The following is a 72,089-nucleotide window of genomic DNA, read 5'->3' on the forward strand; positions in this document are numbered from 1 at the left end:
TGTTTGTACCATGTTTTGTGCTGCTACCATGTTGTGTGGCTACCATGTTGTCATGTTGTGTTGCTGCCATGCTATGTTGTTGTCTTAGGTCTCTCTTTATGTAGTGTTGTCTCTCTTGTCATGATGTGTGTTTTGTCGTATATTTATATTTTATTTATTTATTTATTTTTAATCTCAGACCAGTCCCCGCAGGAGGCCTTTTGCCTTTTGGTAGGCCGTAATTGTAAATAAGAATTTGTTCTAGTTAAATAAAGGTTAAATAAAACAAAGAGCTATAGGCGCTATAGGAGATATATTAGCTATAGGAGCTATAGGATATATATTAGCTATAAGAGCTATAGGAGACATAGGAACTATAGGAGATATATTAGTTATAGGAACTATAGGATATATATTAGCTATAAGAGCTATAGGAGACATAGGAACTATAGGAAATATATTAGTTATAGGAACTACAGGAGATATAGGAGCTATAGGAGATATAGGAGCTATAGGAGATATAAGAGCTATAGGAACTATAGGAGAAATATTAGTTATAGGAGATATAGGAGATATATTAGCATTAGGAGATATAGGAGATATATTATCTACAGGAGCAATAGGAGACAGGAGCTATAGGAGATATATTAGCTATAGGAACTATAGGAGATATAGGAGATATATTAGCTATAGGATATATATTTGTTATAGCAGCTATAGTAGATATAGGAATTATATTAGCTATAGGAGCTATGAGAGATATATTAGCTATAGGAGCTATAGGAGACATAGGAGATATAGGAGCTATAGTAGATATAGGAGCTATAGGAACAATATTAGCTATAGGAGATACAGGAGCTATAGGAGATACAGGAGCTATATGAGATATAGGAGCTATAGGAGATATATTAGCTATAGGAGATATAGGAGCTATAGTATATATATTAGCTATAGGAGATATAGGAGATATATTAGCTATAGGAGACATAGGAACTGTAGGAGATATATAAGTTATAGGAACTATAGGAGCTATAGGAGATATAAGAGCTATAGGAACTATAGGATAAATATTAGTTATAGGAGCCATAGGAGATGTAGGAGATATATAAGCATTAGGAGATATAGGAGATATATTATCTATAGGAGCTATAGGAGACATTGGAGCTATAATAGATATATTAACTATAGGAGATAAAGGAGATATATTAGCAATATGAGATATTGGAGCTATAGGAACTATAGGATATATATTTGTTGTAGGAGCTATAGGAGATATAGGAATTATATTCGCTATAGGAGCTATGAGAGATATATTAGCTATAGGAGACATAGGAGATATAGGACCTATAGCAGATATAGGAGCTATAGTAGATATAGGAGCTATAGTAGATATAGGAGCTATAGGAAGAATATTAGCTATAGAAGATACAGGAGCTATAGGAGATACAGGAGCTATATGAGATATAGGAGCTATAGGAGATATATTAGCTATAGAAGATATAGGAACTATAGTATATATATTAGCTATAGGAGATATAGGAGCTATAGGAGATATATTAGCTATAAGAGATATAGGAGATATATTAGCTATAGGAACTATAGGAGATATATTAGTTATAGGAGATATAGGAAATATATATTAGCTATAGAAGCTGTAGGAGATATAGGTGATGTAGGAGTTATATTAGCTGTAGGAGAAATATTAGCTATAGGATATATATTAGCTATAGGAGACATAGGACCTATAGGAGACATATGAGCTATAGGAGATATAGCAGATATAGGAGCTATAGGAACTATATTAGCTATAGGAGATATAGGAGCTATAGGAGATACAGGAGCTATATGAGATATAGCAGCTATAGGATATATATTAGCAGTAGGAGCTGTAGGATATATATTCGTTATAGGAGCTATAGGATATATATTAGCTATAGGAGATATATGAGATATAGAAGATATAGGATATATAGGAGCTATAGAAGATATAGGAACTATATTAGCTATAGGAGATACAGGAGCTATATGAGATATAGGAGCTATAGGAGATATATTAGCTATAGGATATTTTTAAAGTACTGGACAGCTTTGTGACATCAAATTAACTTTGGTGGTCAAGATGTGTTGGTATCTGTACTGATGCCGCAAAAGCTATGACAGGGAGACATAGTGGAGTGGTAATGTGTGTGTGCAAGCAGTTGTTCCCGACGTCACTTGGGTACACTGCAGCATCCACCGAGAAGCTCTTGCTGCCAAGGGAATGCCTGACAGCTTGAAAGACGTTTTCAACACCACAGTGAAAATGGTTAACTTTGTTAAAGCAAGGCCCCTGAATTCTCGTGTATTTTCTGCACTATGCAATGATATGGGCAGCCACCATGTAACGCTTTTACATACATACTTTTACATACAGAAGTGCGCTGGTTATCAAGGGGCAAACTATTGACATGTTTTTTTGAATTGAGAGACGGGCTTAAAGTTTTTTTTCTGACCATAATTTTCACTTGTCTGACTGCTTGCATGATGACGAGTTTCTCAAATGACTGGCCTATCTGGGGGATGTTTTTTCTCGCCTGAATGACCTGAATCTGGGAGTACAGGTACTCTCCACAACTCTATTCAATGTGCGGGACAAAATTGAGGCTATGATTAAGAAGTTGGAGCTCTTCTCTGTCTGCATTAACAATGACAACACACAGGTCTTTCCGTCATTGTATTTTTTTTGTGTGTGCAAATGAACTCAGGCTTACTGACAATGTCAAACGTGATATAGCGAATAGCGAAGCACCTGAGTGAGTTGGGTGCACAATAACGCAGGTACTTTCCCAAAACGGATGACACAAACAACTGGATTCGTTATCCCTTTCATACTCTGCCTCCAGTCCACTTACCGATATCTCAACAAGAGAGCCTCATCAAAATTGCAAGAAGCGGTTCTGTGAAAATTGAATTTAATCAGAAGCCACTGCCAGATTTCTGGATTAGGCTGCGCTCAGAGTGTCCTGCCTTGGCAAATCGTGCTGTTAAGACACTGATGACCTTTGCAACCACGTACCTATGTGAGAGTGGATTCTCGGCTCTCACTAGCATGAAAACTAAATACAGGCACAGACTGTGTGTGGGAAATGATTTAAGACTGAGTCTCTCCAATACAACCCAACATTGCAGAGTTATGTGCATCCTTCAAGCACACCCTTTTCATTAACCTGTGGTGAGTTATTCACAATTTCGATCAACAAATAAGGTTTTATATGTAAGATGGTTAAACAAAGAGCTAATTTATTTATTATTATTATATTATTATTTGTGCCCTTGTCCTATAAGAGCTATTTTTCACTTCCCACAAGCCGGGTTGTGACAAAAACGAATTCTTATGTTTAATGAATGTATCGTATAGTGTGTGTGTGGCAGCCTTACAATGATGGCAAAAAACAACATTTGAGAGTGTGCTGACCCTGGTGCTAGAGCTGCAGCTGCAGCTGGAGGTTGAATGTTTGAAGGGGTACAGGACTATAAAAAGTTTGGGAACCACTGCTATATTTCATAGCTCCTCCCTGGCCTCTGATACTGTTGCAGGATCTACTCCAATAATATCATTTCGTATACAACTCCTAGAGTGTCAGGATGACACAGTTTCATATTCGCTTCTTTGGTGTTCTCATAGCAACGTCATCCCCTGTAAATTATTCACAGCTGCACTCACAGCATGAAAGAATAAACTCGTTATAGCATCCCCCATCTGGCTAGGCTACCGCATACAAAAGGGAGAAAACTAACTCTGAGACCTGAAATCCTAGGCTTGTCAACAGTGTTTAGCCTACTACTGTATTCACATTCGGGGATATACAGCAGGCAAATAGACTAATTTGGTATCCTTTCAATGTGCTTGAATGGAATAGCATAAACAATTTATACAATTACTGTATAAAACTTTATTGTTTTAATATGCGTTCATTCCGTCCATTATTTCATAACCAGGGGTTTAAGGGTTTATGAACACATTACTTTCAGAGCAGACTATGGCTGTAAAATGTATTTCACCACATAAAACCCTGTTAACACATCAACTGTATTACAACAACTGGTTCCTGATCACTGCAAACAGGAGAACACACTGACAAAACAACAACATAGGGATTCAAATTGAATATCACAATGATCATTTGAAGCATGTTTGTGATTATACAAACAACCCAGCAAACCAAAATTAATTTTGTGAAAGTTCCCAGAACATTTGGTAGGTTGCGGCAAATGTTCTCATAACACAAAAACTGTTCAATTGTGCTGATGATTATACAATGTTTGTATAAAACATTTGCATTTTGCAAGAAATTTCCCAGAACGTTGCTCTCATATTTTGTTGCAGCAGTATGTTCTAAAAAACGTTACTGCTACATTGTGTTATTACATTACCTGGTAACCTAATGTGAACGTTTGGGGAATGTTCTGTGGTGTTTCTTACAGATGTTGTGCACAACATTTTAGGGAATGTTAGGAGAACATTCCAAGGATATTTCATTTAAAAATAAATATTGTACAAATTTATTTTGTTATCATCCTAAAACCCTAACTAGAACTTAAGGGGAATATTAGCTAATGTTCAGGGAATGTTCCTAGTTTGCTAGGAAAGGATTTGAGCCACTGCACATTAATTAGACAAAATGGCATCAGAGGACCCTAACTTCATTGCTGATATTTTATATTGTACTCATTCTGTGATTTATACCAATGACCTTTGTGATTTTGATGATTGTCAAGCATAATATATATATTTTTTTTTACAAATTAGAATATGCCATTATATGCCTTTCTAGCTTACTTTTATCTCTTAAGTGCATTCAGAAAGTATTCAGACCCCTTGACTTTTTCCACATTTTGTTACGTTACAGCCTTATTCTAAAATGGATTAAATAAAAAAAATCTTCATCAATCTACACACAATACCCCATAATGACAAAGCAAAAACAGGTTTTTAGAATTTTTTGAAAATGTATTAAAATTCAAAAAATGATTTTCATCCTGTTTCCATTTATCATCCTTGAGATGTTTCTCCAACTTGATTGTCATCAACCTGTGGTAAATTCAATTGATTTGAGATGATTTGGAAAGGCACACACCTGTCTATATAAGGTCCCACAGTTGACAGTGTATGTCAGAGCAAAAACCAAGCCATGAGGTTGAAGGAATTGTCCGTAGAGCTCAGAGACAGGATTGTGTCAAGGCACAGATCTGGGGAAGGATACCAAAACATTTCTGCAGCATTGCAAGAACACAGTGGCCTCCATCAATCGTAAATGGAAGACGTTTGGCACCACCAAGGCTCTTCCTAGAGCTGGCCGCACGGCCAAACTGAGCAATCGGGGGAGAAGGGCCTTGGTCAGGGAAGTGACCAAGAACCCGATGGTCACTCTGACAGAGTTCCTCTGTGGAGATGGGAGAACCTTCCAGAAGGACAACCATCTGTGCAGCACTCCACCAATCAGGCCTTTATGGTAGAGTGGCCAGACGGAAGTCACTCCTCAGTAAAAGCCGGCTTGAAGTTTGCCAAACGCACCTAAACACTCTCTTTGGCCTGAATGGCAAGGGTCACGTGTGGAGGAAACCTGGCACCATCCCAAGGGTGAAGCATGGTGGTGGCAGCATCATGCTGTGGGGATTTTTTTCAGCAGCAGGGACTGGGAGACTAATCAGGATCGAGGCAAAGATGAACGGAGCAAAGTACAGAGAGATCCTTGATGAAAACCTGCTCCAGAGCATTCAGGGCCTAGACTGGGGCGACGTTTCACCTTCCAACAGCACAATGATCCTAAGCACACAACAAAGACAACGCAGGAGTGGCTTCGGGACAAGTCTCAGAATGTCCTTGAGTGGCCCAGCCAGAGCCCGAACTTGAACCCCATCGAACATCTCTGGAGAGCTTGAGAGGATCTGCAGAGAAGAATGTGAAAAAACTCCCCAAATACCGGTGTTTACTGAGTAAAGGGTCTGAAAACCTGTTTTTGCTTTGCTATTATTGGGTGTTGTGTGTACATTGATGAGTTAAAAAAAAAGATTTAATACATTTTAGAATAAGGCTGTAACATAACAACATTTGGAAAAAGTCAAGGGGGTCTGAATACTTTCCGAATGCACTGTACGTACATTGCTTGAATTGCGCCTGCTCGTAATACAGTAATATGCTCAAAACCCATAACCATTAAAGGTATAGTTCAAACAAATTGACATGATATTCCTCTTACCGTTGCTGCTGTCAATTTCAGTATTTTTGTGAACTACCCCTTTAAGTGGTATTACGACCATTCCTTTGCTCATTGTACATGGTAAGAAGAACAAGATACAGAGAAAAAAAACAATCAAAAGACTAGATAAAGACAATCTCCATTTTCAGGTTGAAAGGAGCATAAAACATGACTGGCTTATTCTGGCTTATTTTCTTAATGACTATTGCCCATAAAAACGCACAGAGATTTGAATACTTTTAAATCCAACACTCGCTGTTTAAGATTCAGTCCCTGAAGGTAAAACAGTCTTGGGTATAGTATCAAGATGTCTATCTCTCATAAATTCCACATATATTTAAAGAGAATATAGTGTGTCCACCCTCATTTTGAAGTCAGTAAACTTGAGTCTCACATCATTTTCATGTTGAATTTACGCGGCGCATCGCCGGTTGGACTACCCTCACCTGCCTCCGCCTTACGGGGTACATACTCAATCTCTATGTTTGGCTTGACGTTGCCTTTTCCTCTGCTCCAGAGGAAGAGGATGACGAGACAGAAGAGGACGACGCCGAGGAACGAGATAAATCCCATGGTGGTGGCGATGATCAGAGTCTTCACGTCGAACGGGAAGGGAACCTGGGCAAGGGTCCCGTTGGCCCCGTCCTCGCTGGGCTGGTTGGAGATGAAAGCAAACGTCTTGTTGGGCTGGTGCGGCCAGTTGGGCGAGTAGCTGTGAACATGCAGGTGGGCAGGCTTGGTGTCATTCCCTGCTGCATTGCTGGCGATGCACAGGTAGGTACCGTTGTCCTGGATCTGGGCATAGCGCACCTCTAGCGTGCCCTCGGGGGACACGCTGAGACGCCCCACAGACTTGGTAGTGATGAACTGCTTCTTGGGGGACAGCCACATGATCACGGGGGCTGGGTCACCGTCCGCCTGGCATGTGTAATGGACCGTTGTGCCCTCGTCCACGTGCCTCTGCAGTGCCTTGTGGTCTTGTATCCTGGACTTCTGGCAGGTGAAGGAATCGGAGGGGAGGATGTCGGGGAAGTCTTTGAACTCCTTGCCCTGCACGGCCTCGGGCAAAGAGCAGACGGGCTGCTGCCGGTTGAAGTTGAGCCTCCAGCGGCGGCGGAAGACCCAGAGCAGCCGGCAGTCGCAGGCCAGTGGGTTATCGTACAGTGCCAGGGTCTCCAGGTTCCCCACGGAGTGAAAGACAGATTCCTCCAGGGTGCTCAGGCTATTGCTGGATACGTTGAGGACTCGGAGGTGGTTCAAGCCCCGGAAGGAGTAGGGCTCGATTGTGGCTAATCTCCCTCCTACCAAGTGGAAGGCCTGGAGCCTCATTAGATTGTGCAGCTTGTTCCCCTCCACCGTGTGAATGGGATTAAAAGACAAGTTGAGATAGAGAAGGTGCCCAAGGTGTCGGATGGCCTGGTAAGGGATGGCAGTGAGGTTACAGTTTGTGATGGTCAGGGAGGTGATGTTGAGGCCGTACAGGCATTTGGAGGTCATGGTGTCCAGGTAGGGCCAGTAGGAGATCTCTAACACCCTCAGGCGGTCAAGCCTCTTGAAGGAGTAATCCCTGACAGCGTTGACGGTGAGGTGGCGTAGTCGCAGTGACAGCAGGTTGTGCAGATGGCTCAGGGCCTCGGTTGGCACCGAGGTCAGGTTGCAGCGCTCCATGGTCAGCTGTTCCAGGCTGCTGAGGCCGTGGAACGCTCGGTGAGAGATGAACACCAGGTCGTTATCGCCGACTTCCAGAGCCTTCAGATTGTATAGCTCCTGGAACATGTAGTCCAGCAGGATGACAATTCTGTTCTCGCTAATGTCCAGCTGGGTGAGGTTGCTGAGGCCTGTGAACACTCCCAACTGGATTAGCTTAAGCTGGTTGTTGCGCAGCCCCAGAGTCCGCAAGCCGACAAGGTTGCTAAAAGCCCCGGGCTCCATGGAAGAGATATTGTTCTCATTGAGCTGCAGCTCCTCCAGCTGTGGGTAGTTGATGAACTCCTCAGGCCCCAGGCTTTTCAGACGGTTCTTGCTGAGGTCCAGTAGTTTCGTCTCGATGGGGATGCCCTCGGGAAACGAGGCCAGCCTCCGTCGATGGCACACCACGGAACGTTCCTGAGCATTACACTCACAGCGGGACGGGCAGCCGGTGGTGGAGCCGGAGAGGACAGTGCCCAGCATTAGGACCAGGATGGGCTGCCAGCACGCCACCAGGTAGCTGTGCCCACCTGCCTCCCCGGACACCATTCTACTGCTTCCCTGCGGAGACAGAAGTAAGAGGGATGGTTGGTACATTTAAAGGACAACTACATCTATAAACACATTTTTTTAAATATATTATTTTGTCAGGTTTGACGCTTATCTCCTGAAGTATTATTGATATAAAAAAACAATTGTGTTTATTTAACAAACAATACTTTAGCCACACAACAGACAAAAATCTTGCCCAAAAGATGATGTCACAGGGTTACATTCGCCTCAGATTTGGACTAAAGGCTCTGGGTTAGACAAGTGGTAGAAATATCAGCTGAAATACCAGAAGGTGAACAGAAAACCTCAGATCTCCTTTCACAACAAAAATCTTCTTAAAACTATTTCTGTCATGTTTTGTAACTACACCACTCACAGAGGACACAATTACAGCTTTAATAGTGTTTTTTAATGCAATGGACGACAAAGCTCAAATTAGTCCTTTTCACTTCCGATTAGGCTCTCATAAACCTCAATCAACTAAATGAAGCAGACAAAGTATTTACAGCAATAAACAAATGTCAGTTTAATTTACAAATCATGGAGAGATACCTACTTCCAATGTGAAAGAGAATTATGCCAGGCTTGTATGGAACATAATGTTTTGTTCTGTACAAGTGCAATTGCCTGGAGGACCCTCTATTCCGATTGCAGGTTACTCTTCTCTGTTACTCTTCTTTTATCTGTGTGTCAGGGTCCTAAACACCAACTGCTGCTCTATCAACTTAGGACTCTAAGTCTTCTGTAAACCCCAAATAACTACTGTCCATCCAACTGTGAGGGACAGATACATTCTTCATCCTGGCTTTATGAACTCTTAATCTGCTGGCCAAAGGAGAATGGGCTGCATTGTGGGCTCCAGGGTCTGTCAGTTACTGTTCTAGGTCTTAGCAGCACCTTGAGTCGCCTGTCAATCTCCCTGTGACAAGTAGTTGGAATGAGAAATAGCTTACCGAAATGTGCTTTAATTCAATGCATTAAATGGCGTGAATAAACAAGTGTGCTGCCTGTAACTAAACACAACACTACCATGCGGCTGTCTGGCGAGCTGTCGACCTTGGAGTGAGAGAGAGAGAGAGACTGTTTAAACCCTTATTTGCTTTAGACTCAGGGGCGCTTTAACTTGCAAAAGCCTTCAAGCTCTGGTTCCCACATCGATCATACAATTTGAGGCTCATCCATGTCTGTGGGATGTGCTCTGTGAAGAAGCCATGCTAAGTTAGAATAATAGCTCTCTGGATATTCTCTTTATTGAGAGGGCTTTACTTCACAGTCAAGCTAAAATCTGTGCCATCCATCAATATGCGCTAATGTTGCTAAATGTACTTAAAGGACAGGGCAAATGTCACTGTCCTCAAACTATTTCACTGACTCCTGGCTAAAGCCCACAGAGACCGAGAGGAAGAAAGGCTGTCTGCACAGTGCAACAAGAATCTACAACCTCAAAAGTCAATCAAAAATACTGTTTGTTTTTTCCAAAATGCATGGTGAAAGAAAAGTGCCCAAGTCCAAAAACATCTGATGAAATACATGCTACAGGGAGGCTCACTTGTATGCAAGTCATGTAGGCATATATACATACTGAACATACAGTGACTAACCAAACATTGTGGTTTCACTAGTGTACATTTCTCTAGGGACAGATACTAAACATGTTATCTAGACTGTACATTTCTCCAGGGACAGATACTAAACATGTTATCTAGACTGTACATTTCTCCAGGGACAGATACTAAACATGTTATCTAGACTGTACATTTCTCCAGGGACAGATACTAAACATGTTATCTAGACTGTACATTTCTCCAGGGACAGATACTAAACATGTTATCTAGACTGTACATTTCTCCAGGGACAGATACTAAACATGTTATCTAGACTGTACATTTCTCCAGGGACAGATACTAAACATGTTATCTAGACTGTACATTTCTCCAGGGACAGATACTAAACATGTTATCTAGACTGTACATTTCTCCAGGGACAGATACTAAACATGTTATCTAGACTATACATTTCTCCAGGGACAGATTCTAAACATGTTATCTAGACTGTACATTTCTCCAGGGACAGATTCTAAACATGTTATCTAGACTGTACATTTCTCCCGGGACAGATTCTAAACATGTTATCTAGACTGTACATTTCTCCAGGGACAGATACTAAACATGTTATCTAGACTGTACATTTCTCCAGGGACAGATTCTAAACATGTTATCTAGACTGTACATTTCTCCCGGGACAGATTCTAAACATGTTATCTAGACTGTACATTTCTCCAGGGACAGATACTAAACATGTTATCTAGACTGTACATTTCTCCAGGGACAGATACTAAACATGTTATCTAGACTGTACATTTCTCCAGGGACAGATACTAAACATGTTATCTAGACTGTACACTTCTCCAGGGACAGATTCTAAACATGTTATCTAGACTGTACATTTCTCCCGGGACAGATTCTAAACATGTTATCTAGACTGTACATTTCTCCAGGGACAGATACTAAACATGTTATCTAGACTGTACATTTCTCCAGGGACAGATTCTAAACATGTTATCTAGACTGTACATTTCTCCCGGGACAGATTCTAAACATGTTATCTAGACTGTACATTTCTCCAGGGACAGATACTAAACATGTTATCTAGACTGTACATTTCTCCAGGGACAGATACTAAACATGTTATCTAGACTGTACATTTCTCCAGGGACAGATACTAAACATGTTATCTAGACTATACATTTCTCCAGGGACAGATACTAAACATGTTATCTAGACTGTACATTTCTCCAGGGACAGATACTAAACATGTTATCTAGACTGTACATTTCTCCAGGGACAGATACTAAACATGTTATCTAGACTGTACATTTCTCCAGGGACAGATACTAAACATGTTATCTAGACTGTACATTTCTCCAGGGACAGATTCCTGGACATAAACAAATGATCAAAGGTTCCATTTTAGGACCACGGTAACTGCAGTAACCAAAACTATGTGGCACATACCATAGAAATAGAATCTACCCATTATGCCATCATTGACTTGAATAGGGAGGCTTGTTCTATGGATTCTAGTTCTATGGCACATGCTGCATTTGGCTTCCAAGAGTGGCTGCGGTCGACATCATATTTAACCACTGGGCAGTACAGTAAGATGGTTTATGGGGTATATAAAGTGGTAAGCTAACCATTCATATTGAACATTTCTGTTGTCTCCGATGCATTCTCCAAAAGATAACTACTCTAGGAAGTATTTCACTTTGATCTACAGACATCTGTTTTTCAGGTATTTCTGAGAAACACTCTATTACAGTATAATGAAAGTATAATACGCCGGTAGTACTACGCACTAGATCAGTACCACAGCTGTACCTCGACAGGGTTTCCCACAGCGAGAGGAGCAAAACGATGAGTGTAAAGTAGAGAGCTGTACAAAGCTGTCCAGGTGTGTTAGAGTATGAATGGAAGTATCAAGTGGAACAGAAACAGTCTCCTGCCAGAGAACCAGCATGTCGTCACTGCTGATAAGTGGTGGTGCTGAATCAGCATATAAACAGCTTGAACTCACACAGATGAGAAGTGAGGGGGCTCATTCCCTGCAACACATAATGGTTTTTCAAGAGTGCTTCAATTGTTCGGCGGAGGTGCTCGATAGTATCTCTCGTTGCGCAACTTGTGTCACATAGTTGTGCGATTAACAAAACAGACTTGACAGTAGGATGAGAGTGATTCCGCTGGTAGCAGTGTGCTAACACAAATTACACCTTACAAATGCCAGACGGAGAGAAAGTACTGCCATTAAAACAGCTAGGACTGTTATTTTAGCAGGACCAGCGACCCAGTAGGTCTAACTGTCTTCTACATTTCTCCTCCAATCTAAATCCACATTTTTCAAGGGGTTGTATAGTGACAGTATACACAACCCCTGTAATACACCAAAGTCTACTTTGTTTGTTTCAAACGGCAAGAACATGTTTCAGCCTTTCACCATACAGTATTATTGTGTGGCTTGTGAATGGATAGATCAGGTTGGTTTAAAAGCATTCACAGACCAACACCCAACCTAATTGAGGGTTGGAATATGCCACACAATAAAGATGAGAATTGAACCTTGGGGTCATGAATGTATTGGGTTAATGACTGTGAAATCTCACTGATGCTAATTGAGGGTTGGAATATGCCACACAATAAAACATCTATTAGATATCTGATAGAGGAAATGGCTGGCCTTTATCTAGCCCAGACAGGACATCAGTCTACCAGCCGAGGAAAATAAAAAGGATGAAGGAGACATTTTGATATTTCAACTGATAAAAGCACTTGAATGTAAATGTTGTGACGTCATTTCGAACTGTGATGAAATGCCAAACACAATGAGTCAAAGGGGTCTGCAATAACAACTCGCCAACACATGACTAAGGCTGCATTTACACAGGCACAACAATTCTGATCTTTTGCTAAGAATTGCTCTTTTGACCAACTCATAACTGGGCATAAGATCAGAATTGGGCTGCCTGTGTAAACGCAGCCTGTATCACCCACTACATGTCCAGACAATAACATGGGCATGTAGATGAGAGGCATTGCTGTGCTTTGGTGCTTTAGTTGTGTCCTAACCTAAAGTCATGCAGCCTTATTGATGTTTTGTCTTCCTGTGAAAATATGTTACAGTGAGAGAACGGTTACATGGATATTCTACTGTATTATGTAATCCGGGATTCACTTGCAAAAGTTTGTATTTTTATTTGTTATTTTATGTGGGTCAGAAATAAACCAAACAATGTAATTGAAATAACCCTTAAAATGACAAGAGAACCCATTACCAATGTTGCTTTCTGTCTCAAATCACTTTGCATGTTAGTATTGGAGTTTAGTGCATGATCTCATTTCTTTCCACTTTGGAGGAAATTCAATCCATAAAAACAGGAAATTCAACCCCTCTCTCCCTGTCTCCACCTCCCTCTCCCTTTCTCCCTGTTTCCATCTCTCTCTCCCTATCTATCTCCCTGTCACCACCTCCCTCTCTCTCTGTTTCCATCTCCATCTCTCTCTCCCTGTCTCTCTCCCTGTCTCCACCTCCCTCTCCCTCGCTCCCTGTTTCCATCTATCTCTCCCTGTCTCTCTCCCTGTCTCCACCTCCCTCTCTCCCTGTTTCCATCTCTCTCTCCCTATCTCTCTCCCTGTCACCACCTCCCTCTCTCTCTGTTTCCATCTCCATCTCTCTCTCCCTGTCTCTCTCCCTGTCTCCACCTCCCTCTCCCTCTCTCCCTGTTTCCATCTATCTCTCCCTGTCTCTCTCCCTGTCTCCACCTCCCTCTCTCCCTGTTTCCATCTCTCTCTCCCTATCTCTCTCCCTGTCTCCACCTCCCTCTCCCTCTCTCCCTGTTTCCATCTCCATCTCTCTCTCCCTGTCTCTCTCCCTGTCTCCACCTCCCTCTCCCTCTCTCCCTGTTTCCATCTCTCTCTCCCTGTCACCACCTCCCTCTCCCTCTCTCCCTGTTTCCATCTCCATCTCTCTCTCCCTGTCTCTCTCCCTGTCTCCACCTCCCTCTCCCTCTCTCCCTGTTTCCATCTCTCTCTCCGTCTCTCTCCCTGTCTCCACCTCCCTCTCTCCCTGTCTCCACCTCCCTCTCTCTCTGTTTCCATCTCTCTCTCCCTGCCTCTCTCACTGTCTCTCCATCCCTCTCTCCCTGTCTCTCTCCCTGTCTCCACCTCCCTCTCCCTCTCTCCCTGTTTCCATCTCTCTCTCCGTCTCTCTCCCTGTCTCCACCTCCCTCTCTCCCTGTCTCCACCTCCCTCTCTCTCTGTTTCCATCTCTCTCTCCCTGCCTCTCTCACTGTCTCTCCATCCCTCTTTCCCTGTCTCTCTATCTCTCTTTCCCTGTCTCTCCATCCCTCCCTGCCTCTCTTCCTGTCTCTCCATCCCTCCCTGCCTCTCTCCCTGTCTCTCCCTCCCTCTCTCCCTGTCTCTCCATCCCTCTCTCCCTATCTCTCCATCCCTCTCTCCCTGTCTCCACCTCCCTCTCTCCCTGTCTCGACCTCCCTCTCTCCCTGTCTCCACCTCCCTCTCTCTCTGTTTCCATCTCTCTCTCTCTCCCTGCCTCTCTCCCTGTCTCTCCATCCCTCTCTCCCTATCTCTCCATCCCTCTCTCCCTGTCTCCACCTCCCTCTCTCTCTGTTTCCATCTCTCTCTCTCTCCCTGCCTCTCTCCCTGTCTCCACCTCCCTCTCTCTCTGCTTCCATCTCTCTCTCTCCCTGCCTCTTTCCCTGTCTCTCCACCCCTCCCTGCCTCTCTCCCTCTTTCCATCTCTCTTTCTCTCCCTGCCTCTCTCCCTATCTCTCCATCTCTCCCTGCCTCTCTCTCTGTCTCTCCATCCCTCCCTGCCTCTCTCCCTGTCTCTCCATTCCTCTTTCCCTGTCTCTCCATCCCTCCCTGCCTCTTTCCCTGTCTCTCCATCCCTTTTTCCCTGTCTCTCCATCCCTCTTTCCCTGTCTCTCCATCCCTCTCTCCCTGTCTCTCCATCCCTCTCTCACTGTCTCCACCTCCCTCTCTCCCTGTATCCACCTCCCTCTCTCACTGTCCCCACCTCCCTCTCTCACTGTCTCCACCTCCCTCTCTCCCTGTCTCTCCATCCCTCTCTCCCTGTCTCCACCTTCCTCTCTCCCTGTCTCCACCTTCCTCTCTCCCTGTCTCCACCTCCCTCTCTCACTGTCTCCACCTCCCTCTCTCCCTGTCTCCACCTTCCTCTCTCCCTGTCTCCACCTTCCTCTCTCCCTGTCTCCACCTCCCTCTCTCACTGTCTCCACCTTCCTCTCTCCCTGTCTCCACCTTCCTCTCTCACTGTCTCCACCTCCCTCTCTCACTGTCTCCACCTTCCTCTCTCCCTGTCTCCACCTCCCTCTCTCACTGTCTCCACCTCCCTCTCTCACTGTCTACACCTCCCTCTCTCCCTGTCTCCACCTCCCTCTCTCCCTGTCTCTCCATCCCTCTCTCAGTGTCCTCTTAGTAATGACCTTGGGAGGAAGCACAGTGGACCTTCTTCTTCCTCCTCTCTCCTGCAGTTGTAGGACTGCTAGCCTCTCTGGACCTCTCGTTCTCATCACATTCTGACACATTTTTCTCTCCCCAACTACTCTCTCGACCCCCCCCACCCCCCCCCCACCCCCTCTCCTGTAAGATGCAGCTGAGCAAGGAAGCTGGTAATCACAGGGAGTTGTCCACTTACACTGTGAATGTCTATACATTCCCTGTCTATACAGAACCACTTGGACCTGTTTTCCATCCCTCTCTCCCTGTCTCCACCTCCCTCTCTCCCTGTCTCTCCATCCCTCTCTCCCTGTCTCTCCATCCCTCTCTCCCCGTCTCCCCATCCCTCTCCATCCCTGTCTCCACCTCCCTCTCTCCCTGTCCTTCTATCCCTCTCTCCCTGTCTCTCCATCCCTCTCTCCCTGTCTCCACCTTCCTCTCTCCCTGTCTCTCCATCCCTCTCTCAATGTCTCTCCATCCCTCTCTCCCTGTCTCCACCTTCCTCTCTCCCTGTCTCTCCATCCCTCTCTCCCTGTCTACACCTCCCTCTCTTCCTGTTTCTCCATCCCTCTCTCCCTGTCTCTCCATCCCTCTCTCCCTGTCTCCACCTCCCTCTCTCCCTGTCTCTCCACCTTCCTCTCTCCCTGTCTCTCCATCCCTCTCTCCCTGTCTCTCCATCCCTCTCTCCCTGTCTCCACCTTCCTCTCTCCCTGTCTCCACCTCCCTCTCTTCCTGTTTCTCCATCCCTCTCTCCCTGTCTCTCCAGCCCTCTCTCCCTGTCTCCACCTCCCTCTCTCCCTGTCTCTCCATCCCTCTCTCCCTGTCTCCACCTTCCTCTCTCCCTGTCTCTCCATCCCTCTCTCCCTGTCTCTCCATCCCTCTCTCCCTGTCTCCACCTCCCTCTCTTCCTGTTTCTCCATCCCTCTCTCCCTGTCTCTCCATCCCTCTCCCTGTCTCCACCTTCCTCTCTCCCTGTCTCCACCTCCCTCTCTTCCTGTTTCTCCATCCCTCTCTCCCTGTCTCTCCATCCCTCTCTCCCTGTCTCCACCTCCCTCTCTCCCTGTTTCTCCATCCCTCTCTCCCTGTCTTTCCATTTCTCTCTCACCTGTCTCTCCATCCCTCTCCCTGTCTCCACCTTCCTCTCTCCCTGTCTCCACCTCCCTCTCTCCCTGTCTCTCCATCCCTCTCTCAATGTCTCTCCATCCCTCTCTCCCTGTCTCCACCTTCCTCTCTCCCTGTCTCCACCTCCCTCTCTTCCTGTTTCTCCATCCCTCTCTCCCTGTCTCTCCATCCCTCTCTCCCTGTCTCCACCTCCCTCTCTCCCTGTCTCTCCACCTTCCTCTCTCCCTGTCTCTCCATCCCTCTCTCCCTGTCTCTCCATCCCTCTCTCCCTGTCTCCACCTTCCTCTCTCCCTGTCTCCACCTCCCTCTCTTCCTGTTTCTCCATCCCTCTCTCCCTGTCTCTCCAGCCCTCTCTCCCTGTCTCCACCTCCCTCTCTCCCTGTCTCTCCATCCCTCTCTCCCTGTCTCCACCTTCCTCTCTCCCTGTCTCTCCATCCCTCTCTCCCTGTCTCTCCATCCCTCTCTCCCTGTCTCCACCTCCCTCTCTTCCTGTTTCTCCATCCCTCTCTCCCTGTCTCTCCATCCCTCTCCCTGTCTCCACCTTCCTCTCTCCCTGTTTCTCCATCCCTCTCTCCCTGTCTCTCCATCCCTCTCTCCCTGTCTCCACCTCCCTCTCTCCCTGTTTCTCCATCCCTCTCTCCCTGTCTTTCCATTTCTCTCTCACCTGTCTCTCCATCCCTCTCTTCCTGTCTCTCCATCCCTCTCTCCCTGTCTCTCCATCCCTCTCTCCCTGTCTCCACCTTCCTCTCTCCCTGTTTCTCCATTCCTCTCTCCCTGTCTCCACCTTCCTCTCTCCCTGTCTCCACCTTCCTCTCTCCCTGTCTCCACCTTTCTCTCTCCCTGTCTCTCCATCCCTCTCTCCCTGTCTCTCCATCCCTCTCTCCCTGTCTCTCCATCCCTCTCTCCCTGTCTCTCCATCCCTCTCTCCCTGTCTCTCCATCCCTCTCTCCCTGTCTCTCCATCCCTCTCTCCCTGTCTCCACCTTCCTCTCTCCCTGTTTCTCCATCCCTCTCCCTGTTTCTCCATCCCTCTCTTATTTTATTTTATTTCACCTTTATTTAACCAGGTAGGCCAGTTGAGAACAAGTTCTCATTTACAACTGCGACCTGGCCAAGATAAAGCAAAGCAGTGCGACACAAACAACACAGAGTTACATGGAATAAACAAGCGTACAGTCAATAACACAATAGAAAAAAAATCAAGTCTATATACAGTGTGTGCAAATGGCATGAGGAGGTATGGCAATAAATAGGCCATAGTAGCGGAGTAATTACAATTTAGCAGATTAACACTGGAGTGATAGATAAGCAGATGATGAGCAGATGATGGTGTGTAAGTAGTGATACTGGTGTGCAAAAGAGCAGCAAAGTAAATAAAAACAATATGGGGATGAGGTAGGTAGATTGGGTGGGCTATTTACAGATGGGTTATGTACAGCTGCAGCGATCGGTTAGCTGCTCAGATAGCTGATGTTTAAAGTTAGTGAGGGAAATGTAAGTCCAGCTTCAGCAATTTTTGCAATTCGTTCCAGTCACTGGCAGCAGAGAAATGGAAGGAAAGGCGGCCAAAGGAGGTGTTGGCTTTGGGTATGACCAGTGAGATATACCTGCTGGAGCGCGTGCTACGGGTGGGTGGTGTTATCGTGACCAGTGAACTGAGATAAGGCGGAGCTTTACCTAGCATAGACTTATAGATGACCTGGAGCCAGTGGGTTTGGCGACGAATATGTAGCGAGGGCCAGCCGCCTAGAGCATACAGGTCACAGTGGTGGGTGGTATAAGGCACTTTGGTAACAAAACGGATGGCACTGTGATAGACTGCATCCAATTTGCTGAGTAGAGTATTGGAAGCTATTTTGTAAATGACATCGCCGAAGTCGAGGATCGGTAGGATAGTCAGTTTTACTAGGGTAAGTTTGGCGGCGTGATTGAAGGAGGCTTTGTTGCGAAATAGAAAGCCGATTCTAGATTTGATTTTGGATTGGAGATGTTTGATATGAGTCTGGAAGGAGAGTTTACAGTCTAGCCAGACACCTAGGTATTTGTAGTTGTCCACATATTCTAGGTCAGAACCGTCCAGAGTAGTGATGCTTGTCGGGCGGGCGGGTGCGGGCAGCGAACGGTTGAAAAGCATGCATTTGGTTTTGCTAGAGTTTAAGATCAGTTGGAGGCCACGGAATGAGTGTTGTATGGCATTGAAGCTCGTTTGGAGGTTAGTTAACACAGTGTCCAAAGAAGGGCCAGATGTATACAGAATGGTGTCGTCTACGTAGAGGTGGATCAGGGAATCACCCGCAGCAAGAGTGATCTCTCTCTCCCTGTTTCTCTATCTCTCCCTGTCTCTCCAACCCTCTCTCCCTGTCTCTCCATCCCTCTCTCCATGTCCTCTTAGTAATGACCTTGGGAGGAAGCACAGTGGACCTTCCTCTTCCTCCTCTCTCCTGCAGTTGTAGGACTGCTAGCCCTTTCCTCTCTGGACCTCTCGTTCTCATCACATTCTGAATAATTTTTCTCTCCCCAACTACTCTCTCTACTATCCGTCCCCCCCTCTCTCCATTTTACATTTACATTTTAGTCATTTAGCAGACGCTCTTATCCAGAGCGACTTACAAATTGGTGCATTCACCTTATAATATCCAGTGGAACAACCACTTTACAATAGTGCATCTAAATCTTTTAAGGGGGGGGTTAGAAGGATTACTTTATCCTATCCCAGGTATTCCTTGAAGAGGTGGGGTTTCAGGTGTCTCCGGAAGGTGGTGATTGACTCCGCTGTCCTGGCGTCGTGAGGGAGCTTGTTCCACCATTGGGGTGCCAGAGCAGCGAACAGTTTTGACTGGGCTGAGCGGGAACTGTGCTTCCTCAGAGGTAGGGGGGCCAGCAGGCCAGTGGTGGATGAACGGAGTGCCCTTGTTTGGGTGTAGGGCCTGATCAGAGCCTGAAGGTACGGAGGTGCCGTTCCCCTCACAGCTCCGTAGGCAAGCACCATGGTCTTGTAGCGGATGCGAGCTTCGACTGGAAGCCAGTGGAGAGAGCGGAGGAGCGGGGTGACGTGAGAGAACTTGGGAAGGTTGAACACCAGACGGGCTGCGGCGTTCTGGATGAGTTGTAGGGGTTTAATGGCACAGGCAGGGAGCCCAGCCAACAGCGAGTTGCAATAATCCAGACGGGAGATGACAAGTGCCTGGATTAGGACCTGCGCCGCTTCCTGTGTGAGGCAGGGTCGTACTCTGCGACTCTCCCTGTCTCTCCATCCCTCTCTCCCTGTCTCTCCATCCCTCTCTCCCTGTCTCTCCATCCCTCTCTCCATGTCCTCTTAGTAATGACCTTGGGAGGAAGCACAGTGGACCTTCCTCTTCCTCCTCTCTCCTGCAGTTGTAGGACTGCTAGCCCTTTCCTCTCTGGACCTCTCGTTCTCATCACATTCTGACACATTTTTCTCTCCCCAACTACTCTCTCTACTATCCCCCCCCCACCCCCCGTAAGATGCAGCTGAGCAAGGAAGCTGGTAATCACAGGGAGTGGTCCACTTACACTGTGAATGTCTATACATTCCCTGTCTATACAGAACCACATAGAACCATGACCACATGGAACTCTATTCCACATGAAGTAACTCATGCAAGCGGTACATTTGTATTAAAAAAAACAGATAAAAATACACCTTATGGAACAGCGGGGACTGTGAAGAGGCACAGGCACAGACACATGCACACACACACACTCACGATAACACAATTTTGTATTGTAGATATGTGGTAGTAGAGTAGTGGCCTGAGGGCACACACTGAATGTGTTGTGGATGTATTGGAATGTTTTTTAAATTGTATAACTGCCTTAATTTTGCTGGACCCCAGGAAGAGTCGCTGCTGTCTTGGCAGCAGCTAATGGGGATCCATAATAAATCCAAATACTATTCTATGACCTATGAGCCTAATTTTTCTAGGCTAACTATGCAATGCTAACTATTCAATGCTAACTATTCAAGGCTTAATATTCAAGGGTAACTATTCAATGCTAACTATTCAAGGCTTAATATTCAAGGTTAACTATTCAATGCTAACTATTCAAGGCTTAATATTCAAGGGTAACTATTCAATGCTAACTATTCAAGGATAACTATTCAATGCTAACTATTCAAGGCTTAATATTCAAGGTTAACTATTCAATGCTAACTATTCAAGGCTTAATATTCAAGGGTAACTATTCAATGCTAACTATTCAAGGATAACTATTCAATGCTAACTATTCAAGGCTTAATATTCAAGGGTAACTATTCAAGGATAACTGTTCAAGGATAACTGTTCCATGTTTACTATTCAAGGCTAACTATTCAAGGCTAACTATTCAATGCTAACTATTCAAGGATAACTATTCAAGGCTAACTATTCCATGTTAACTATTCAAGGCTTAATATTCAAGGGTAACTATTCAATGCTAACTATTCAAGGATAACTGTTCCATGTTTACTATTCAAGGCTAACTATTCAAGGCTAACTATTCAAGGCTAACTATTCAAAGCTAACTATTCAATGCTAACTATTCAAGGTTAACTATTCAATGCTAACTATTCAAGGATAACTATTCCATGTTTACTATTCAAGGCTAACTATTCAATGCTAACTATTCAAGGCTTAATATTCAAGGCTAACTATTTTTTTATTTCACCTTTATTTAACCAGGTAGGCCAGTTGAGACCAAGTTCTCATTTACAACTGCGACCTGGCCAAGATAAAGCAAAGCAGTGCGACACAAACAACAACACAGAGTTACACATGGAATAAACAAATGTACAGTCAATAACACAATAGAAAAAGTGTATATACAGTGTGTGCAAATGGCGTGAGGAGGTAAGGCAATAAATAGGCCAAAGTAGCGACGTAATTACAACTTAGCAAATTAACACTGGAGTGATAGATGTGCAGATGATGATGTGCAAGTAGAAATACTGGTGTGCAAAAGAGCAAAAAAGTAAATAAAAACAATATGGGGATGAGGTAGGTAGATGGATGGGCTATTTACAGATGGACTGTGCAGCGATCGGTAAGCTGCTCAGATAGCTGATGCTTAAAGTTAGTGAAGGAGATATAAGTCTCCAACTTCAGCGATTTTTGCAATTCGTTCCAGTCATTGGCAGCAGAGAACTGGAAGGAAAGGCAGCCAAAGGGGGTATTGGCTTTGAGGATGACCAATTCAAGGCTAACTATTCAAGGCTTACTATTCAATGCTAACTATTCAAGGCTAACTATTCAAGGCTTACTATTCAATGCTAACTATTCAAGGCTTACTATTCAAGGCCAGCTATTCAAGGTTTAATGTTCAAGGCTAACTTTTCAAAGCTAAATATTCAAGGCTAACTATTCAAAACTAACTATAGCAAACAACCTTACACAACATACTATAGATGAGACAACTTGGCCTATTGTGTCAGCTGTGCAAATAAGGATAGTTGTCAATCATTCACTACATGTTTTCAATCATTCACAACACATAAAGTATGAAGGATATTCTATGACTTTGTATAGAGACATGGGAACACAAAACGCAAACAACATGTTGGATGTTGTTATTTCACTTCCCCTTCCACACAAATTGGTAACATAGTGACTGACCTTCAAGGCAAGAAAAAGATTGATTTTACAGGCAGCAATTCTGCTATGCTGGGCATCAACACTGTAGATTACTCAGTATGCCTATCAGTGAAAACCAGGGAATTAAAAGAGGTTGATACTTCTAATTGGTACTTTCCTGCTTCAAAATTCCTTTACCAAATTACTCAAATTATTGGACCAAATAATATTTAGACACTTGTTTCAATGAATCCCATCTAAATAAATCAAAAGGTCTGTCAAAGGTACTGTCACATGAAGTGTAACCAATAAGTCAGGTTGGGTAAGCCTCACATCTCAATGATACTCTAATACCATGAAGCTAATGAGTTAGCCTCACATATCAATGATACTGTACTGTAATACCATGAAGCTAATGAGTTAGCCTCACATCTCAATGATACTGTAATACCATGAAACGAATGAGTTAGCCTCACATATCAATGATACTGTACTGTAATACCATGAAGCTAATGAGTTAGCCTCACATCTCAATGATACTGTACTGTAATACCATGAAGCTAATGAGTTAGCCTCACATCTCAATGATACTGTAATACCATGAAGCTAATGAGTTAGCCTCACATCTCAACGATACTGTAATACCATGAAGCTAATGAGTTAGCCTCACATCTCAATGATACTGTAATACCATGAAGCTAATGAGTTAGCCTCACATCTCAATGATACTGTAATTCCATGAAGCTAATGAGTTAGCCTCACATCTCAACGATACTGTAATACCATGAAGCTAATGAGTTAGCCTCACATCTCAACAATACTGTAATACCATGAAGCTAATGAGTTAGCCTCACATCTCAATGATACTGTAATTCCATGAAGCTAATGAGTTAGCCTCACATCTCAATGATACTGTAATTCCATGAAGCTAATGAATTAGCATCACATCTCAATGATACTGTAATTCCATGAAGCTAATGAGTTAGCCTCACATCTCAACGATACTGTAATACCATGAAGCTAATGAGTTAGCCTCACATCTCAACGATACTGTAATACCATGAAGCTAATGAGTTAGCCTCACATCTCAATGATACTGTAATTCCATGAAGCTAATGAGTTAGCCTCACATCTCAATGATACTGTAATACCATGAAGCTAATGAGTTAGCCTCACATCTCAATGATACTGTAATACCATGAAGCTAATGAGTTAGCCTCACATCTCAATGATACTGTAATTCCATGAAGCTAATGAGTTAGCCTCACATCTCAATGATACTGTAATTCCATGAAGCTAATGAGGGTAAAGCAGTTGGCATCCCAATACGTTCAATTTGAAATGGAAATGGAAACAACTTATTTTTTATGCTTTGAGCTTTATTTTTAGTCTAAAACAACCCTCCTTTGATGTTCCGTTTGACTACTCTAAGATTTAGATCAAAGAGTTTTTGACAGCTGAGAATCTGTTAAAAGTTGACTTACAGCAAAAACTCTGGACACCTTGATGTTGACATACTGTAAAGAGACACTTCTCAGACAGATTGTGCCAAAATCAATAAATATTCTCAAATTTCACAAACCATCAAACAAAGATAATTTCAAAGCAATTCAACATTTTCAAACTATTGTCTAAAGTGTAGGCTACATACTGTAGATTGCGTAAAATGAAAAGCTGGGTATTATTAAGTACTTCATAAAAGTACACTTTGCATGTGTAGCAGGTTGATTTTACATGAGAAATGAAGTAAATTAGAGCTCATTGATGACTTAGAACTGTCTCGTCTGTCTTCTCTTATCTAATTCAACAGACTCTCGCCTGCAGCACATCTGTGCTCCCCTCCTTCAGGGACATGGGGTGCATCTCAATGCTCTTTCAGGGGAGCTTTTCAGACATGGGGTTGCATCTCAATGCTTTTGCATGGCTTCCTTTTCAATGCTCTTTTCCCTCATTACCACAAACAGATGAAGGGATTGAATAGGTATTCAGTACACTTATTTAACCTGTGTTAGACCATGCCCCTTTTACTAGCGCCTCCCAAAAAGGGGGGAAAAGACAAAAGACTAGGTATCAGCCATCATGACGACTCCACCTAGACCTCCAACAGGAGCCTGTTCCAATGGGCCTTTTCCCCCTATAAAACAGTGATGGATATGCTAATGAGATTTGAGTGACAGCTGATTGAAGGGGAGTGATCCAAGTGGAGGGAAGATTGCTGCTGGGAATTGTGGGAGATCCGAGCAGACAAATCTACTCTAGAGAACACACAAAACAAGGGGATAAAATTGACAGCTTGGAATACAGGGCTCCAACCCCAACACAAATCAAATAAAATGTTATTTGTCACAGGCTATATACAAGTAGTACCGGTACCGAGTCAGTATACTTGGGTAGTTGGGGTGATTTATTGTTGTAATATGTAGGTTTGGTTAGGTGAAAGCCTCCCCAGCTGCTACTGGACTGAAAGGTGATCTCAGTTCAAATTCATGTTTGCTCCAACGGTTTCAACGTCCTGGTTGCTTGTCTATGATATTGGATTGGGACTATTTTAGGGGCCTGCCTTTTTCTCTAATGTATGTGTACCATGGGAGGAACTGCCAGAGCAAGAACTACAATTGGTTTCTGGATCTCAGACACAGAACACTTGGAAAGACTGTCCGCTACCATGGCAACCAGACAGCAGTTGGTCCCAATAGTCTAAAGAGGCTTCCTCATCTCCTTTTCTTGGCTGATCTGACAACATGTGGAAGGTGAAAGCTAAGTATTGAATGCCTCCATACCATGATTGCCTTCACTTTTTCCAGTCAGTGCTGGTGCAGGAAAGGAGAAGACGTTTTATACTACGACCACATTGGGATTCACCCTATGGGCTGATTTGTTAGGGCACAATGTCACAGCACATCCAGACAGAAATGGAGTGTTAATAGAAGAGCTATTGTTCTCTGTCTTGTAGAATAGGGGATTTCACCAGCTTTGCAAATCGTTTCTATCTGCAGCCTTGAATCCCACAGAATAAGCCCTTGCACACTGAAGTGAAGATTGCAAAACTAGGCAGGGGGATTCGAAGAGCTGAGCTCCTACCAGAGAGCTTGTGTTATACTTTTTCTTGATTCAGAAATAATATCTTGATATGCTCTTCAAGTTAAGGGTTCCCCATTATGATAATATGTTTCAAGGTCAAGGGTAAATTATTACTACTAATAAGAGAAATGGTGTGTCTGGTTAATCCACAGGCCATGTCAAAATATACTCAGATGACATTGTTTTGCAATGAAGGTCTACAGTAACTTCAACAGCACTCTGTAGGGTAGCACCATGGTGTAGCCGGAGGACAGCTAGCTTCCGTCCTCCTCTGGCTACATTGACTTCAATACAAAACCTAGGAGGCTTGTAGGCCTCACCCCCTTAGACATACATGGTAATTATGACCACTTCCGGAGTACGTCCTGCAACCAATCAAAGCTTTTGCAACATAAATTGACATTCTGTCCATCCAATCACAGAATTATAGTCATTGAATTAACCTTGTGTTGTATTGGGATTGTGCCACAGAGCATTATGGGGGTTCAATGTGTTGAGAAGCTTTGTGACATTGTTGGATAGAGATGAAAAGTGATAGTTGAGCATTTTTGGGATATTATTCAATTCAAATTAGTTTTTTCAAATTACAGGAGACGGAGGAGGTATATTATACATTATTTTCTTGGTTTTAAAACTACATTTTTGTGTCCAGTTAGTGCAATTTATTAAAAAAATATTTATCCGCCAGAATGTTAGAATGGCCAACACTGATGAAAATGTTGTGGACTTTTTGTTGAAGAACCCCTTTCATTCTCTGGGGTACACAGAAAAGGTGCAAATTAAAAGCAAGGGTCGACCTCTAACCTCTGTTCAAAACCAATTGGTATCAAAAGTATAGCTGGTTAACAGGGAGCCTGTCATCAAGCCGCCTGTATTGCTAGCCTGCTTTTTGGAAAGTCTGAGCCTTGGTCGAAAAGTGGGTACAGTGACCTGAAGAACATCGATCGTTCAGCTAAACGGCAAAACAAAAGCAGGGAGCATATAAATGCCGACATCAGATTCAAGCTTCTGGGAAAAAGCTGCATCGATAGAGGACACGGTGAGAGGGAAAGTTCTGCCAACAAGGGCAACAACAAGGAGCTTGCAGAGGTAATTGCACGTTACAATGTTTTACTTGCTGAACATATTGAACGTTCAACTGTCTTTTCTAGGATGTCGAAAACAATTCCAAATGATTAGATAGCTTCCATCGCATCATCCCCAAAAAATTTATTAAAGAGAGATGTTGACGCGGCGCATTTCTTCGCGTGCGCTCAAGTAGGTTTCCCACTTTCCTCCGGTATTTACATAGCAAAGATGATAACACATAATCACATAGGTTAAAATAATTAGTCTTTGACGATTTTTGAAACACACTGTCGTTTCTGTGCATTACGCTCCTATACCGTGGGTCTCCCATCCTCCTCCATTTTTCAAGTCACCAGCCTCCACTGCTGTTAATCTATGCCTCTGTCATGCTTATCCATTGGACTTGGCCCTACAAGGAGATCCCACCACTGCCACCAATTGACCTGCTCCAATGTACAGTACATAGGGACTAGTAAGTAAGATGTCTTAAGTAATTAGCTACACTATGTTCTAATACCCGTAGCTGTTGTGTTTAAGGAACTGGAACACACCAGATGAAGAATACCTGAAATGTGAAAAACCCAAATAGAATATTGGATCTGTAAGAACGTCAGCTCCTTGTGTAATATTCAGAAAATGGTGCTGCATGACACATCCCTGTACAAGTGCTGAACACATTGTAATGGTCGCTGTTCAGTTGGTTTCACTTCATTTGGGTGCTTTGTTCTGTATGAAATGACTTGCGGTGCAAAGCCTGCGCCGAGTCTAATTGGTAATATTTCCACACAGATCTGTCTCTCTCTGCTCTGACTGAATGTCTAATAATAATTCTGTAAAGGGATGCTTCTTTCCTCATTAACACCATTCCTCTTGGAAATTCCTCGCTATAGCAGCAGCCTAAGCTGGTAATTACACAAACCTTTTCCCCTCTGTATCAACAGGGATCCAAGTTTCCAGTAGAATTGAAAACTGTGGCTCAATGCAATCCTGAAGGCAATTTTCCACCGGCCAAGCTTCTTAAGGCCCTTTATGGACAGCACAATGGGCGATTCTGGGAGATTTTTTCATCCCAAATCATCCGTATAATAATTACCACCAGCTATCTTCGTTCTCATATTAATTTAGCTGATATAGCTCACTCTAGCCAATACTTATAAATAAATATTCACAGTGACAATTACAACAAATGGGCAGGAGGAGTGTTTAATCGGTAGCCCACACTTTGCTTTAGAATATGCAAAGATCAGTGCATTATAGAGCAGGTGGAGTGTAGGAGTCAGAGGGAGAATCAAACCCCATCCTCCACCATGCCTGGATCATATTTTACATAAAGCTGTTATGATTACATTTAAATGGGAGAGGATGCTGCAGCGAAGCGCCACTGTGACCTTGTGAATACATTTGTAGAGAGCAAGATTGAGTAGGCTACCCCGTGACTGATCTGCCTGTGTCTGTCTGTCTGTCTGTCTGTCTGTCTGTCTGTCTGTCTGTCTGTCTTGTCTGTCTGTCTCACCCGTCTCTCCCGCCTGCACGCGGTCTACACGTGGTCCGACCATCTTAACGGTCCCTGACAGGAAGGAACCATTACATATTTAGGATCTTAATTTGAGCAAATTTGCTACAGCAGGAAAATAATCCTGCAGCAACAGGAAGTGTGAATTATTATGTGGATTATAATTCATGGATATTTTTGTAGGGGTTGATACATTTTTCGTTAGGGAAAATCAAGTCTGAAATTTATAGTGGAAATTACAAACTTCAGAAGCTTTTAAACCTTGAATACACAACTATTTTTATTTCCTGCTTTGCAGGAACATTTTCAGCAATAAAAGTGTCATCAAATTAAGATCCTACATCTGTTTACTGCAATGCCGTGGTTTCAGCAGCATCCTTAACACTCTCCCTGTTGAGATTATAATCCGTCCATCTTTCAACATCACTATTACAGCATTCTGTAGCTTCATTCACCCTCTAACTTCCCCCCATATCTCACGGAGGACTAGTGTACAGGACAGGCAGACTAAATATCATTGGCACAGATTTACATGAAAAGCTACTGCTCACAACAGGGTCACATAATGTAAGAGATGGGCGGTGTGGATGGACTGTTGAACAGGAAGTTGGCCTACAGTGTACATGTTAATCTATAGACCTGTTTTTGCGTGTCAAGAGTTGAACTAGTAATGGCTTGTTGATGACTTACGTTCTATTCCGTCTTGTGTGTAACAAAAGGGGGGATAGTGAACCGCCTTATTACTGTAATGACCAGTCGGACCACCAGAGAGACTGTGTACAGCCATCGTCTGCATTGTCCTCAACCTTAACCACTATTTGGTTTTCCATCCTATTAAAAGTCAAATAGGGCGCTATGGAGGCATCCTCTGCTAGATAGTTAAAACATTCCCATTTCAATCAAATCAATCAAAGTGCAATTATCAATTTTGGAACTGCATATAGATTGGCGCTCCCAGTGCTTACATGCTACCCAACTGTACAGACAACACAATCAATTAAAAAGGTTAAATGGGAGAAAGAGCCAATGGTTATTGGGTTCAGTTTAAGTACCAAGGCCCTGAGGTGAACATTCAGAACAGACCCTTCATATGAACACTATAGGTCAGGAGAACAATGTAACAGCAAGGCTATAGACAATCATTATACACTGCCCGCAATCTCTGTAGCATCTCTGTTGTGTAGTCTGAGAGGATAAAACAGAATTATGCGTGAGACACTTCTGCTTACAGAGTCAAAACAGTGATGAGTGATGACTTCCTGTCTGATATGTCACGGTTGAGCAATCACATGTTGGAAGACTGCAGCGGCCCACAATAGGCTCATACATCAGCGAACGGTAGTAGCCTATGAACAGTGAGTGTATTGGAACAACCAGGGGCGCTGTGGCGCTCACACACATTGTCCTGCTTTAAGCGGTACTTAATGAACATTCTATTGCTACAGTACGTTTCTACTGCACCATCATTGATATGAATGAGCCTGATAACCACATGCTGTACTTATTATAAGGAATCACGTGTTGATATTGTGCTTGAATAGATGGGCTTGCTAAAGAATCTGTGCTTGCATTATGGCAAGACTAATTGGAGAAGAGTATTTATGAAGGTTTTATAGATTGTTACATTAGACCACATACAGTAACGTGTTGCCAGGTAACCGTCGTGGTTTTAATCACTCACTCAGTCACGATGTGAAAGCCCCACATTTCATGTGACATCGATGTTCTGTAGGTTGATATGTACTGTCACCTTGTTATCGTGACACATACTGTATGTATTAACCTAAAGCTGCAGCACAAACAATACAAACACTACTATAGACCTTCTGCTTCTTTCCCATTTTACCCTGTGAGACCTAAACATAGATCCAAACGAGGAAAACATTTCATTACCCTTCAAAAATACCTGGAATACGCCTCTGATTATGAAAATAATAATACATATTTTAAAAATCAAATTTGTAGAATTTTCTGGAAACGTTGCAACATTGGGCTTAAATGGTAGAAACATGTGAAATTCAACTAAAATCCCATCAAAATGGAGCAAAAGTATTTACATGTGAAGGAACATATTGTGTAATGATATATACATCTGAAATGAAGTCATATTTTTTCTGAAATAGACAAATTGATCAACTTTACAAATTCCATTTTTTTTTACATTTTGCTGTCAAAAAAATACACTACTGTTCATTAAATAGTACCCTGCAAAACACCAGTCTCAACGTCAACAGTAAAGAGGCAACTCTGAGGTTGCTGGCCTTCTAGGCAGAATTGCAAAGAAATAGCCATATCTCAGACTGGCCAATAAAAATGTAATATTAAGATGGGCAAAAGAACACAGACACTGGACAGAGGAACTCTGCCTAGAAGACCAGCATCCCAGAGTTGCTTCTTCACTGTTGACGTTGAGACTGGTGTTTTGCAGGGTACTATTTAATGAAGCTGCCAGTTGAGGACCAGTGAGGCGTCTGTTTCTCAAACTAGACACTCTAAAGTACTTGTCCTCTTGCTCAGTTGTGCACCGGGGCCTCCCACTCCTCTTTCTATTCTGGTTAGGGCCAGTTTGCTCTGTTCTGTGAAGGGAGTAGTACACAGCGTTGTACGAGATCTTCAGTTTCTTGGCAATTTCTCTCATGGAATAGCCTTCATTTTTCAGAACAAGAATAGACTGACGAGTTTCAGAAGAAAATTATTTGTTTCTGGCTATTTTGAGCCTATAATCGAACCCACAAATGCTGATGCTCCAGATACTCAACTAGTCTAAAGAAGGCCAGTTTTATTGTTTCTTTAATCAGAACAACAGTTTTCAGCTGTGCTAACATAATTGCAAAAGGGTTTTCTAATGATCAATTAGCCTTTTAAAATGATAAACTTTGATTAGCTAACACGATGTGCCATTGGAACACAGGAGTGATGGCTGCTGATAATGGGCCTCTGTACGCCTATGTAATTATTCCATAAAGAAATCAGCCGTTTCCAGCTACAATAGTCATTTACAACATTAACAATTTCTACACTGTATTTCTGATCAATTTGATGTTATTTTAATGGACAAAATATGTGCTTTTCTTTCAAAAACAAGGACATTTCTATGTGACCCCAAACTTTTCAACGGTGGTGTATCTTTTTGAAAGGATCAAGTATTCTGGGGTTTTTCCTATGTATGGAGAACATCTAAGTTACTTTCAGTAATATTTGGTTGTCCTTTCTGGCTTCATCTGGAGAGAGAACCTCCTATCTTACTCCTTTACCATATAAGGAATGGTCGTCACGGCAGTATTCTGACCTCACAATCCACACCTTTTTTAAAAGATATATTCATTTCTGTTATTTTGATGTGTAGAGGAGGAATCAAATTTACTCTTGAAGTATTTGGTTATACATATTTTCAGAATATTGGAAGGAAAACAATCCCTCTAACGTTTCTATCAGTATATTAATGTAGCCCTGTGTGTCAGGTCAAACCCTTTTCTATCAGTATATTAATGTAGCCCTGTGTGTCAGGTCAAAGCCTTTTCTATCAGTATATTAATGTAGCCCTGTGTGTCAGTTTAAACCCTTTTCTATCAGTATATTAATGTAGCCCTGTGTGTCAGTTTAAACCTTTCAGCCCAATGTTGGGTTTCTTCAACATTTCCAAAGCGACCTCTATCTCAGGTTCAGATTGTTTGCTTCCCTCTGTATTTTTTTTCTTCATAATCATTACATATTAGAGAAGACAGGAAAAAAGATTTCATGTAATGGCCTACAACATATCCTTGTGTCGGGGACTAGTCTGATGTCAGACGAGTGGACCATGTTTCTACCATTTCAGCGGCTGCTGATGCCAACATTTATCCTACTGACAACAATACTACACAGAGATACATGTGGGTCGAAGGAGATGAACTAGGTAGTGATGAAGGAGATGAACTAGGTAGTGATGAAGGAGATGAACTAGGTAGTGATGAAGGAGATGAACTAGGTAGTGATGAAGGAGATGAACTAGGTAGTGATGAAGGAGATGAACTAGGTAGTGATGAAGAAGATGAACTAGGTAGTGATGAAGAAGATGAACTAGGTAGTGATGGATAGGATTTTTTTTTAGATTAGAACGCAATTTAGGAAACAAATTTTTGCATCTTTGGGTCTCACAGTGTTACAAAATAGCAGTGGGGTGAAACCAGTGGAAGAGAAGTCTCTTTCCAGTCTCGCCTATTTTAGGGAGCCTCGTGTACAGTAACCAACAGTGTAGTGTGTGTCTCTAAGCAAAAACAGCCTCAACTTCACCAGCTAGAGGTGGCAGCTTGTGGCTTGCAGGCAGCTGCTGTACTATACTTCTATAGGAGGTAGAAGAGTCTCTATAGATTTCTACTGTGTGCCAGAGCACTGCAGCCAGGCAGAATTATGAGGAATGCAAATAATGCAGGCTGGAAGGATGAAAGGATGACACACACAGACACACACACACATACACACACACACACACACACACACACACACACACACACACACACACACACACACACACACAGAGAGAGAGAACGGATGAGAGGCTGGGGTGTTTGACCTACATACAAATGGGACAAAAAGCCTTCCCTGGAACCTGTGGGTGAAATGAAACACCCCAGAGGGAACACAGCAAATTCATTGTGATTGAATGAGGTTTGACCTCCGGAAGCAAATCAGTGTCAGGCTAGACGGCGTGTTTAGGGTCTTTAGAAAGAGGCGTGCTAACAAGGACAGATTAGTTGGAGCTACAATAAGCATGGTGGTGGAGGAGCACTCAGACAGGAACACACAGCAGGCACGCTCCATCACACACACACCCCAACACTAGTAATATGACACACCTTTTAAAATACTTCTGGAAACAGCAGGGACACAGGAGCACATGAGAGACTCACATACAGAGACATTCATGCACACACACAAAGAGAAACAGTTATACACAGACACACACCGTACTCACACCTAGACACACCGTACACACACACAGACACACACCATACTCACAGACACACCCGTACACACACACAGACACACTGTACACACACACACAGACACACACCGTACTCACAGACACACCCGTACACACACACAGACACACCGTACACACACACAGACACACCGTACACACACACAGACACACCGTACTCACACCTAGACACACCATACACTCACACAGACACACTGTACACACACACACACACACACACAGACACACCATACACATACACAGACACATGGTACACACGCACAGACACACACCGTACTCACACACAGACACACCGTACACACACACAGACACTGTACACAGACACAGACACACCGTACACACACAACATACAGGTACAAACTGGTGCACATATGCAAACACACACACACACACATACCATACACACACACACACCATACACACACACCATACACACACACACACACACACACACACACACACACACACACACACACACACACACACACACACACACACAGTAGCCTACATGTATGCTCTTACACATTTAAATAAATGGCAGCATCCAGGTGACAGAACAAACCTGGTCCTGAATCCTATTCAGTAGAATGATCAGACATCCCATCCCTCCCTCGCGGTCCCTTTCCCCCTTTCAATACGTACCATTTGTCCAGACAAATATTTTCCTGCCAATTCTGCCCCAACACTGCACCATGATGAGCCTGTCTCTGTGGCTCAGTGCTGGAAACCCACAGAACAGACAGAGGAGGCTACTTACCAGGACTGTCATGCACAGAATTCTAATTTAAGCTGCTCCACGTTGCCAAGGAAATCCAAAATGCCTCAGAGAGCAGGGCAGAGATTGAAGAGGCCATTGAAAGGAGGATTCAAAGGGAGAAATGGGATACCCGAGGCGAGATAAAAGGAGGTGAGTCCTCGGTGAGGAGCATGGGAGATGCCTGGGTCTTCCAGATGCTCTAAATCCACCTCCACTGATAGGCTTGCATGTAAACACAGGCTCCGGTGTCTCAGACACTCTAACATACATGCTGCACCGAGCTGAGTGAGACAGAGAGTGGGAGAGGGGAGAGGGGAGAGAGGGAGAGGGGAGAGAGATAGAGGGAGGGGCCGCTGCTGAACAAGGTGCAGGGAGGAGCTGCAATGCATTGGGAGGGAGGGAGGGAGGGAGGGAGGGAGGGAGGGAGGGAGGGAGGGAGGGAGGGAGGGAGGGAGGGAGGGAGGGAGGGAGGAATGCTCTCTGATTGCATTGGCGATATGTTATGCTGTTTACTTGAACGTCCCCATTTCCAGCTGGATTCAAATGTACTGGGGAGCTGCAGAAAGAGGGTTGTGAAAGACTGAATGTGGAAAATAAAATGATTAATGGAATATGGGGATAGAGGAAGATGGGGATAGAGGAAGATGGGGATAGAGGAAGAGGAGGATAGAGGAAGATGGGGATAGAGGAAGATGGGGAAGATGAGGATAGAGGAAGATGAGGATAGAGGAAGATGGGATAGAGGAAGATGGGGATAGAGGAAGATGAGGATAGAGGAAGATGGGGATAGAGGAAGATGGGGATAGAGGAAGATGAGGATAGAGGAAGATGGGGATAGAGGAAGATGGGGAAGATGAGGATAGAGGAAGATGAGGATAGAGGAAGATGGGATAGAGGAAGATGAGGATAGAGGAAGATGAGGATAGAGGAAGATGTGGATGGAGGAAGATGGGGATAGAGGAAAATGAGGATAGAGGAAGATGGGGCTTGAGGAAGATGAGGATAGAGGAAGATGTGGATGGAGGAAGATGGGGATAGAGGAAAATGAGGATAGAGGAAGATGGGGATAGAGGAAGATGTGGATGGAGGAAGATGGGGATAGAGGAAAATGAGGATAGAGGAAGATGGGGATAGAGGAAGATGAATATAGAGGAAGATGAGGATAGAGGAAGATCAAAAAAGGATATGTGGAAGAGGGTGAGAGATGGAAAGAAAGAGGGAAGGGGTAGGGAGACAGAGAGGGAGAGGGGGGGCAGAGGGAGACAGAGAGGGTGGGGGAGGTAGGTAGGTAGGTAGGTAGGTAGGTAGGTAGGTAGGTAGGTAGGTAGGTAGGTAGGTAGGTAGGTAGGTAGGTAGGTAGGTAGGTAGGTAGGTAGGTAGGTAGGTAGGTAGGTAGGTAGGTAGGTAGGTAGGTAGGTAGGGAGACAGAGAGGGAGGGAGGGAGGGAGGTAGGGAGACAGAGAGGGAGACAGAGAGGGAGGTAGGGAGACAGAGAGGGAGGTAGGTAGGTAGGGAGACAGAGAGGGAGAGAGGGAGGTAGGTAGGGAGACAGAGAGGGAGGTAGGGAGACAGAGAGGGTGAGAGATGGAAAGAAAGAGGGAAGGGGTAGGGAGACAGAGAGGGAGGGAGGTAGGTGCTATCCTAAAACAAGAAAGGGGAAGGGAGACAGAGAGGGAGGGGGGTAGGTGCTATCCTAAAACAAGAAAGGGGAAGGGAGACAGAGAGGGAGGGGGGTAGGTGCTATCCTAAAACAAGAAAGGGGAAGGGAGACAGAGAGGGAGGGGGGTAGGTGCTATCCTAAAACAAGAAAGGGGAAGGGAGACAGAGAGGGAGGGGGGTAGGTGCTATCCTAAAACAAGAAAGGGGAAGGGAGACAGAGAGGGAGGGAGGTAGGTGCTATCCTAAAACAAGAAAGGGGTAGGGAGACAGAGAGGGAGGGGGGTAGGTGCTATCCTAAAACAAGAAAGGGGAAGGGAGACAGAGAGGGAGGGAGGTAGGTGCTATCCTAAAACAAGAAAGGGGAAGGGAGACAGAGAGGGAGGGGGGTAGGTGCTATCCTAAAACAAGAAAGGGGAAGGGAGACAGAGAGGGAGGGGGGTAGGTGCTATCCTAAAACAAGAAAGGGGTAGGGAGACAGAGAGGGAGGGGGGTAGGTGCTATCCTAAAACAAGAAAGGGGAAGGGAGACAGAGAGGGAGGGGGGTAGGTGCTATCCTAAAACAAGAAAGGGGAAGGGAGACAGAGAGGGAGGGGGGTAGGTGCTATCCTAAAACAAGAAAGGGGAAGGGAGACAGAGAGGGAGGGGGGTAGGTGCTATCCTAAAACAAGAAAGGGGAAGGGAGACAGAGAGGGAGGGGGGTGGGTGCTATCCTAAAACAAGAAAGGGGAAGGGAGACAGAGAGGGAGGGGGGTAGGTGCTATCCTAAAACAAGAAAGGGGAAGGGAGACAGAGAGGGAGGGGGGTGGGTGCTATCCTAAAACAAGAAAGGGGAAGGGAGACAGAGAGGGAGGGGGGTAGGTGCTATCCTAAAACAAGAAAGGGGAAGGGAGACAGAGAGGGAGGGGGGTAGGTGCTATCCTAAAACAAGAAAGGGGAAGGGAGACAGAGAGGGAGGGGGGTGGGTGCTATCCTAAAACAAGAAAGGGGAAGGGAGACAGAGAGGGAGGGGGGTAGGTGCTATCCTAAAACAGGGGCAACAATGTAACAAATTAACTTCTATATCCCCACACTTCAACTGATTTACTGTAGGGATGTGAGTGGGGATGAGTGGGTTAATGGGAGGAATATGAGCATGTCATTGTATTAGTGGAGTGGGGATGAGTGGGTTAATGGGAGGAATATGAGCATGTCATTGTATTAGTGGAGTGGGAATGAGTGGGTTAATGGGAGGAATATGAGCATGTCATTGTATTAGTGGAGTGGGAATGAGTGGGTTAATGGGAGGAATATGAGCATGTCATTGTATTAGTGGAGTGGTAATGAGTGGGTTAATGGGAGGAATATGAGCATGTCATTGTATTAGTGGAGTGGGAATGAGTGGGTTAATGGGAGGAATATGAGCATGTCATTGTATTAGTGGAGTGGGAATGAGTGGGTTAATGGGAGGAATATGAGCGTGTCATTGTATTAGTGGAGTGGGAATGAGTGGGTTAATGGGAGGAATATGAGCATGTCATTGTATTAGTGGAGTGGGAATGAGTGGGTTAATGGGAGGAATATGAGCATGTCATTGTATTAGTGGAGTGGGAATGAGTGGGTTAATGGGAGGAATATGAGCATGTCATTGTATTAGTGGAGTGGGAATGAGTGGGTTAATGGGAGGAATATGAGCATGTCATTGTATTAGTGGAGTGGGAATGAGTGGGTTAATGGGAGGAATATGAGCATGTCATTGTATTAGTGGAGTGGGGATGAGTGGGTTAATGGGAGGAATATGAGCATGTCATTGTATTAGTGGAGTGGGGATGAGTGGGTTAATGGGAGGAATATGAGCATGTCATTGTATTAACAGAGAAAGAAAAGAGAAGAGGAAGAGATTAGTGCTCTGGCTCTGGGTTTTATTCCGCGCCCCAGACTCCTCCATCATTTCCTGTCACTAGTGGATGATGAATGCTACCTATTATACATAGAACAGTAATCATGAGGCACGCGGACTTTTGGAGTGTGACAGGAAGGCAGGCAGGCAGGCAGATCACTGAAGTGCTGCCTGGGGGGCAATGAGAGACACAGGGTTCTTGAGGTGAAGGGTGGGTGGTTGTGGGTAGTTTTGGGGCACTTAGACTGGTAGGGATTGGTAAAAGAGATTCAGGGCAGTGTGTGTTTGTTTGAGATTAACATTGAAATGACCAGGGGGTTGGTTGGTACTATAGGAGGAGGGTATTGATGGCAGGGGGTTGGTAGGTCCTATAGGAGGAGGGTATTGATGGCAGGGGGTTGGTTGGTTGGTCCTATAGGAGGAGGGTATTGATGGCAGGGGGTTGGTAGGTCCTATAGGAGGAGGGTATTGATGGCAGGGGGTTGGTTGGTCCTATAGGAGGAGGGTATTGATGGCAGGGGGTTGGTAGGTTGGTACTATAGGAGGAGGGTATTGATGGCAGGGGGTTGGTTGGTCCTATAGGAGGAGGGTATTGATGGCAGGGGGTTGGTTGGTTGGTCCTATAGGAGGAGGGTATTGATGGCAGGGGGTTGGTTGGTACTATAGGAGGAGGGTATTGATGGCAGGGGGTTGGTAGGTTGGTCCTATAGGAGGAGGGTATTGATGGCAGGGGGTTGGTAGGTTGGTCCTATAGGAGGAGGGTATTGATGGCAGGGGGTTGGTAGGTTGGTACTATAGGAGGAGGGTATTGATGGCAGGGGGTTGGTTGGTCCTATAGGAGGAGGGTATTGATGGCAGGGGGTTGGTAGGTTGGTACTATAGGAGGAGGGTATTGATGGCAGGGGGTTGGTTGGTTGGTCCTATAGGAGGAGGGTATTGATGGCAGGGGGTTGGTTGGTTGGTACTATTGGAGGAGGGTATTGATGGCAGGGGGTTGGTAGGTTGGTACTATAGGAGGAGGGTATTGATGGCAGGGGGTTGGTAGGTTGGTACTATAGGAGGAGGGTATTGATGGCAGGGGGTTGGTAGGTTGGTACTATAGGAGGAGGGTATTGATGGCAGGGGGTTGGTAGGTTGGTCCTATAGGAGGAGGGTATTGATGGCAGGGGGTTGGTTGGTTGGTCCTATAGGAGGAGGGTATTGATGGCAGGGGGTTGGTAGGTTGGTCCTATAGGAGGAGGGTATTGATGGCAGGGGGTTGGTAGGTTGGTCCTATAGGAGGAGGGTATTGATGGCAGGGGGTTGGTAGGTTGGTCCTATAGGAGGAGGGTATTGATGGCAGGGGGTTGGTTGGTTGGTCCTATAGGAGGAGGGTATTGATGGCAGGGGGTTGGTTGGTTGGTCCTATAGGAGGAGGGTATTGATGGCAGGGGGTTGGTAGGTTGGTCCTATAGGAGGAGGGTATTGATGGCAGGGGGTTGGTTGGTTGGTACTATAGGAGGAGGGTATTGATGGCAGGGGGTTGGTTGGTTGGTCCTATAGGAGGAGGGTATTGATGGCAGGGGGTTGGTTGGTCCTATAGGAGGAGGGTATTGATGGCAGGGGGTTGGTAGGTTGGTACTATAGGAGGAGGGTATTGATGGCTGGGGGTTGGTTGGTTGGTACTATTGGAGGAGGGTATTGATGGCAGGGGGTTGGTAGGTTGGTACTATAGGAGGAGGGTATTGATGGCAGGGGGTTGGTAGGTTGGTCCTATAGGATGAGGGTATTGATGGCAGGGGGTTGGTAGGTCCTATAGGAGGAGGGTATTGATGGCAGGGGGTTGGTTGGTTGGTCCTATAGGAGGAGGGTATTGATGGCAGGGGGTTGGTAGGTTGGTCCTATAGGAGGAGGTTATTGATGGCAGGGGGTTGGTTGGTTGGTACTATAGGAGGAGGGTATTGATGGCAGGGGGTTGGTAGGTTGGTCCTATAGGAGGAGGGTATTGATGGCAGGGGGTTGGTAGGTTGGTCCTATAGGAGGAGGGTATTGATGGCAGGGGGTTGGTAGGTTGGTACTATAGGAGGAGGGTATTGATGGCTGGGGGTTGGTTGGTTGGTCCTATAGGAGGAGGGTATTGATGGCAGGGGGTTGGTTGGTTGGTACTATAGGAGGAGGGTATTGATGGCAGGGGGTTGGTAGGTCCTATAGGAGGAGGGTATTGATGGCAGGGGGTTGGTTGGTTGGTACTATAGGAGGAGGGTATTGATGGCAGGGGGTTGGTTGGTCCTATAGGAGGAGGGTATTGATGGCAGGGGGTTGGTAGGTTGGTACTATAGGAGGAGGGTATTGATGGCAGGGGGTTGGTTGGTTGGTCCTATAGGAGGAGGGTATTGATGGCAGGGGGTTGGTAGGTTGGTCCTATAGGAGGAGGGTATTGATGGCAGGGGGTTGGTTGGTTGGTCCTATAGGAGGAGGGTATTGATGGCAGGGGGTTGGTTGGTTGGTCCTATAGGAGGAGGGTATTGATGGCAGGGGGTTGGTAGGTTGGTCCTATAGGAGGAGGGTATTGATGGCAGGGGGTTGGTTGGTTGGTACTATAGGAGGAGGGTATTGATGGCAGGGGGTTGGTAGGTTGGTACTATTGGAGGAGGGTATTGATGGCAGGGGGTTGGTTGGTTGGTCCTATAGGAGGAGGTTATTGATGGCAGGGGGTTGGTTGGTTGGTACTATAGGAGGAGGGTATTGATGGCAGGGGGTTGGTTGGTCCTATAGGAGGAGGGTATTGATGGCAGGGGGTTGGTAGGTTGGTACTATAGGAGGAGGGTATTGATGGCTGGGGGTTGGTTGGTTGGTACTATTGGAGGAGGGTATTGATGGCAGGGGGTTGGTTGGTTGGTACTATAGGAGGAGGGTATTGATGGCAGGGGGTTGGTTGGTTGGTACTATTGGAGGAGGGTATTGATGGCAGGGGGTTGGTAGGTTGGTACTATAGGAGGAGGGTATTGATGGCAGGGGGTTGGTAGGTTGGTCCTATAGGAGGAGGGTATTGATGGCAGGGGGTTGGTTGGTTGGTCCTATAGGAGGAGGGTATTGATGGCAGGGGGTTGGTAGGTTGGTCCTATAGGATGAGGGTATTGATGGCAGGGGGTTGGTAGGTCCTATAGGAGGAGGGTATTGATGGCAGGGGGTTGGTTGGTTGGTCCTATAGGAGGAGGGTATTGATGGCAGGGGGTTGGTTGGTTGGTACTATTGGAGGAGGGTATTGATGGCAGGGGGTTGGTAGGTTGGTCCTATAGGAGGAGGGTATTGATGGCAGGGGGTTGGTTGGTTGGTACTATAGGAGGAGGGTATTGATGGCAGGGGGTTGGTAGGTTGGTCCTATAGGAGGAGGGTATTGATGGCAGGGGGTTGGTAGGTTGGTCCTATAGGAGGAGGGTATTGATGGCAGGGGGTTGGTAGGTTGGTACTATAGGAGGAGGGTATTGATGGCAGGGGGTTGGTAGGTTGGTACTATAGGAGGAGGGTATTGATGGCAGGGGGTTGGTAGGTTGGTCCTATAGGAGGAGGGTATTGATGGCAGGGGGTTGGTAGGTTGGTACTATAGGAGGAGGGTATTGATGGCAGGGGGTTGGTTGGTCCTATAGGAGGAGGGTATTGATGGCAGGGGGTTGGTTGGTTGGTCCTATAGGAGGAGGGTATTGATGGCAGGGGGTTGGTAGGTTGGTACTATAGGAGGAGGGTATTGATGGCAGGGGGTTGGTTGGTCCTATAGGAGGAGGGTATTGATGGCAGGGGGTTGGTAGGTTGGTACTATAGGAGGAGGGTATTGATGGCAGGGGGTTGGTTGGTTGGTACTATAGGAGGAGGGTATTGATGGCAGGGGGTTGGTTGGTTGGTCCTATAGGAGGAGGGTATTGATGGCAGGGGGTTGGTAGGTTGGTACTATAAGAGGAGGGTATTGATGGCAGGGGGTTGGTTGGTTGGTACTATAGGAGGAGGGTATTGATGGCAGGGGGTTGGTAGGTTGGTACTATAAGAGGAGGGTATTGATGGCAGGGGGTTGGTTGGTTGGTACTATAAGAGGAGGGTATTGATGGCAGGGGGGTTAGGGAGCATGTTTATGATAGTTGGTGTTGGGAGTTTGAGGTTGAGCTGTTGTGTGGGGGGTAGATATGTCTACAACACATTGGATGAAGGCTTTTTGGCAGAGGTTTTGGAGGGCGGGTGGAGTTTGTAGAAAAACATAAACACTAGAGTAAACATCAACACAAACAAACACTAGGGTAAACATCAACATAAAAACAAACACTAGAGTAAACATCAACAAAAAAATAAACACTAGAGTAAACATCAACAAAAAAATAAACACTAGGGTAAACATCAAGACAAACATAAACACTAGTGTAAACATCAACACAAACATAAACACAAACACCAGTGTAAACATCAACAGAAACATAAACACTGGTGTAAACATCAACACAAACAAACACTAGTGTAAACATCAACAGAAACACTAGTGTAAACATCAACAGAAGAAATCTAAAAGTGCCAATGTATTCAGTGGCTGAGAGACACTTTACTCACAGCAAGCCTTCTGACCCCACAGTTCACTACAGAATATATTTCAGTTTATTTACGGAGCTATATGTAGATATTACCTTCTAGATTAACTGGTTTGCAAACTGCACTGTGGCTGTTTGATAGAGTCAATAATAAATCATGGTTTACAGACCGTCAGAAGTCTAATGATATACACATATCTAATCTAATGGGAATATAACTAGAGGAAGAATTGCTATCAGAATGTCATGAACATTTCAACTCCAAATTCTTTATTAGAATCTAATAGACGTTCTGCTTTGCTCCAGTATCAACCAGAGACGTAGAGTAAGAGATGTGCTACGTTACATGGTATGTAATTATACTGTTTTATAGAGTAAATCATAAATGACCACCGTGGTATACTTTAGACCCCTCAAATTCAATTGTGGACATGGAAGCCAGTTCGTTCCACTGCTTCTTTTCGTTTTCCTCATGTAATCAGGGACTGATTTAGACCAGGGACACCAGGTGGGTGCAATTCAGTTTCTGGTTGAACAGATATCCTGTCACGTCTGCTCCCGCTCCCCCTCTCTGGCGTTCAAGGTCGCCAGGTTGCTCATCGTTACGCACACCTGTCACCAGGGATTTTTTTATTCATTTTTTATTTTTGGAGGGGTGACGTCGGGTCCGGGTGCCTCTGCCGAAGCAACCGGGGATGCCTCAGCTGGCTCGTTGGGCTCCCATGCCTCAGCTGGCTCGTCGGGCTCCCGCGCCTCAGCTGGCTCGTCGGGCTCCTGCTCCTCAGCCGGCTCGTCGGGCTCCCATGCCTTGGCCAGCCTGTCGGGCTCACCCAGGTAGGACACCAGGTGGCGCCCCTAGAGGGGGGTTACTGTCACGTCTGTTCCCTCTCTCCCTCTCTGGTGCTCGAAGGTCGCCAGGCTGCTCATCATTACACACACATGTCAACATCGTTACGCGCACCAGCGCTTCATCGGACTCACCTGGATTTCATCATGTCATTGATTGCCTCCCTTATATCTGTCACTTCCTCAGTTTCATTCCTGTGTCTGCATTGATGTTGTTTTGTTGCTCATCTCCAGACGCTGTTCATGTTTAGTTTCATGTTTATGTATTATTAAATCCTGATGGGAACATGAGGGGGAGAAATGAAATGAAACTCACAAATCTTTTTTTCAGATCTTATCGACTGGTCACAGTAGTTCTTCACTATCGATTAGACATGTACATTATAAGCTGTACTGAGTATAAGAGTCATACACTGAGTACACAAAACATTAAGGACACCTGCTCCTTCCATGACATAGACTGAACAGATGAACGCTATGATCCCTTATTGATGTCACTTGTTAAATCCACTTCAATCAGTGTAGCCTTGAGACATGGATTGTGAATGTGTGCCATTCAGAGGGTGAATTGGAAAGACGAAAAATGTAGGCACCTTTTGTGTCAAGAACTGTAACATTGTTAGGTTTTTCACGCTCCACAGTTACCTGATCAAATTGTAATTGTCACATGTGCCGAATACAACAGGTGTAGGTAGACCTTACCGTGAAATGCTTACTTACGAGGCCTTAGCCAACAATGCAGTTTAAAGAAAATAGATTTAAGAAAATATTTACTAAATAAAATAAAGTAAAAAATTAAAAATAGTTTTAAAAAAGTTACACAATGAAATAACAATAATGAGGCTGTATACAGAATGGTCCACCACCCAAAGGACATCAAGCCAACTTGACACAACTGTGGGAAACATTAGAGTCAACATGGGCCAGCATCACTGTGGAACGCTTTCAACACCTTGTAGAGTTTATGCCCTGACAAATTGAGGCTGTTCTGAGGGTAAAAGGGGGGAGGGGTGCAATTCAATATTAGGAAGGTGTTCCTGATGTTTGTTTGGTACACTCAGTGTGTACTCAGCTCTACTGAGTATGAGACATATATAGTATGAGACATATATAGATCTACTGAGTATGAGAAACATATATAGCTCTACTGAGTATGAGACATGTAGTATGACACATATATAGCTCTACTGAGTATGAGACATGTAGTATGAGACATATATAGATCTACTGAGTATGAGACATATATAGTACTACTTCCCTGTAGCTCAGTTGGTAGAGCATGGTGTTTGCAACGCCAGGGTTGTGGGTTCGATTCCCATGGGGGGCCAGCACAGAAAGAAAAAAAATGTATGAAATGTATGCATTCACTACTGTAAGTCGCTCTGGATAAGAGCGTCTGCTAAATGACTAAAATGTAAATGTAAATGTACTGAGTATGAGACATATATAGATCTACTGAGTATGAGACATATATAGCTCTACTGAGTATGAGACATATATAGATCTACTGAGTATGAGACATATATAGATCTACTGAGTATGAGACATATATAGCTCTACTGAGTATGAGACATATATAGATCTACTGAGTATGAGACATATATAGCTCTACTGAGTATGAGACATATATAGATCTACTGAGTATGAGAGACATGTATAGATCTACTGAGTATGAGACATATATAGATCTACTGAGTATGAGACATATATAGCTCTACTGAGTATGAGAGACATATATAGATCTACTGAGTATGAGAGACATATATAGCTCTACTGAGTATGAGACATATATAGATCTACTGAGTATGAGAGACATATATAGCTCTACTGAGTATGAGATATATATAGATCTACTGAGTAAGAGAGACATATATAGCTCTACTGAGTATGAGACATATATAGCTCTACTGTGTATGAGACATATATAGCTCTACTGAGTATGAGACATATATAGATCTACTGAGTATGAGATATATATAGATCTACTGAGTATGAGACATATATAGCTCTACTGTGTATGAGACCTATATATATCTACTGAGTATGAGAGACATATATAGATCTACTGAGTATGATACATATACAGCTCTACTGAGTATGACACATATATAGCTCTACTGAGTATGAGATATATATAGATCTACTGAGTAAGAGAGACATAAATAGATCTACTGAGTATGAGAGACATATATAGATCTACTGAGTATGAGACATATATAGCTCTACTGAGTATGAGAGACATATATAGCTCTACTGAGTATGAGAGACATATATAGATCTACTGAGTATGAGAGACATATATAGCTCTACTGAGTATGAGACATATATAGCTCTACTGAGTATGAGACATATATACCTCTACTGAGTATGAGACATATATAGATCTACTGAGTATGAGACATATATAGATCTACTGAGTATGAGACATATATAGATCTACTGAGTATGAAACATATATAGATCTACTGAGTATGAGACATATATAGCTCTACTGAGTATGAGACATATATACCTCTACTGAGTATGAGACATATATACCTCTACTGAGTATGAGACATATATAGATCTACTGAGTATGAGAAATATATAGCTCTACTGAGTATGAGACATATATAGCTCTACTGAGTATGAGACATATATACCTCTACTGAGTATGAGACATATATAGATCTACTGAGTATGAGACATATATAGATCTACTGAGTATGAAACATATATAGATCTACTGAGTATGAGACATATATATATCTACTGAGGATGAAACATATATAGATCTACTGAGTATGAGAGACATGTATAGCTCTACTGAGTATGAGACATATATAGCTCTACTGAGTATGAGACATATATAGATCTACTGAGTATGAGAGACATATATAGATCTACTGAGTATGAGACATATATAGATCTACTGAGTATGATACATATATAGCTCTACTGAGTATGAGACATATATAGCTCTACTGAGTATGAGACATATATAGATCTACTGAGTATGAGAGACATGTATAGATCTACTGAGTATGAGACATATATAGATCTACTGAGTATGAGAGACATATATAGATCTACTGAGTATGAGAGACATATATAGCTCTACTGAGTATGAGACATATATAGCTCTACTGAGTATGAGAGACATATATAGCTCTACTGAGTATGAGACATATATAGCTCTACTGAGTATGAGACATATATAGTACTACTGAGTATGAGACATATATAGCTCTACTGAGTATGAGACATATATAGATCTACTGAGTATGAGACATATATAGTACTACTGAGTATGAGACATTTATAGATCTACTGAGTATGAGAGACATATATAGCGCTACTGAGTATGAGATATATATAGATCTACTGAGTATGACAGACATATATAGATCTACTGAGTATGAGACATATATAGATCTACTGAGTATGAGACATATATGGCTCTACTGAGTATGAGACATATATAGCTCTACTGAGTATGAGAGACATATATAGCTCTACTGAGTATGAGACATATATAGCTCTACTGAGTATGAGAGACATGTATAGATCTACTGAGTATGAAACATATATAGATCTACTGAGTATGAGACATATATAGCTCTACTGAGTATGAGACATATATAGCTCTACTGAGTATGAGACATATATACCTCTACTGAGTATGAGACATATATACCTCTACTGAGTATGAGACATATATAGATCTACTGAGTATGAGACATATATAGCTCTACTGAGTATGAGACATATATAGATCTACTGAGTATGAGACATATATAGCTCTACTGAGTATGAGACATATATACCTCTACTGAGTATGAGACATATATAGATCTACTGAGTATGAGACATATATAGATCTACTGAGTATGAGACATATATAGATCTACTGAGTATGAAACATATATAGATCTACTGAGTATGAGACATATATATATCTACTGAGGATGAAACATATATAGATCTACTGAGTATGAGAGACATGTATAGCTCTACTGAGTATGAGACATATATAGCTCTACTGAGTATGAGACATATATAGATCTACTGAGTATGAGAGACATATATAGATCTACTGAGTATGAGACATATATAGATCTACTGAGTATGATACATATATAGCTCTACTGAGTATGAGACATATATAGCTCTACTGAGTATGAGACATATATAGCTCTACTGAGTATGAGACATATATAGATCTACTGAGTATGAGAGACATGTATAGATCTACTGAGTATGAGACATATATAGATCTACTGAGTATGAGAGACATATATAGATCTACTGAGTATGAGAGACATATATAGCTCTACTGAGTATGAGACATATATAGCTCTACTGAGTATGAGAGACATATATAGCTCTACTGAGTATGAGACATATATAGCTCTACTGAGTATGAGACATATATAGTACTACTCAGTATGAGACATATATAGCTCTACTGAGTATGAGACATATATAGATCTACTGAGTATGAGACATATATAGTACTACTGAGTATGAGACATTTATAGATCTACTGAGTATGAGAGACATATATAGCGCTACTGAGTATGAGATATATATAGATCTACTGAGTATGACAGACATATATAGATCTACTGAGTATGAGACATATATAGATCTACTGAGTATGAGACATATATGGCTCTACTGAGTATGAGACATATATAGCTCTACTGAGTATGAGAGACATATATAGCTCTACTGAGTATGAGACATATATAGCTCTACTGAGTATGAGAGACATGTATAGATCTACTGAGTATGAGACATATATAGATCTACTGAGTATGAGAGACATATATAGCTCTACTGAGTATGAGACATATATAGATTTACTGAGTATGAGACATGTATAGATCTACTGAGTATGAGACATATATAGATCTACTGAGTATGAGAGACATATATAGCTCTACTGAGTATGAGACATATATAGATCTACTGAGTATGAGACATATATAGCTCTACTGAGTATGAGAGACTTATAGCTCTACTGAGTATGAGACATATATAGATCTACTGAGTATGAGACATATATAGATCTACTGAGTATGAGACATATATAGCTCTACTGAGTATGAGACATATATGGATCTACTGAGTATGAGAGACATATATAGCTCTACTGAGTATGAGACATATATAGATCTACTGAGTATGAGACATATATAGATCTACTGAGTATGAGAGACATATATAGATCTACTGACTATGAGAGACATATATAGCTCTACTGAGTATGAGACATATATAGATCTACTGAGTATGAGACATATATAGCTCTACTGAGTATGAGACATATATAGATCTACTGAGTATGAGACATATATAGTTCTACTGAGTATGAGACATATATAGATCTACTGAGTATGAGACATATATAGATCTACTGAGTATGAGACATATATAGATCTACTGAGTATGAGACATATATAGCTCTACTGAGTATGAGACATATATAGATCTACTGAGTATGAGACATATATAGATCTACTGAGTATGAGAGACATATATACCTCTACTGAGTATGAGACATATATAGATCTACTGAGTATGAGAGACATATATAGATCTACTGAGTATGAGAGACATATATAGCTCTACTGAGTATGATACATATATAGATCTACTGAGTATGAGAGACATATATACCTCTACTGAGTATGAGACATATATAGATCTACTGAGTATGAGAGACATATATAGATCTACTGAGTATGAGACATATATAGATCTACTGAGTATTAGACATATATAGCTCTACTGAGTATGAGAGACATATATAGATCTACTGAGTATGAGACATATATAGCTCTACTGAGTATGAGACATATATAGATCTACTGAGTATGAGACATATATAGATCTACTGAGTATGAGATATATATAGCTCTACTGAGTATGAGACATATATAGATCTACTGAGTATGAGAGACATATATAGCTCTACTGAGTATGAGAGACATATATAGATCTACTGAGTATGAGAGACATATATAGATCTACTGAGTATGAGACATATATAGATCTACTGAGTATGAGACATATATAGCTCTACTGAGTATGAGACATATATAGATCTACTGAGTATGAGACATATATAGCTCTACTGAGTATGAGACATATATAGATCTACTGAGTATGAAACATATATTGATCTACTGAGTATGAGACATATATAGCTCTACTGAGTATGAGACATATATAGCTCTACTGAGTATGAGACATATATACCTCTACTGAGTATGAGACATATATACATCTACTGAGTATGAGACATATATAGATCTACTGAGTATGAGACATATATAGCTCTACTGAGTATGAGACATATATAGATCTACTGAGTATGAGACATATATAGCTCTACTGAGTATGAGACATATATACCTCTACTGAGTATGAGACATATATAGATCTACTGAGTATGAGACATATATAGCTCTACTGAGTATGAGACATATATAGCTCTACTGAGTATGAGACATATATAGATCTACTGAGTATGAGACATATATAGATCTACTGAGTATGAGACATATATAGATCTACTGAGTATGAAACATATATAGATCTACTGAGTATGAGAGACATGTATAGCTCTACTGAGTATGAGACATATATAGCTCTACTGAGTATGAGACATATATACCTCTACTGAGTATGAGACATATATAGATCTACTGAGTATGAGAAATATATAGATCTACTGAGTATGAGACATATATAGATCTACTGAGTATGAAACATATATAGATCTACTGTGTATGAGAGACATGTATAGCTCTACTGAGTATGAGACATATATAGCTCTACTGAGTATGAGACATATATAGATCTACTGAGTATGAGAGACATATATAGATCTACTGTGTATGAGACATATATAGATCTACTGTGTATGAGACATATATAGATCTACTGAGTATGAGACATATATAGCTCTACTGAGTATGAGACATATATAGCTCTACTGAGTATGAGACATATATAGATCTACTGAGTATGAGAGACATGTATAGATCTACTGAGTATGAGACATATATAGATCTACTGAGTATGAGAGACATATATAGATCTACTGAGTATGAGAGACATATATAGCTCTACTGAGTATGAGACATATATAGCTCTACTGAGTATGAGACATATATAGCTCTACTGAGTATGAGACATATATAGCTCTACTGAGTATGAGACATATATAGATCTACTGAGTATGAGACATATATAGTACTACTGATTATGAGACATATATAGATCTACTGAGTATGAGAGACATATATAGCTCTACTGAGTATGAGATATATATAGATCTACTGAGTATGAGAGACATATATAGATCTACTGAGTATGAGACATATATAGATCTACTGAGTATGAGACATATATAGCTCTACTGAGTATGAGACATATATAGCTCTACTGAGTATGAGAGACATATATAGCTCTACTGAGTATGAGACATATATAGCTCTACTGAGTATGAGAGACATATATAGCTCTACTGAGTATGAGACATATATAGATCTACTGAGTATGAGACATGTATAGATCTACTGAGTATGAGACATTTATAGATCTACTGAGTATGAGAGACATATATAGCTCTACTGAGTATGAGACATATATAGATCTACTGAGTATGAGACATATATAGCTCTACTGAGTATGAGAGACATATAGCTCTACTGAGTATGAGACATATATAGATCTACTGAGTATGAGACATATATAGATCTACTGAGTATGAGACATATATAGCTCTACTGAGTATGAGACATATATAGATCTACTGAGTATGAGAGACATATATAGCTCTACTGAGTATGAGAGTCATATATAGATCTACTGAGTATGAGAGACATATATAGATCTACTGAGTATGAGACATATATAGATCTACTGAGTATGAGACATATATAGCTCTACTGAGTATGAGACATATATAGCTCTACTGAGTATGAGACATAGATAGATCTACTGAGTATGAGACATATATAGCTCTACTGAGTATGAGACATATATAGATCTACTGAGTATGAGAGACATGTATAGATCTACTGAGTATGAGACATATATAGATCTACTGTGTATGAGAGACATATATAGCTCTACTGAGTATGAGACATATATAGATCTACTGAGTATGAGACATATATAGATCTACTGAGTATGAGAGACATATATAGATCTACTGAGTATGAGAGACATATATAGCTCTACTGAGTATGAGACATATATAGATCTACTGAGTATGAGACATATATAACTCTACTGAGTATGAGACATATATAGATCTACTGAGTATGAGACATATATAGTTCTACTGAGTATGAGACATATATAGATCTACTGAGTATGAGACATATATAGATCTACTGAGTATGAGACATATATAGATCTACTGAGTATGAGATATATATAGCTCTACTGAGTATGAGACATATATAGATCTACTGAGTATGAGAGACATATATAGCTCTACTGAGTATGAGAGACATATATAGATCTACTGAGTATGAGAGACATATATAGATCTACTGAGTATGAGACATATATAGATCTACTGAGTATGAGACATATATAGCTCTACTGAGTATGAGACATATATAGATCTACTGAGTATGAGACATATATAGCTCTACTGAGTATGAGACATATATAGATCTACTGAGTATGAAACATATATTGATCTACTGAGTATGAGACATATATAGCTCTACTGAGTATGAGACATATATAGCTCTACTGAGTATGAGACATATATACCTCTACTGAGTATGAGACATATATACATCTACTGAGTAGGAGACATATATAGATCTACTGAGTATGAGACATATATAGCTCTACTGAGTATGAGACATATATAGATCTACTGAGTATGAGACATATATAGCTCTACTGAGTATGAGACATATATACCTCTACTGAGTATGAGACATATATAGATCTACTGAGTATGAGACATATATAGCTCTACTGAGTATGAGACATATATAGCTCTACTGAGTATGAGACATATATAGATCTACTGAGTATGAGACATATATAGATCTACTGAGTATGAAACATATATAGATCTACTGAGTATGAGAGACATGTATAGCTCTACTGAGTATGAGACATATATAGCTCTACTGAGTATGAGACATATATACCTCTACTGAGTATGAGACATATATAGATCTACTGAGTATGAGACATATATAGATCTACTGAGTATGAGACATATATAGATCTTCTGAGTATGAAACATATATAGATCTACTGTGTATGAGAGACATGTATAGCTCTACTGAGTATGAGACATATATAGCTCTACTGAGTATGAGACATATATAGATCTAATGAGTATGAGAGACATATATAGATCTACTGTGTATGAGACATATATAGATCTACTGTGTATGAGACATATATAGATCTACTGAGTATGAGACATATATAGCTCTACTGAGTATGAGACATATATAGCTCTACTGAGTATGAGACATATATAGATCTACTGAGTATGAGAGACATGTATAGATCTACTGAGTATGAGACATATATAGATCTACTGAGTATGAGAGACATATAGATCTACTGAGTATGAGAGACATATATAGCTCTACTGAGTATGAGACATATATAGCTCTACTGAGTATGAGACATATATAGTACTACTGAGTATGAGACATATATAGCTCTACTGAGTATGAGACATATATAGATCTACTGAGTATGAGACATATATAGTACTACTGATTATGAGACATATATAGATCTACTGAGTATGAGAGACATATATAGCTCTACTGAGTATGAGATATATATAGATCTACTGAGTATGAGAGACATATATAGATCTACTGAGTATGAGACATATATAGATCTACTGAGTATGAGACATATATAGCTCTACTGAGTATGAGACATATATAGCTCTACTGAGTATGAGAGACATATATAGCTCTACTGAGTATGAGACATATATAGCTCTACTGAGTATGAGAGACATATATAGCTCTACTGAGTATGAGACATATATAGATCTACTGAGTATGAGACATGTATAGATCTACTGAGTATGAGACATTTATAGATCTACTGAGTATGAGAGACATATATAGCTCTACTGAGTATGAGACATTTATAGATCTACTGAGTATGAGAGACATATATAGCGCTACTGAGTATGAGATATATATAGATCTACTGAGTATGACAGACATATATAGATCTACTGAGTATGAGACATATATAGATCTACTGAGTATGAGACATATATGGCTCTACTGAGTATGAGACATATATAGCTCTACTGAGTATGAGAGACATATATAGCTCTACTGAGTATGAGACATATATAGCTCTACTGAGTATGAGAGACATGTATAGATCTACTGAGTATGAAACATATATAGATCTACTGAGTATGAGACATATATAGCTCTACTGAGTATGAGACATATATAGCTCTACTGAGTATGAGACATATATACCTCTACTGAGTATGAGACATATATACCTCTACTGAGTATGAGACATATATAGATCTACTGAGTATGAGACATATATAGCTCTACTGAGTATGAGACATATATAGATCTACTGAGTATGAGACATATATAGCTCTACTGAGTATGAGACATATATACCTCTACTGAGTATGAGACATATATAGATCTACTGAGTATGAGACATATATAGATCTACTGAGTATGAGACATATATAGATCTACTGAGTATGAAACATATATAGATCTACTGAGTATGAGACATATATATATCTACTGAGGATGAAACATATATAGATCTACTGAGTATGAGAGACATGTATAGCTCTACTGAGTATGAGACATATATAGCTCTACTGAGTATGAGACATATATAGATCTACTGAGTATGAGAGACATATATAGATCTACTGAGTATGAGACATATATAGATCTACTGAGTATGATACATATATAGCTCTACTGAGTATGAGACATATATAGCTCTACTGAGTATGAGACATATATAGATCTACTGAGTATGAGAGACATGTATAGATCTACTGAGTATGAGACATATATAGATCTACTGAGTATGAGAGACATATATAGATCTACTGAGTATGAGAGACATATATAGCTCTACTGAGTATGAGACATATATAGCTCTACTGAGTATGAGAGACATATATAGCTCTACTGAGTATGAGACATATATAGCTCTACTGAGTATGAGACATATATAGTACTACTCAGTATGAGACATATATAGCTCTACTGAGTATGAGACATATATAGATCTACTGAGTATGAGACATATATAGTACTACTGAGTATGAGACATTTATAGATCTACTGAGTATGAGAGACATATATAGCGCTACTGAGTATGAGATATATATAGATCTACTGAGTATGACAGACATATATAGATCTACTGAGTATGAGACATATATAGATCTACTGAGTATGAGACATATATGGCTCTACTGAGTATGAGACATATATAGCTCTACTGAGTATGAGAGACATATATAGCTCTACTGAGTATGAGACATATATAGCTCTACTGAGTATGAGAGACATGTATAGATCTACTGAGTATGAGACATATATAGATCTACTGAGTATGAGAGACATATATAGCTCTACTGAGTATGAGACATATATAGATTTACTGAGTATGAGACATGTATAGATCTACTGAGTATGAGACATATATAGATCTACTGAGTATGAGAGACATATATAGCTCTACTGAGTATGAGACATATATAGATCTACTGAGTATGAGACATATATAGCTCTACTGAGTATGAGAGACTTATAGCTCTACTGAGTATGAGACATATATAGATCTACTGAGTATGAGACATATATAGATCTACTGAGTATGAGACATATATAGCTCTACTGAGTATGAGACATATATGGATCTACTGAGTATGAGAGACATATATAGCTCTACTGAGTATGAGACATATATAGATCTACTGAGTATGAGACATATATAGATCTACTGAGTATGAGAGACATATATAGATCTACTGACTATGAGAGACATATATAGCTCTACTGAGTATGAGACATATATAGATCTACTGAGTATGAGACATATATAGCTCTACTGAGTATGAGACATATATAGATCTACTGAGTATGAGACATATATAGTTCTACTGAGTATGAGACATATATAGATCTACTGAGTATGAGACATATATAGATCTACTGAGTATGAGACATATATAGATCTACTGAGTATGAGACATATATAGCTCTACTGAGTATGAGACATATATAGATCTACTGAGTATGAGACATATATAGATCTACTGAGTATGAGAGACATATATACCTCTACTGAGTATGAGACATATATAGATCTACTGAGTATGAGAGACATATATAGATCTACTGAGTATGAGAGACATATATAGCTCTACTGAGTATGATACATATATAGATCTACTGAGTATGAGAGACATATATACCTCTACTGAGTATGAGACATATATAGATCTACTGAGTATGAGAGACATATATAGATCTACTGAGTATGAGACATATATAGATCTACTGAGTATTAGACATATATAGCTCTACTGAGTATGAGAGACATATATAGATCTACTGAGTATGAGACATATATAGCTCTACTGAGTATGAGACATATATAGATCTACTGAGTATGAGACATATATAGATCTACTGAGTATGAGATATATATAGCTCTACTGAGTATGAGACATATATAGATCTACTGAGTATGAGAGACATATATAGCTCTACTGAGTATGAGAGACATATATAGATCTACTGAGTATGAGAGACATATATAGATCTACTGAGTATGAGACATATATAGATCTACTGAGTATGAGACATATAGCTCTACTGAGTATGAGACATATATAGATCTACTGAGTATGAGACATATATAGCTCTACTGAGTATGAGACATATATAGATCTACTGAGTATGAAACATATATTGATCTACTGAGTATGAGACATATATAGCTCTACTGAGTATGAGACATATATAGCTCTACTGAGTATGAGACATATATACCTCTACTGAGTATGAGACATATATACATCTACTGAGTATGAGACATATATAGATCTACTGAGTATGAGACATATATAGCTCTACTGAGTATGAGACATATATAGATCTACTGAGTATGAGACATATATAGCTCTACTGAGTATGAGACATATATACCTCTACTGAGTATGAGACATATATAGATCTACTGAGTATGAGACATATATAGCTCTACTGAGTATGAGACATATATAGCTCTACTGAGTATGAAACATATATAGATCTACTGAGTATGAGAGACATGTATAGCTCTACTGAGTATGAGACATATATAGCTCTACTGAGTATGAGACATATATAGATCTACTGAGTATGAAACATATATAGATCTACTGTGTATGAGAGACATGTATAGCTCTACTGAGTATGAGACATATATAGATCTACTGAGTATGAGACATATATAGATCTACTGAGTATGAGACATATATAGATCTACTGAGTATGAAACATATATAGATCTACTGAGTATGAGAGACATGTATAGCTCTACTGAGTATGAGACATATATAGCTCTACTGAGTATGAGACATATATACCTCTACTGAGTATGAGACATATATAGATCTACTGAGTATGAGACATATATAGATCTACTGAGTATGAGACATATATAGATCTACTGAGTATGAAACATATATAGATCTACTGTGTATGAGAGACATGTATAGCTCTACTGAGTATGAGACATATATAGCTCTACTGAGTATGAGACATATATAGATCTACTGAGTATGAGAGACATATATAGATCTACTGTGTATGAGACATATATAGATCTACTGTGTATGAGACATATATAGATCTACTGAGTATGAGACATATATAGCTCTACTGAGTATGAGACATATATAGCTCTACTGAGTATGAGACATATATAGATCTACTGAGTATGAGAGACATGTATAGATCTACTGAGTATGAGACATATATAGATCTACTGAGTATGAGAGACATATATAGATCTACTGAGTATGAGAGACATATATAGCTCTACTGAGTATGAGACATTTATAGCTCTACTGAGTATGAGACATATATAGCTCTACTGAGTATGAGACATATATAGCTCTACTGAGTATGAGACATATATAGATCTACTGAGTATGAGACATATATAGTACTACTGATTATGAGACATATATAGATCTACTGAGTATGAGAGACATATATAGCTCTACTGAGTATGAGATATATATAGATCTACTGAGTATGAGAGACATATATAGATCTACTGAGTATGAGACATATATAGATCTACTGAGTATGAGACATATATAGCTCTACTGAGTATGAGACATATATAGCTCTACTGAGTATGAGAGACATATATAGCTCTACTGAGTATGAGACATATATAGCTCTACTGAGTATGAGAGACATATATAGCTCTACTGAGTATGAGACATATATAGATCTACTGAGTATGAGACATGTATAGATCTACTGAGTATGAGACATTTATAGATCTACTGAGTATGAGAGACATATATAGCTCTACTGAGTATGAGACATATATAGATCTACTGAGTATGAGACATATATAGCTCTACTGAGTATGAGAGACATATAGCTCTACTGAGTATGAGACATATATAGATCTACTGAGTATGAGACATATATAGATCTACTGAGTATGAGACATATATAGCTCTACTGAGTATGAGACATATATAGATCTACTGAGTATGAGAGACATATATAGCTCTACTGAGTATGAGAGTCATATATAGATCTACTGAGTATGAGAGACATATATAGATCTACTGAGTATGAGACATATATAGATCTACTGAGTATGAGACATATATAGCTCTACTGAGTATGAGACATATATAGATCTACTGAGTATGAGACATAGATAGATCTACTGAGTATGAGACATATATAGATCTACTGAGTATGAGAGACATGTATAGATCTACTGAGTATGAGACATATATAGATCTACTGATGTATGAGAGACATATATAGCTCTACTGAGTATGAGACATATATAGATCTACTGAGTATGAGACATATATAGATCTACTGAGTATGAGAGACATATATAGATCTACTGAGTATGAGAGACATATATAGCTCTACTGAGTATGAGACATATATAGATCTACTGAGTATGAGACATATATAGCTCTACTGAGTATGAGACATATATAGATCTACTGAGTATGAGACATATATAGTTCTACTGAGTATGAGACATATATAGATCTACTGAGTATGAGACATATATAGATCTACTGAGTATGAGACATATATAGATCTACTGAGTATGAGATATATATAGCTCTACTGAGTATGAGACATATATAGATCTACTGAGTATGAGAGACATATATAGCTCTACTGAGTATGAGAGACATATATAGATCTACTGAGTATGAGAGACATATATAGATCTACTGAGTATGAGACATATATAGATCTACTGAGTATGAGACATATATAGCTCTACTGAGTATGAGACATATATAGATCTACTGAGTATGAGACATATATAGCTCTACTGAGTATGAGACATATATAGATCTACTGAGTATGAAACATATATTGATCTACTGAGTATGAGACATATATAGCTCTACTGAGTATGAGACATATATAGCTCTACTGAGTATGAGACATATATACCTCTACTGAGTATGAGACATATATACATCTACTGAGTATGAGACATATATAGATCTACTGAGTATGAGACATATATAGCTCTACTGAGTATGAGACATATATAGATCTACTGAGTATGAGACATATATAGCTCTACTGAGTATGAGACATATATACCTCTACTGAGTATGAGACATATATAGATCTACTGAGTATGAGACATATATAGCTCTACTGAGTATGAGACATATATAGCTCTACTGAGTATGAGACATATATAGATCTACTGAGTATGAGACATATATAGATCTACTGAGTATGAGACATATATAGATCTACTGAGTATGAAACATATATAGATCTACTGAGTATGAGAGACATGTATAGCTCTACTGAGTATGAGACATATATAGCTCTACTGAGTATGAGACATATATACCTCTACTGAGTATGAGACATATATAGATCTACTGAGTATGAGACATATATAGATCTACTGAGTATGAGACATATATAGATCTTCTGAGTATGAAACATATATAGATCTACTGTGTATGAGAGACATGTATAGCTCTACTGAGTATGAGACATATATAGCTCTACTGAGTATGAGACATATATAGATCTAATGAGTATGAGAGACATATATAGATCTACTGTGTATGAGACATATATAGATCTACTGTGTATGAGACATATATAGATCTACTGAGTATGAGACATATATAGCTCTACTGAGTATGAGACATATATAGCTCTACTGAGTATGAGACATATATAGATCTACTGAGTATGAGAGACATGTATAGATCTACTGAGTATGAGACATATATAGATCTACTGAGTATGAGAGACATATATAGATCTACTGAGTATGAGAGACATATATAGCTCTACTGAGTATGAGACATATATAGCTCTACTGAGTATGAGACATATATAGTACTACTGAGTATGAGACATATATAGCTCTACTGAGTATGAGACATATATAGATCTACTGAGTATGAGACATATATAGTACTACTGATTATGAGACATATATAGATCTACTGAGTATGAGAGACATATATAGCTCTACTGAGTATGAGAGACATATATAGATCTACTGAGTATGAGACATATATAGATCTACTGAGTATGAGACATATATAGCTCTACTGAGTATGAGACATATATAGCTCTACTGAGTATGAGAGACATATATAGCTCTACTGAGTATGAGACATATATAGCTCTACTGAGTATGAGAGACATATATAGCTCTACTGAGTATGAGACATATATAGATCTACTGAGTATGAGACATGTATAGATCTACTGAGTATGAGACATTTATAGATCTACTGAGTATGAGAGACATATATAGCTCTACTGAGTATGAGACATATATAGATCTACTGAGTATGAGACATATATAGCTCTACTGAGTATGAGAGACATATAGCTCTACTGAGTATGAGACATATATAGATCTACTGAGTATGAGACATATATAGATCTACTGAGTATGAGACATATATAGCTCTACTGAGTATGAGACATATATAGATCTACTGAGTATGAGAGACATATATAGCTCTACTGAGTATGAGAGTCATATATAGATCTACTGAGTATGAGAGACATATATAGATCTACTGAGTATGAGACATATATAGATCTACTGAGTATGAGACATATATAGCTCTACTGAGTATGAGACATATATAGCTCTACTGAGTATGAGACATATATAGATCTACTGAGTATGAGACATATATAGCTCTACTGAGTATGAGACATATATAGATCTACTGAGTATGAGAGACATGTATAGATCTACTGAGTATGAGACATATATAGATCTACTGTGTATGAGAGACATATATAGCTCTACTGAGTATGAGACATATATAGATCTACTGAGTATGAGACATATATAGATCTACTGAGTATGAGAGACATATATAGATCTACTGAGTATGAGAGACATATATAGCTCTACTGAGTATGAGACATATATAGATCTACTGAGTATGAGACATATATAGCTCTACTGAGTATGAGACATATATAGATCTACTGAGTATGAGACATATATAGTTCTACTGAGTATGAGACATATATAGATCTACTGAGTATGAGACATATATAGATCTACTGAGTATGAGACATATATAGATCTACTGAGTATGAGACATATATAGCTCTACTGAGTATGAGACATATATAGATCTACTGAGTATGAGACATATATAGATCTACTGAGTATGAGAGACATATATACCTCTACTGAGTATGAGACATATATAGATCTACTGAGTATGAGACATATATAGATCTACTGAGTATGAGACATATATAGCTCTACTGAGTATGAGACATATATAGCTCTACTGAGTATAAGACATATATAGCTCTACTGAGTATGAGACATACATAGCTCTACTGAGTATGAGAGACATATATAGATCTACTGAGTATGAGAGACATATATAGCTCTACTGAGTATGAGACATATATAGATCTACTGAGTATGAGAGACATATATACCTCTACTGAGTATGAGACATATATAGATCTACTGAGTATGAGAGACATATATAGATCTACTGAGTATGAGAGACATATATAGCTCTACTGAGTATGAGACATATATAGATCTACTGAGTATGAGAGACATATAGATCTACTGAGTATGAGAGACATATATACCTCTACTGAGTATGAGACATATATAGATCTACTGAGTATGAGAGACATATATAGATCTACTGAGTATGAGACATATATAGATCTACTGAGTATGAGACATATATAGATCTACTGAGTATTAGACATATATAGCTCTACTGAGTATGAGAGACATATATAGATCTACTGAGTATGAGACATATATAGCTCTACTGAGTATGAGACATATATAGATCTACTGAGTATGAGACATATATAGCTCTACTGAGTATGAGACATATATAGATCTACTGAGTATGAGAGACATATATAGCTCTACTGAGTATGAGAGACATATATAGATCTACTGAGTATGAGAGACATATATAGATCTACTGAGTATGAGACATATAAAGATCTACTGAGTATGAGACATATATAGCTCTACTGAGTATGAGACATATATAGATCTACTGAGTATGAGACATATATAGCTCTACTGAGTATGAGACATATATAGATCTACTGAGTATGAGAGACATATATAGCTCTTCTGAGTATGAGATATATATAGATCTACTGAGTAAGAGAAACATAAATAGATCTACTGAGTATGAGAGACATATATAGATCTACTGAGTATGAGACATATACAGCTCTACTGAGTATGAGACATATATAGCTCTACTGTGTATGAGAGACATATATAGCTCTACTGAGTATGAGAGACATATATAGATCTACTGAGTATGAGAGACATATACAGCTCTACTGAGTATGAGACATATATAGATCTACTGAGTATGAGAGACATATATACCTCTACTGAGTATGAGACATATATAGATCTACTGAGTATGAGAGACATATATAGATCTACTGAGTAAGAGACATGTATAGCTCTACTGAGTATGAGACATATATAGCTCTACTGAGTATGAGAGACATATATAGCTCTACTGAGTATGAGAGACATATATAGCTCTACTGAGTATGAGAGACATATATAGATCTACTGAGTATGAGACATATATAGCTCTACTGAGTATGAGACATATATAGCTCTACTGAGTATGAGAGACATATATAGCTCTACTGAGTATGAGAGACATATATAGATCTACTGAGTATGAGACATATATAGCTCTACTGAGTATGAGACATATATAGCTCTACTGAGTATGAGAGACATATATAGCTCTGCTGAGTATGAGACATATATAGCTCTACTGAGTATGAGAGACATATATAGCTCTACTGAGTATGAGACATATATAGATCTACTGAGTATGAGACATATATAGCTCTACTGAGTATGAGACAAATATAGATCTACTGAGTATGAGACATATATAGCTCTACTGAGTATGAGAGACATATATAGCTCTACTGAGTATGAGATATATATAGATCTACTGAGTAAGAGAGACATAAATAGATCTACTGAGTATGAGAGACATATATAGCTCTACTGAGTATGAGAGACATATATAGATCTACTGAGTATGAGACATATATAGATCTACTGAGTATGAGACATATATAGCTCTACTGAGTATGAGAGACATATAGCTCTACTGAGTATGAGACATATATAGATCTACTGAGTATGAGACATATATAGATCTACTGAGTATGAGACATATATAGCTCTACTGAGTATGAGACATATATAGATCTACTGAGTATGAGAGACATATATAGCTCTACTGAGTATGAGAGTCATATATAGATCTACTGAGTATGAGAGACATATATAGATCTACTGAGTATGAGACATATATAGATCTACTGAGTATGAGACATATATAGCTCTACTGAGTATGAGACATATATAGCTCTACTGAGTATGAGACATAGATAGATCTACTGAGTATGAGACATATATAGCTCTACTGAGTATGAGACATATATAGATCTACTGAGTATGAGAGACATGTATAGATCTACTGAGTATGAGACATATATAGATCTACTGTGTATGAGAGACATATATAGCTCTACTGAGTATGAGACATATATAGATCTACTGAGTATGAGACATATATAGATCTACTGAGTATGAGAGACATATATAGATCTACTGAGTATGAGAGACATATATAGCTCTACTGAGTATGAGACATATATAGATCTACTGAGTATGAGACATATATAGCTCTACTGAGTATGAGACATATATAGATCTACTGAGTATGAGACATATATAGTTCTACTGAGTATGAGACATATATAGATCTACTGAGTATGAGACATATATAGATCTACTGAGTATGAGACATATATAGATCTACTGAGTATGAGATATATATAGCTCTACTGAGTATGAGACATATATAGATCTACTGAGTATGAGAGACATATATAGCTCTACTGAGTATGAGAGACATATATAGATCTACTGAGTATGAGAGACATATATAGATCTACTGAGTATGAGACATATATAGATCTACTGAGTATGAGACATATATAGCTCTACTGAGTATGAGACATATATAGATCTACTGAGTATGAGACATATATAGCTCTACTGAGTATGAGACATATATAGATCTACTGAGTATGAAACATATATTGATCTACTGAGTATGAGACATATATAGCTCTACTGAGTATGAGACATATATAGCTCTACTGAGTATGAGACATATATACCTCTACTGAGTATGAGACATATATACATCTACTGAGTATGAGACATATATAGATCTACTGAGTATGAGACATATATAGCTCTACTGAGTATGAGACATATATAGATCTACTGAGTATGAGACATATATAGCTCTACTGAGTATGAGACATATATACCTCTACTGAGTATGAGACATATATAGATCTACTGAGTATGAGACATATATAGCTCTACTGAGTATGAGACATATATAGCTCTACTGAGTATGAGACATATATAGATCTACTGAGTATGAGACATATATAGATCTACTGAGTATGAGACATATATAGATCTACTGAGTATGAAACATATATAGATCTACTGAGTATGAGAGACATGTATAGCTCTACTGAGTATGAGACATATATAGCTCTACTGAGTATGAGACATATATACCTCTACTGAGTATGAGACATATATAGATCTACTGAGTATGAGACATATATAGATCTACTGAGTATGAGACATATATAGATCTTCTGAGTATGAAACATATATAGATCTACTGTGTATGAGAGACATGTATAGCTCTACTGAGTATGAGACATATATAGCTCTACTGAGTATGAGACATATATAGATCTAATGAGTATGAGAGACATATATAGATCTACTGTGTATGAGACATATATAGATCTACTGTGTATGAGACATATATAGATCTACTGAGTATGAGACATATATAGCTCTACTGAGTATGAGACATATATAGCTCTACTGAGTATGAGACATATATAGATCTACTGAGTATGAGAGACATGTATAGATCTACTGAGTATGAGACATATATAGATCTACTGAGTATGAGAGACATATATAGATCTACTGAGTATGAGAGACATATATAGCTCTACTGAGTATGAGACATATATAGCTCTACTGAGTATGAGACATATATAGTACTACTGAGTATGAGACATATATAGCTCTACTGAGTATGAGACATATATAGATCTACTGAGTATGAGACATATATAGTACTACTGATTATGAGACATATATAGATCTACTGAGTATGAGAGACATATATAGCTCTACTGAGTATGAGATATATATAGATCTACTGAGTATGAGAGACATATATAGATCTACTGAGTATGAGACATATATAGATCTACTGAGTATGAGACATATATAGCTCTACTGAGTATGAGACATATATAGCTCTACTGAGTATGAGAGACATATATAGCTCTACTGAGTATGAGACATATATAGCTCTACTGAGTATGAGAGACATATATAGCTCTACTGAGTATGAGACATATATAGATCTACTGAGTATGAGACATGTATAGATCTACTGAGTATGAGACATTTATAGATCTACTGAGTATGAGAGACATATATAGCTCTACTGAGTATGAGACATATATAGATCTACTGAGTATGAGACATATATAGCTCTACTGAGTATGAGAGACATATAGCTCTACTGAGTATGAGACATATATAGATCTACTGAGTATGAGACATATATAGATCTACTGAGTATGAGACATATATAGCTCTACTGAGTATGAGACATATATAGATCTACTGAGTATGAGAGACATATATAGCTCTACTGAGTATGAGAGTCATATATAGATCTACTGAGTATGAGAGACATATATAGATCTACTGAGTATGAGACATATATAGATCTACTGAGTATGAGACATATATAGCTCTACTGAGTATGAGACATATATAGCTCTACTGAGTATGAGACATATATAGATCTACTGAGTATGAGACATATATAGCTCTACTGAGTATGAGACATATATAGATCTACTGAGTATGAGAGACATGTATAGATCTACTGAGTATGAGACATATATAGATCTACTGTGTATGAGAGACATATATAGCTCTACTGAGTATGAGACATATATAGATCTACTGAGTATGAGACATATATAGATCTACTGAGTATGAGAGACATATATAGATCTACTGAGTATGAGAGACATATATAGCTCTACTGAGTATGAGACATATATAGATCTACTGAGTATGAGACATATATAGCTCTACTGAGTATGAGACATATATAGATCTACTGAGTATGAGACATATATAGTTCTACTGAGTATGAGACATATATAGATCTACTGAGTATGAGACATATATAGATCTACTGAGTATGAGACATATATAGATCTACTGAGTATGAGACATATATAGCTCTACTGAGTATGAGACATATATAGATCTACTGAGTATGAGACATATATAGATCTACTGAGTATGAGAGACATATATACCTCTACTGAGTATGAGACATATATAGATCTACTGAGTATGAGACATATATAGATCTACTGAGTATGAGACATATATAGCTCTACTGAGTATGAGACATATATAGCTCTACTGAGTATAAGACATATATAGCTCTACTGAGTATGAGACATACATAGCTCTACTGAGTATGAGAGACATATATAGATCTACTGAGTATGAGAGACATATATAGCTCTACTGAGTATGAGACATATATAGATCTACTGAGTATGAGAGACATATATACCTCTACTGAGTATGAGACATATATAGATCTACTGAGTATGAGAGACATATATAGATCTACTGAGTATGAGAGACATATATAGCTCTACTGAGTATGAGACATATATAGATCTACTGAGTATGAGAGACATATAGATCTACTGAGTATGAGAGACATATATACCTCTACTGAGTATGAGACATATATAGATCTACTGAGTATGAGAGACATATATAGATCTACTGAGTATGAGACATATATAGATCTACTGAGTATGAGACATATATAGATCTACTGAGTATTGGACATATATAGCTCTACTGAGTATGAGAGACATATATAGATCTACTGAGTATGAGACATATATAGCTCTACTGAGTATGAGACATATATAGATCTACTGAGTATGAGACATATATAGCTCTACTGAGTATGAGACATATATAGATCTACTGAGTATGAGAGACATATATAGCTCTACTGAGTATGAGAGACATATATAGATCTACTGAGTATGAGAGACATATATAGATCTACTGAGTATGAGACATATAAAGATCTACTGAGTATGAGACATATATAGCTCTACTGAGTATGAGACATATATAGATCTACTGAGTATGAGACATATATAGCTCTACTGAGTATGAGACATATATAGATCTACTGAGTATGAGAGACATATATAGCTCTTCTGAGTATGAGATATATATAGATCTACTGAGTAAGAGAAACATAAATAGATCTACTGAGTATGAGAGACATATATAGATCTACTGAATATGAGACATATACAGCTCTACTGAGTATGAGACATATATAGCTCTACTGTGTATGAGAGACATATATAGCTCTACTGAGTATGAGAGACATATATAGATCTACTGAGTATGAGAGACATATACAGCTCTACTGAGTATGAGACATATATAGATCTACTGAGTATGAGAGACATATATACCTCTACTGAGTATGAGACATATATAGATCTACTGAGTATGAGAGACATATATAGATCTACTGAGTAAGAGACATGTATAGCTCTACTGAGTATGAGACATATATAGCTCTACTGAGTATGAGAGACATATATAGCTCTACTGAGTATGAGAGACATATATAGCTCTACTGAGTATGAGAGACATATATAGATCTACTGAGTATGAGACATATATAGCTCTACTGAGTATGAGACATATATAGCTCTACTGAGTATGAGAGACATATATAGCTCTACTGAGTATGAGAGACATATATAGATCTACTGAGTATGAGACATATATAGCTCTACTGAGTATGAGACATATATAGCTCTACTGAGTATGAGAGACATATATAGCTCTGCTGAGTATGAGACATATATAGCTCTACTGAGTATGAGAGACATATATAGCTCTACTGAGTATGAGACATATATAGATCTACTGAGTATGAGACATATATAGCTCTACTGAGTATGAGACAAATATAGATCTACTGAGTATGAGACATATATAGCTCTACTGAGTATGAGAGACATATATAGCTCTACTGAGTATGAGATATATATAGATCTACTGAGTAAGAGAGACATAAATAGATCTACTGAGTATGAGAGACATATATAGCTCTACTGAGTATGAGAGACATATATAGATCTACTGAGTATGAGACATATATAGATCTACTGAGTATGAGACATATATAGCTCTACTGAGTATGAGACATATATAGATCTACTGAGTATGAGACATACATAGATCTACTGAGTATGAGACATATATAGATCTACTGAGTATGAGACATATATAGCTCTACTGAGTATGAGAGACATATATAGCTCTACTGAGTATGAGACATATATAGATCTACTGAGTATGAGACATATATAGTTCTACTGAGTATGAGACATATATAGATCTACTGAGTATGAGACATATATAGATCTACTGAGTATGAGACATATATAGATCTACTGAGTATGAGACATATATAGCTCTACTGAGTATGAGACATATATAGATCTACTGAGTATGAGACATATATAGCTCTACTGAGTATGAGACATATATAGATCTACTGAGTATGAGAGACATGTATAGATCTACTGAGTATGAGACATATATAGATCTACTGTGTATGAGAGACATATATAGCTCTACTGAGTATGAGACATATATAGATCTACTGAGTATGAGACATATATAGATCTACTGAGTATGAGAGACATATATAGATCTACTGAGTATGAGAGACATATATAGCTCTACTGAGTATGAGACATATATAGATCTACTGAGTATGAGACATATATAGCTCTACTGAGTATGAGACATATATAGATCTACTGAGTATGAGACATATATAGTTCTACTGAGTATGAGACATATATAGATCTACTGAGTATGAGACATATATAGATCTACTGAGTATGAGACATATATAGATCTACTGAGTATGAGACATATATAGCTCTACTGAGTATGAGACATATATAGATCTACTGAGTATGAGACATATATAGATCTACTGAGTATGAGAGACATATATACCTCTACTGAGTATGAGACATATATAGATCTACTGAGTATGAGACATATATAGATCTACTGAGTATGAGACATATATAGCTCTACTGAGTATGAGACATATATAGCTCTACTGAGTATAAGACATATATAGCTCTACTGAGTATGAGACATACATAGCTCTACTGAGTATGAGAGACATATATAGATCTACTGAGTATGAGAGACATATATAGCTCTACTGAGTATGAGACATATATAGATCTACTGAGTATGAGAGACATATATACCTCTACTGAGTATGAGACATATATAGATCTACTGAGTATGAGAGACATATATAGATCTACTGAGTATGAGAGACATATATAGCTCTACTGAGTATGAGACATATATAGATCTACTGAGTATGAGAGACATATAGATCTACTGAGTATGAGAGACATATATACCTCTACTGAGTATGAGACATATATAGATCTACTGAGTATGAGAGACATATATAGATCTACTGAGTATGAGACATATATAGATCTACTGAGTATGAGACATATATAGATCTACTGAGTATTAGACATATATAGCTCTACTGAGTATGAGAGACATATATAGATCTACTGAGTATGAGACATATATAGCTCTACTGAGTATGAGACATATATAGATCTACTGAGTATGAGACATATATAGCTCTACTGAGTATGAGACATATATAGATCTACTGAGTATGAGAGACATATATAGCTCTACTGAGTATGAGAGACATTATATAGATCTACTGAGTATGAGAGACATATATAGATCTACTGAGTATGAGACATATAAAGATCTACTGAGTATGAGACATATATAGCTCTACTGAGTATGAGACATATATAGATCTACTGAGTATGAGACATATATAGCTCTACTGAGTATGAGACATATATAGATCTACTGAGTATGAGAGACATATATAGCTCTTCTGAGTATGAGATATATATAGATCTACTGAGTAAGAGAAACATAAATAGATCTACTGAGTATGAGAGACATATATAGATCTACTGAGTATGAGACATATACAGCTCTACTGAGTATGAGACATATATAGCTCTACTGAGTATGAGAGACATATATAGCTCTACTGAGTATGAGAGACATATATAGCTCTACTGAGTATGAGAGACATATATAGATCTACTGAGTATGAGACATATATAGCTCTACTGAGTATGAGACATATATAGCTCTACTGAGTATGAGAGACATATATAGCTCTACTGAGTATGAGAGACATATATAGATCTACTGAGTATGAGACATATATAGCTCTACTGAGTATGAGACATATATAGCTCTACTGAGTATGAGAGACATATATAGCTCTGCTGAGTATGAGACATATATAGCTCTACTGAGTATGAGAGACATATATAGCTCTACTGAGTATGAGACATATATAGATCTACTGAGTATGAGACATATATAGCTCTACTGAGTATGAGACAAATATAGATCTACTGAGTATGAGACATATATAGCTCTACTGAGTATGAGAGACATATATAGCTCTACTGAGTATGAGATATATATAGATCTACTGAGTAAGAGAGACATAAATAGATCTACTGAGTATGAGAGACATATATAGCTCTACTGAGTATGAGAGACATATATAGATCTACTGAGTATGAGACATATATAGATCTACTGAGTATGAGACATATATAGCTCTACTGAGTATGAGACATATATAGATCTACTGAGTATGAGACATACATAGATCTACTGAGTATGAGACATATATAGATCTACTGAGTATGAGACATATATAGCTCTACTGAGTATGAGAGACATATATAGCTCTACTGAGTATGAGACATATATAGATCTACTGAGTATGAGACATATATAGTTCTACTGAGTATGAGACATATATAGATCTACTGAGTATGAGACATATATAGATCTACTGAGTATGAGACATATATAGATCTACTGAGTATGAGACATATATAGCTCTACTGAGTATGAGACATATATAGATCTACTGAGTATGAGACATATATAGATCTTTTGAGTATGAGAGACATATATAGATCTACTGAGTATGAGACATATATAGCTCTACTGAGTATGAGACATATATAGCTCTACTGAGTATGAGACATATAAAGCTCTACTGAGTATGAGACATATATAGCTCTACTGAGTATGAGAGACATATATAGCTCTACTGAGTATGAGACATATATAGATCTACTGAGTATGAGAGACATATATACCTCTACTGAGTATGAGACATATATAGATCTACTGAGTATGAGAGACATATATAGATCTACTGAGTATGAGAGACATATATAGCTCTACTGAGTATGAGACATATATAGATCTACTGAGTATGAGAGACATATACACCTCTACTGAGTATGAGACATATATAGATCTACTGAGTATGAGAGACATATATAGATCTACTGAGTATGAGACATATATAGATCTACTGAGTATGAGAAATATATAGATCTACTGAGTATGAGACATATATAGATCTACTGAGTATTAGACATATATAGCTCTACTGAGTATGAGAGACATATATAGCTCTACTGAGTATGAGACATATATAGCTCCACTGAGTATGAGAGACATATATAGCTCTACTGAGTATGAGACATATATAGATCTACTGAGTATGAGACATATATAGCTCTACTGAGTATGAGACATATATAGATCTACTGAGTATGAGACATATATAGGTCTACTGAGTATGAGAGACATATATAGCTCTACTGAGTATGAGATATATATAGATCTACTGAGTAAGAGAGACATAAATAGATCTACTGAGTATGAGAGACATATATAGCTCTACTGAGTATGAGAGACATATATAGATCTACTGAGTATGAGACATATATAGATCTACTGAGTATGAGACATATATAGCTCTACTGAGTATGAGACATATATAGATCTACTGAGTATGAGACATATATAGCTCTACTGAGTATGAGACATATATAGATCTACTGAGTATGAGACATATATAGCTCTACTGAGTATGAGACATATATAGATCTACTGAGTATGAGAGACATATATAGATCTACTGAGTATGAGACATATATAGATCTACTGAGTATGAGAGACATATATACCTCTACTGAGTATGAGAGACATATATAGATCTACTGAGTATGAGACATATATAGATCTACTGAGTATGAGACATATATAGATCTACTGAGTATGAGAGACATATATAGATCTACTGAGTATGAGACATATATAGGTCTACTGAGTATGAGAGACATATATAGATCTACTGAGTATGAGAGACATATATAGCTCTACTGAGTATGAGACATGTAGTATGAGACATATATAGCTCTACTGAGTACGAGACATATATACCTCTACTGAGTACGAGACATATATAGATCTACTGAGTATGAGACATATATAGATCTACTGAGTATGAGACATATATAGATCTACTGAGTATGAGACATATATAGATCTACT

At 40.1% G+C, this 72,089-nt stretch overlaps 1 protein-coding gene across 1 annotated transcript; it reads right to left on the reverse strand.

The window, feature by feature from the left end:
• Nucleotides 1–3,904: 3,904 nt before the first annotated feature.
• LOC106587768 (leucine-rich repeat and immunoglobulin-like domain-containing nogo receptor-interacting protein 1-B) lies at nucleotides 3,905–33,870 on the reverse strand. Its single transcript, XM_045689599.2, has 2 exons — nucleotides 33,585–33,870; nucleotides 3,905–8,468 (listed from the first exon to the last, which is right to left on the reverse strand). Exons 1-2 carry the CDS (start codon nucleotides 33,594–33,596, stop codon nucleotides 6,609–6,611), a joined length of 1,872 nt encoding a protein of 623 aa, XP_045545555.1. The 5' UTR covers nucleotides 33,597–33,870; the 3' UTR covers nucleotides 3,905–6,608.
• Between the last annotated feature and the right edge of the window lie 38,219 nt (nucleotides 33,871–72,089).

The sequence above is a fragment of the Salmo salar genome, chromosome 11 (genome assembly GCF_965601325.2).
Source record: "Salmo salar chromosome 11, fSalSal1, whole genome shotgun sequence".
In the NCBI taxonomy this organism is placed as follows: domain Eukaryota; kingdom Metazoa; phylum Chordata; class Actinopteri; order Salmoniformes; family Salmonidae; genus Salmo; species Salmo salar.